The sequence below is a fragment of the Tachysurus fulvidraco genome, chromosome 19 (genome assembly GCF_022655615.1).
Source record: "Tachysurus fulvidraco isolate hzauxx_2018 chromosome 19, HZAU_PFXX_2.0, whole genome shotgun sequence".
Lineage (NCBI taxonomy): Eukaryota > Metazoa > Chordata > Actinopteri > Siluriformes > Bagridae > Tachysurus > Tachysurus fulvidraco.
This window is the reverse complement of record NC_062536.1, coordinates 2836761-2908849: the sequence shown is the minus strand read 5'-3', so window position 1 is coordinate 2908849 and position 72089 is coordinate 2836761. Positions and strand designations below refer to the sequence as shown.

Genomic DNA, 72089 nt, shown 5'->3' with positions numbered 1-72089 from the left:
AGTTAAGTCAAGAAGCTTTTTATAGTCATTTTAACCATATATATCTGATGAAGTAAAAAGTAAAATGAAACACTATTTCTCCAGAACCATGGTGCTACATAAAACAACATAAACCTACATAAAACAACACAGACCTAAGGACTTAAGTCCTAGCCACATAAAGTACAATGCAAACAGACAAAACAAAACACATTACACATTAAGACAAACAAAAATGTACATTTACAGCATGTAACAGACTGTCTTATCCAGAGTGACATACAAAAATGCTTTTTTTACACAAAAGTGTAAGTGTGTGTTCCGTGTAGTTCAGTGTTGTTTGTTGAGGAGTCTGGTTTGAGGGAATAAAGTATTGCTCCGACTGGTCCTGAGGGCCCAAATGCTACGATACCTCTTTTCAGATGGCAGGAGGGTGAAGAGGGTGTGTGAAAGGTGTTTGGTGTCGTCCACAATGCTGACATTAGATGACATTTGGTGGGCAAAATAGACATTAAAAGTGCAAAATGTAAGGCTGATCACACAGAATGGTGATAATTGTATAATTTTTGATTTAGAAGCATTCAAGTCAATTTGACCTGGAAAAAAACAGGTTTATCATATATACTTCATTTTTTATAAGCAGTCAACACAGACAAGGGTCAACTTGACTCGGCGTTCCTGATTTGCATAGGAATGCAGAAAAGGTCTGCAGGACGGTTAAACTTCTCCACAATTTTATCCCTGACCTGTCTGGTGTGTTCTTTGGTCTTCATGATGCTTTTTGTTCACTAATGTTCTCTAACACACTTCTGAGGGCTTCACAGAACAGCTGTATTTATACTGAGATTAAATTACACACAGGTGACTCTATTTACTAATTAGGTGACTTCTGAAGGCAGTTGGTTTTATTGGATTTTAGTTCAAGGGTATCAGAGTAAAGGGGGATGAATACAAATGCACACCTGTCATGACACGGGGAATGTTCTGGATGATGTTACACACTCCACAAACACACACACACTCCTCACACACACTGTATACCTCCCACACACACACTCTTTACCACACACACTCTTTACCACACACACACACACTTCAACCCACACACCCCTCACACACACTCTCTTTACCCCACACACCCCTCACACACACTCTTTACCCCACACACCCCTCACACATACTCTATACCCCACACACCCCTCACACACACTCTCTTTACCCCACACACCCCTCACACACACTCTTTGCACCACACACCCCTCACACACACTCTTCACCCTCCTGCCATCTGGAAGAAAAGGTACTGAAGCATTCGGTGATTATTATTTTTTATCTTTTGTGTTTGTTATTTTGATCACCTTTTGGTTTCTATAAATATTTCATTGATATATGTTTATATATATAATTGTATTGTGTTGTGAAAATGTACATACCTGTTTACTTAACTCTTGTGTTAATGATGGTCTTAACTAAAAGGGGCGGGGCTTGGCCTATAAGAAGGCGCCCCAGAGAAAGATCTGGGTCAGATCTTCTCTTTTTTACCTGGCTAGCGAGTGTGCAAGTGTGGTGCAATCTCTTTTGTCTGTCTTAAAGTAGTGGACATATATATGTGTGTGTGTGTGTGTGTGTGTGTTTTACCCACCAGCATACAGTTGATGTTTTCCTCTGTGGTTTTGCACATGACTGTAGCAGGATGCATGACTGAGAAGGAGCAGTGCTTGTGGAGGATAAACTGAAACTAGAACGGTACATTTCCTAAAGAAAATATGAATGTGCTTGCACGTGGCAAGTTCCCCTCATCATGCTGAGTGTTTTGATATGTCACATGTCCATGTTGTGCTAAATTTTTGATTTTGATAATTTTGGGGGCGGGGCTACACGTGACGTCAGTTCCCCTCATCTTGCTGAGTGTTTTGATATATGACATGTCCATGTTGTGCAAATTTTTTTTATTTCGCTTGAATTTTAGGAATTTCCCATTCATTTCTATGGGACTTTTTTGGCCGCTTTTTCATCCGCTGTGTGAACATTGTTGGTCAGATCACTTACAAAATAGATAGCACACCTCTCCTCAATGAGCCGGTCGATTTGACACCTCATTTATGGGTCTAGGACAAAAGCTGCGGGACAAGTTACACGCCGAAAAAGTGTAAGGAAGAAGATGCAGAATAATAATAATAATAATAATAATAATAATAATAATAATAATAATAATAATGATGATGATGATGATGATGATGATGATGATGATGATGATGATGATAATAATAATAATAATAATAATAATAATAATAATAATAATAATAATAAGTATGCAAGAGAATAAGAATGTGCTTTGCAAGCACATTAATAAGTATGCAAGAGAATAAGAATGTGCTTTGCAAGCACATTAATTAGCTGTATCTCCTGATGTGCTAGCAACAGAGACACAGGCAGCACTAGTATTGCTTTATAGGCTTAATGACAATACATTGCACAATACATCAAGTTGTAACGACAGTTGAATAAATGTAATAACACTTTAATGTTGGTTAAATTACTAGTATTCATTAGCTGCTGCACAGCAAACTAATTGAAAATAATTATATTAATAATAATTCCACTACTGACTAAAACAGATGAGAGGGAAGCAGGTAAAAAACAGATTGATACACAACAGAAAGAAGGAGTTTGTGCTCATATTCACTCATTCCCAGGTGAGTCTCCTTATAAAGGTGCAGTCTAAAATAACTGAGATTAAACATAGCCCAGTTTGGGTCAATTCTGAAATCCAGCACTGGGTACAATGTGGACTGATCCAGTGTGAGTTGTTTTAACTCAGCAACGATGTGTTATAATGTTAACCCTACATGTTATAGTGATTTATTTTTATTAAAAGACATACATCTCTTCAGAAATACATTCTGTAACTATATATTGTGTTAGACATACATTTATTTTTGAAGAACTATATTTATATATATTTTTGCTCTATGTTTATGTTCTGTAAAGTTGCTTTGAGACAATGTCTATTGTAAAAATCACTATACAAATAAATAAATAAACTTGAATATAGATTATATATTTGAAGAACAAAAATAGTTTTTTTTACAGAATGTTAGACTATTAATTTTACACAACAAAAATAATGACAGACATTTTAATTACCTTTATACAATATAATTTTAGTTATGTATCCAGTAATATAACTATAAGTATACATGTGTAAAAAGTGTAAATCATATCACAATAATACACAAATAATAAATCACACAAACAGTAAAATGAACAGGGTTCAGCTCGAGTTCATGTGGGTTTTCACCTGCTGGTACAAATAATCTCTCAGGTTTATATGGGATTGAGGTCCAGGGAATTTTATCCAAGGATTAGAGGTCATTATAAACTCATTGTAGAATTGTGTTTTGTCTGATTCACTGTACACGATGAACACACACTTCTCACGTCTCTGAGTCTGTTTAATGTGTTAGAACTAAATGAGTGATGTGTTAATAAACATGTTCTCTATTCTCCATCATGGTAATGCAGGAACAGTGGAGTATTCATCACACAGATATTCATTAGAGCCTGGATATGAAATAAAAAAACGTGAATTAATCAGCACAAAGTGGACTGTGGTACTTCATGATCAACAGCATGTAATCATCTCTGCTCCAACAGAAACATTATCATCTCCTGTTTATAATGAATCATTCAACATTTCTTCATTCTTACTAACATCTGTGTTCTAACATTTAACTAGAACAAATGAGAACTTCCACAAGTTCTAACAGGATAATGAGCAGATCTTTACCCATCACATCACTGCTCTTATCCATCACAGGAGCTTTTTTATATAACAAACACTACTGTGTCATTTAGATCTTGTTCTACATTTATATTTAATATTTAATATTTAAGTTTATAGTTCAGACAGATCCAGACAGACAGATCCAGACAGATCCAGTTCTCTCAGGTGTGAGGGGTTTGATCTCAGAGCTGAAGTCAGAGCAGCACAGCCTTCATCTGAGACACCACAATCACACAACCTGTATAGAGACACAATGACACACTCTTCACTGGTTGTACACAGGGATGTTTCTAGTGTTTAATAACTTTGATTTTTTTTTTTTTTGCGCAAAAACACCAACAAAGCCTTTTTATTTATTTATTTATTTATTTATTTATTTATTTAGTTTGTCATCATAGCCTAGAGTTTTTGCTTCAAAATTATGTAAAAATCATCTTGTTTACTTGCTCACAGAAAACAATATATTGATTTAAATGTTTGTAAAGGGCATATGCGAGTAGGCATCAACTATCATGCATATTAATGTGATTCACACCTGAGAAGACAAAGGCCCGCATAATGAGCTGCATAATGAGCCTTTCAGGTAAGTGTGTGACTGAGAGAGGAGTTACAAGTAAGAATGGGAGGACAAAATAAATGTCTATATTTTTTGTTTGTAGTTTATTTAGAATATTTAACTACCACACAAAATCACTTTAGAAGTTAGTAATAACACAGAAGACACAATCAGGGCAAAACTGTGCAACAAAAAACAGTGTCAACAGGAAGAGTGCAATATAAAAAAGGGTGTAAGGTTTGTAGAAGCCCACTAACCTACTCTGTCACATAGTACGCAGAATTGAACAGTTATACATCTTTGTGCCACTCTAGGAAACAGTTCCTTTTCAGCTGAACACACAGGTGAACATCACATGCCTGGCATTTTCAAGCACACAGGTCCATATTTCGTGTACTGTCATTCCTGTGTCTCGTGGGTGTGTATGTGATTACCTGAATCACCTCCGTTTATTTTCATGTGAACAGTGCGCTCAGAGGAAGGCGGGAACACATATACCTATAATTAGGTGAAACAGGATTGAGAAACCGAACCACTCCTACTTTCTTATGGATTACATAAAAATAGATTATTTGTTTTTGACTTGAATTTGTTTATTTAAAAGTAGACATTTCAAGCTTTCTATGCATATATTTATCTTGTATTTGAGGCAAGTACTCACTGAGATTCGGGTTGTTTTATTTATGTGTCTGTGAAGAGTGGTGACCGAAATAGCAGAGAACGCAGTCTGTTTATTTTCTTTATTCTACAAAAGCACAGTGTTTTGTTGTTATTATGTGTGTATACAAATAAAACTGATTGATGTATTGCTCTTATCTGTACGATCGAAACTGAAAGTGTAATTTAAGTTCATTTCGGCCTTTACAGGAGATTATGCCACCAAACGCGTATACGCGTTCATCGACTCCAAAGGGTTAAACAACCAAATCCAAAGAAACTGAAACACAGACGGGAAAGCGAGGACATGAGTGCCGCGATTCTACAAGCCGTGCAAGTTCTGAACAAAAAAATGGACGAGCAGACAGAACTTTTGAAAAGTTTTGACAGACATATTGAAGCTAACACAACCGCAGCAAAAGAAAACTGAGAAGAAATCTGCGTGCTTCAGAAAAAAATAGAAGGCCTTCAGAAAGAAAACAGCTTGTTGAAAGAAAGATGTGCTGAGCAAACCCGGTATAGAAGGAGGTGGAATTTGAGGATAATTGTCCTCACTGAAAAGGATGCCGAGGAAGACATGAGAACTTGTCATAGGGATTCTGACAAGAATTGTTCCAATGTCACTGGAGCGGTTGCGTGACACCATGAACAGCGTTCACCGGCTGGGGAGGAGATGTGACGCCTCTACCTCAAATAACACACCGAGAGCAATCATCATACAGTTCGGGATGAGAACGGTGCAGGATGATGTTTGGAAGTAGTCGAAGGATGCGAGAGTGTGTAAAGACATGCACATACACTTTAAAGAAGACTTCTCGAAAGAAGACCGGGAGGCACGTGTGAAACTGTGGCCACTGGTTCAAGAAGCCAGAATGACCGGTAAACGGGCATTCTTGAAAGAAGGATATGCTTTAATCGATAACAAGAGAGTGGACCAAACTGAACATCCTTTTGAACCAACGTCCTTTTGATATCATTTGTTTCAATGGCTGTCAGAAATTCAGCCTACAATCACATTCTTCATTGAAGCTTTTATTTTATTGTTTGTTGGACATTAATGCTCCGATATGTAAGTAAAAATAGTACTTGCGCTTTGTGTGCTAAAGTATCACTGAACATTTGAGGGTTAAGTAATTAGATTTTTTTTGATTGGAGCATGGTTTAAGCTACATTGTTCATGCTACATTGTTGATTCCATTTATTTTTGCATGCCAGTATATGGCAGATACTGAATGTTCACCTTGTTTACCTGTTCATAATATAGTATTGCAACTGGTCACCTCTTGATATTTTCCATAAAATTAAGCATATTATAACAAAGTAGGTGATATAGATTTATATTTAAATAGATCTTTGCTACAATAGTTGTTTGGTCCATAGTTTTCTCTTTCTCTCTTTATAATTCTAGAGGGTTAGTTACATAAAACATACTGATTAAGGACTAAATACTCATTCCTGCACATCATTACATTCATTGTGCATTGTTCGTAGATTATATATTTATTACTTAAATGTTGTCCTTTATTTCTTTAACTAATACGGGGTTGAAAGTTAATGTAAAACGTAAGGCTATTTTTCTTTTCTGTAAGGAGCAAAAGGCTAATTGTGTATTTTTACAAAAAACTCACTCACTATTGGTTAATGGTTGTGACAGAAATTAACGGTATAAACTACATTTTATTATGTGTATGGCTATAACAAGAGAGCACAGAACAAAAATCTCTTCTCATCCTTAAGTAAGCACTTAGAGGAATGGAAAATGCATTTTTCAATGGATAGAGTAGTAATTGTAGGAGACTTCAACCTAGCCGATGATCTTTGGTTAGACCGCTTACCATCAAGGCGACGTTACAACACACATGATGAAATAATACTTGACTTGATCACAGAGGCCAATCTAATAGACTATTGGAGAATGAAAAACCCTACCAGAAAACAATTTACCTGGTTCAACTTATCTAATAATGGCCAATGCTCAAGATTGTATTACTGGTTAATATCAGACAATCTCATTAATGAGGTTAATAGATGTGATATTTCTGCATCACCCCTAACTGATCATTGTGTAATATCCTTAACACTTTATTCAGATGGAAGGGAGAATAATATAAATTCTATATGGAAATTTAACAATAACCTACTAGAAAATACTGAGTTTTGTAATGTAGTTAAACAACTGGTTAAAGAAGTAGATGAATTGGACATGTATTTTCTGAGTAAATGGGAATGGTTTAAATTCAAAGTTAAACAAATAGCTATCAGAATAAGTAAGCAATCATCAACACTTAAAAAGATAAAACAAAGGGACGTTATTAGTCGAATCAATACGCTATGCTGTAAAAATGACTTAACTAGGCTAGAACAGATTGGATTAAACAGTTTACAGTCCCATCTTGACAAGGGCCAGATTTGGATAGGGACAGTAGGGACATGTCCCTACCAATATCCAGGGAACACTCAATTGTCCCTAGCAATAATTCGACCAAGCCTATATATATATTTATACATAACCACTGATATCCGTCTGTGTCTTGTGCTTTTTTACTTATTTCATTTAACATTTATCCAGGAATCATTAAATAAGTTGAAAATATTTTATACGGCGTTCTGTAAAACTTGTGGAACACAAACGGTTAACAAATCTACCCCCCCTGCAATGAATCCCGCCTCTGTAACTCAAATCTCTAAAATGATTGGCCTTTGCCTTTTTTGAGTCCTGCCTCTCTAACCCACGTCGCTGTTTGATTAGCTTTGTCTTTCTCGCTAATGTGTTGAGGTCGGCTGCAGCTATATTCCGTTGTATGAAGCAATATGCAACGTGATTATGCAGGCTACCGGTATGTGAGGAAGAAAGTATTCTTATAACAACAGTTTTATGCACAAAATACAGGGAATGTTGTCCCCACCAATGTCAGATAAATTATGTCCCCACCAATGTCAAAATCAAACTTTCACCATTGCATCTTGATAATATATATATGGAAAGGAGCATTTATTCACTGAAGGGCTCGCTGGATTGAAGAAGGGGAGAAAAACACATCTTATTTTTTTAGTCTGGAAAAACAAGTTAAATATCATTGGCATTATTGTTGATAATCAGCTTGGGAATGGTTTGCCTCCTACCTGGAAGGACGCTCATATCAAGTAACATGGAGGGGAGTGACATCTGCTCCACGCAGACTCTCCACTGGCGTCCCACAGGGCTCAGTACTTGGTCCTCTTCTTTTCTCCTTGTATACTCACTCTCTTGGTGAAGTTATTTCATCACATGGGTTCTCTTACCACTGCTATGCTGACGATACACAACTTATCTTCTCTTTCCCACCCTCAGATGCCACAGCTTCTGACCGGATCTCAGCATGTCTGGCAGAAATTTCATCATGGATGACTGCTCATCAGTTAAAGCTCAATCCTAGCAAAACTGAACTGCTGTTCATCCCAGGTGATTCATCCCCAGGTCACGATCTTGCTATATCCTTGCACAACGATCTGATCTCGCCTTCAGCCACAGCTCGCAACCTTGGGGTAACCATGGACAATCAACTGTCCTTTTCCTCTCATGTTGCAAATGTGACTCGCTCATGTCGGTTTCTTCTCTACAACATTAGAAGGATTCGGCCATTTTTGTCCACACAGACTGCCCAGGTACTTGTTCAGTCTCTTGTCATTTCTAGACTGGATTACTGCAATGCACTGCTGGCAGGTCTACCTATGAACGCAATCCGTCCTCTGCAAATGATCCAAAATGCAGCTGCCCGGCTTGTTTTCAACCTGCCAAAGTTCTCGCATACCACCCCGCTGCTGCGATCCCTCCACTGGCTTCCGGTAGCTGCACGCATCCGGTTCAAAACACTGATGCTGGCCTACAAAGCCAAAAATGGACCAGCCCCATCTTACCTCAAAGCCCTCATCATTCCTCGCACTGCACCCCGTAACCTCCGATCTACCAGCACTGCTTGACTGGTTCCACCATCTCTCAGGGTAAGAGGCAAGTATACTACAAGACTCTTCTCTGTACTGGCACCAAGGTGGTGGAATGAACTTCCCATAGAGGTCCGGACAGCCGAGTCACTGGCTATTTTCAAGCGGCGGTTGAAGACCTACTTATTCAGGAAGCACTTCAACTAGCACTTCTTTCCTTATCCTTTGCATTTAAAAAAAAAAAAAAAACAAAACCTTGACACTTTTTCATTGTAACTTTGAACAAATGTTTTAAACTCGTGGTATCTTAAGTATGTAACCTAGTGAACCAGCATTAATGTATTCAGTGTTAGAGATTTAAGCACTTATGTACGTCGCTCTGGATAAGGGCGTCTGCCAAATGCTGTAAATGTAAATGTAAATGTAAATGATAATCGAAAAGAAGTAAATGAAAATATTAAAGCTTTCTATAGTGACTTATATAAATCCCTTTTTTCCAGAGAAGAGATAAGATCCACACTCTTACTAATTACTAATGTTTTTGAGCATATGTTTTATAAAATAACTATTAATGTCTTATAATTTAAATTATACCACTTAAATGAGATTTTATATATTAATTTAGCAAGAAATTAAACAATAACACCATTTATTTTTTTTATTGTTGACAAAAAACAGATAACACTGCAATATACTCAATTTCACAATGTTAACACAGTGTTTAGAGGAAAATACAGTATTTGACCATTAAACATTAAACTGGATAAAAATAAAGGGAAAAGAGCGCATGCACACACTCCTGCACGCACTGGTGACAACATTTGAGTTGATAATATCAATAAAGCAACAACATGTTGAGAACAAAAAACAGGCATGGCTTATGATGCTAGCTTAGCCCTGATGGTAATTATCTGTAATGTTTTAATAGGTAACCTTGTTTGTCACATATAAATTCACAAAACTTCCACTTCATATTCAAAAGAACCTGTGAAAACAGAGCATAAGAAAACGTTTAGGTTAGCAAATCACTTTCACTACATTTTTTTAAACAGTTTAAGTTGCTACTACAAACAAACAAAAAATAAAAGTTTCAAAAGAAACATGTTTTGAACGGTTATTGTAATACACCAGAGACATAGGCCACGTTCACACTGCAAGTCTTAATGCTCAATTCGGATATTTTGCTCAGATCTGATTTTTTTGTTTGGCTGTTCACATTACCTTTTAAAATGTGGCCTATATCATTTACATTTACATTTACAGCATTTGGTAGACGCCCTATTCAGAGCGACGTACATAAGTGCTTAAATGTCTAACATTGAATACATTAATGCTGGTTCACTAGGTAACATACTTAAGATACCAAGAGTTTAAAACATTTGTTCAAAGTTACAATGAAAAAGTGTCAAAGTTTTTTTTTTTTTAATGCAAAAGATAAGGAAAGAAGTGCTAGTTGAAGTGTTTCCTGAATAAGTAGGTCTTCAAACGCTGCTTGAAAATAGCCAGTGACTCAGCTGTCTGGACCTCTAGGGGAAGTTCATTCCACCACCTTGGTGCCAGAACAGAGAAGAGTCTAGTAGTATATTTGCCTCTTACCCTGAGAGATGGTGGAACCAGTCGAGCAGTGCTGGTAGATTGGAGGTTGTGGGGTGCAGTGCGAGGAATAATGAGGGCTTTGAGGTAGGAGGGAGCTGGTCCATTTTTGGCTTTGTAGGCCAGCATCAGTGTTTTGAATCGGATGCGTGCAGCTACCAGAAGCCAGTGGAGGGATCGCAGCAGCGGGGTGGTATGCGAGAACTTTGGCAGGTTGAAAACAAGCTGGGCAGCTGCATGTTGGATCATTAACAGAGGACAGATTGCGTTCATAGGTAGACCTGCCAGCAGTGCATTGCAGCAATCCAGTCTAGAAATGACAAGAGATTGAACAAGTACCTGAGCAGTCTGAGTGGACAAAAATGGCCGAATCCTTCTAATGTTGTTGAGAAGAAACCGACATGAGCGAGTCACGTTAGCAACATGAGAGGAAAAGGACAGTTGATTGTCCATGATTACCCCAAGGTTGCGAGCTGTGGCTGAAGGGGGGAGCACATCGTTGTGCAAGGATATAGCAATATCATGACCTGGGGATGAATCACCTGGGATGAACAGCAGTTCAGTTTTGCTAGGATTGAGCTTTAACTGATGAGCAGTCATCCATGATGAAATTTCTGCCAGACATGCTGAGATCCGGTCAGAAGCTGTGGCATCTGAGGGTGGGAAAGAGATGATAAGTTGTGTATCATCAGCATAGCAGTGGTAAGAGAACCCATGTGATGAAATAACCACCAAGAGAGTGAGTATACAGGGAGAAAAGAAGAGGACCAGGTATGAGCCCTGTGGGACGCCAGTGGAGAGTCTGCGTGGAGCAGATGTCACTCCCCTCCATGTTACCTGATATGAGTGTCCTTCCAGGTAGGAAGCAAACCATTCCCAAGCTGATCCACAAATCTCAAGACTCTTGAGGGTGGATAAGAGAGTCTTGTGGTTGACCGTATCAAACGCTGCTGAAAGGTCAAGGAGGATAAGGATGGATGACAGTTTGGCTGATCTAGCAGTATGTAGCTTCTCAGAGACATCCAAAAGGGCTGTCTCTGTAGAGTGAGCTGCTTTAAAGCCAGACTGGTTGGGGTCTTGGAGGTTGTTCTGTGAGAGATAGACAGACAGCTGATTATAGACAATGCGTTCAAGAATTTTTGAAAGAAATGAGAGAAGTGATACCGGTCTGTAGTTACTGATGTCTGATGGATCCAGAGCAGGTTTCTTTAGAATGGGAATAACCCTTGCTCTCTTGAAAGTAGTTGGTACCTGACCAGATGCTATGGATCTATTGACGATAGTGGAAATGAAGGGCAAAAGGTCTTGCGAGATGGTCTGGAGCATAGTGGCGGGGAGCGGATCCAATGGGCAGGTGGTAGGATTGCAGGACTGGATGAGTTGTAAAATCTCTTCTGCTGCCACAGTTGAGAAATGTGACAACGAAGGTGTAGGGGAATGCATACTCTAAGATGCAAGTGCAGTCGGGGCTGAAGTGAAGGTCCGGCAGATTTCCTCAATCTTCTCCTGGTAGAAAGAAGCAAAGTCTTCTGCAGTCAGGGAGGATGAAGAAGGTGGAGCCGGGGGGGTTGAGCAGAGAAGAGATGATGTTGTGGAATTTCCGAGGGTCATGTGAGGAAGCTTCAAGCTTTTCCTTGTAGAAGGAAGTCTTGGCAGAAGTCACATCTGAGGAGAACTTGACAAGAAGTGTTCGGTAAAAATCAAGATCTGCATCAAGTTGTGATTTTTTCCACATTCTCTCTGATGATCTTAGCTCCCTTCGATTGTTGCGCAGCACATCTGAAAGCCAAAGAGCAGAACAAGAAGTTTTCTTGGGTTTAGTGAACAGATCAGATACCAGTGTGAACAGTTTGCTGTTTTGAACTGACCTGCAGGCGCAAACGAACTATAACAATGACAATGCCGTTGCACTAAAAAGTTGGCGAGGTTATGGAGGAAGTATTGTATCATCTGCTGCAAGCAAACATATCATGTAATGCTATAATGTGATGTATTCAATGCAAACATTATGAGCTGGTTCACGTAACCACTTTATATAACACTCTTAACACACACACGTTACCAGTTACGTTTCTGTCACGTTTTCGCTGGCGCTAAAAAAAAAAAAAAAGGTTTGCACCGGCCGGCAAAAACTTTTTTTTTTTGCGCCAGCGAAAACGTGACACAAACGCGGCGACTGGTAACGTGTGTGTTAAGCAAAAAACAAAAAGTCTTCGCCGGTGCATAATTGTGACGAATGTCAATGTAGATTGACGTAAAAGTCGCATCAAATCCGCCTTGGCTGTTCACACTGCGGCCACATTGGAAAAAATCAGATCTGGGTCTGATTCAGGACCACATATGGAAGTGGCCGAGATCTGATTTGAAAAAATCAGATCTGGGCCAGATTTGAGTGTTCACACTATTCCTAAAGAAGTCTGACCTGACCCCACTTGACCCCAAAAAATTTGAAAAAATCAGATCTGGGCCAGATTTGAGTGTTCACACTATTCCTAAAGAAGTCTGACCTGACCCCACTTGACCCCAAAAAATTCGGATTTGGGCCACTTTTACCTGCAGTGTGAACGGGGCCATATTCTACCATTAGCGACAAGCACGTATACATGCATACACGCTTATATGAACCAAAAAAAAAACCTTATGCCAGCGCAATACAAACGTTGTAACTGGGAACATATAAAACTGGCTAACGTTATTAAATGTGACCTGACAGAAATAGATCATGTTACTATGAACGGACAGAAAATGAGAAAAAAATTAGCATCAATCGTCACATTTACAATAAGTTAACTTATTAACATTTAAATAACATCGGTTTTAGGGTAATCATTTATTGTCTGAGAAATTTCTATATATTAGACTGTTTACACTCACTGTTTCAAACTGCTTTCAAAAATCCACGGTTTGCGTGCCGAGGACGAGACAGCGCATTGTCACGTCCTGTTTCAGGCCCGCCTCACCCCTTCCCTGCCCCGCCCCTCCCTTACAGAAATGTAACATACCAAGTTGTCTCTGCTTAACATGATCATTGCACTCAATATTTCATCTGAATAATTTGAATTAGTAGTGACAACGATTTTTAAAAAAAAAAAAGATAAAAAATAAGTAATGACCACTTAATATGTTTCATTAACTCAAAATCTGGGTTTAGAGTGCACGGGTTTAAAATTACAATGGATGATAATTTTAAACAACTTTTGGAAGATGAGCTGAGAATTGAGGAGTTAGATTTAGCAGTTAAACAGATGTCTAGAGGGACGTCACCTGGAATAGATGGGCTATCTGTGGAGTTTCTGTCTTTCTTTTGGAGTGATATCAGGGAAATGCTATATAATGCCTATTTAGATTATATTTCAAAAGGTAGTCTTTCTCACACAATGAAACATGGTCTCATCATTCTAATTCCCAAACCTAACAAAGATAATCTTTTATTGGATAATTGGAGACCAATTACCTTATTATGTAACGATTATAAATTACTAGCACTTGTCTATGCTAATCGGCTGAATATGGGATTATCACATATTATTGACGAGTGTCAATCAGCCTTCATAAAGGGTAGAAATATACATAACCATACCAGGTTATTACTAGACATCATTATTATCGAGACTTCATTAATAGTGATGCTTTAATTTTATTTCTTGACTTTTACAAGGCATTTGATACTGTTCAACATACTTTTTTATTTGAAATCTTAGATTTTTTAGGTTTTGGGAGTAATTTTTGTAAAATAATTAAGATGTTTTATACTGACATATATAGTTCTGTATCCCTGAATCCTAGTATAACTCCTAGGTTTGAAGTGCTCCGCGGTATTAGGCAGGGACGACCGATTTCTCCCAAACTGTTTACAGTATTCTAGCCACTCAATCACTTACTGTATATTGCTCATTAATCATTACCCCAATTTGCATGGGATCTCAATATTTGACAAAGAATTTAAAATTAGTCAATTTGTAGAAGACACAGCAAGCCTTTTAAAGAATACATTCATGGTTGATGTTGCCCTAAATTCAGTCTCGATTTTCTCTAAAGCTTCAGGATTAACCCTCAATATTAAAAAAATGTGACCTACTTCCCATTCACTCATCAATGGACTCTATCATCTCTTCAATTGAGGTTAAAGACAAAGTGAAATATTTTGGAATAGTTTTATCTAAAAATGCTATTAGGAGAGAAGACGTTAACTTTTCTAACCGGTTGATATATATGAGGAAATACTTGAGCCGCTGGCTTACCAGAGATCTCACTATTTTTGGTAGAGTCACTCTGTCTAAATTTGAGGGTATTTCCAAAATAATCTATCCATGCCACTCCCTGTATGTTTCTACAGTTAATGTTAAGAAATCTAATTCAATCATTTTCCAATTTCTGTGGAAAAACAAAACTCGTTATATTAAGAAATCACAGCTGGTTAAAGACTATGATATGGGTGGTATTAAAGCATTGGATTTTGAAGCAATGTTTGGGACATTCAAGGTTAACTGGTTGAAAACATATCTATCACAACCAGATGTGGTTTCACATACCTAGAAATCTATTTTAACAAGTAGGAGTTCTTGATTTTCTTTTGCATTGTGATTTTGAGGTGACCAAAATTCCTGTTAAGTTGTCAAAATTCCACAAACAAGTTCTCCAATATTGGAAAATGATATTTACCCATAATTTTTCTCCTCATGGATCCACCTTATGGAACAATAGGGTCATTATAATCAATAGGAAATCACTGTTCAGGTATGATTGGTATGAAATGGGAATTGTTTTTGTGAATGATATTATAGATGACAAGGGTAACCTTTTGGAATACAAAGCCTTCCTAGACAAATATAATTTGAACTGTACATATAGAAAATACAATATGATCTGTAAAGCAATACCTGCATCGTTATTACAGTTACTCAAAACACATTGTTAAATGTAAGTACAAGACCCTTACCAACACTACCAAATTTAGCTATTAATGATTGCACTTTATTTCACAATAAATGTAATAATAAATTAGTGATGCTTTGAAATCTATATTGTTCTTTGGTTACAACAGAGGATTGTGTGTACAGATTCCGAACATGGATACATTGTCCATAGAAAAATCACATTTTAATTTCATTAAATGGCCCATTTCCCCAAAAGTTAAAGAGACCCACTTTAAAATAATCTCTAAGATATATCCGGTAGCTCACTTTCTTAGAAGAAGATTTAAATTTGATGTCGACCCTTGTGTTTTCTGTGAGGTGGATGATAAGACACTGGAACACATGTTCTTTTTTTGCCCCGTATCTAACAGCTTCTGGTCTAAGATACACAATTGGCTGTCACTTAAGATGGATAATATCCCTACTTTCAACCTGTCACACATACTCTTTTATATGGACAATATTGATTCATCAGTATCTGATTTCTCAATATGATTATTATGATGGTTAAATATCATATTCATTGCAGTAAGTGGAAGTGTTCTAAGCCTTCTTTTGTTTGGTTTATGAATGACTTTAAATTGTTTTTTCTTCACTGAAAAAGATCAAATCTACTAAAATTGCAAGGAAAATGTATAGTGACATATCTAGGAAACTACTATTTTGATGAGTGTCTCCTGTTCTAAATATGTTTATTACTTTCTTTAGCCTTTTTTGACTTTTGTATTTAAGCGTCTCTCCTTTTATTTTATTTTCTTTTTTCTTTTTTTCTTTATTCTTTTATCAAGAAATTCTCCTTGTACAGTGACAACATTTGTATGTTTTGTTAATTATATATATATATATATATATATATATATATATATATATATATATATATATATATATATATATACAAAAAACAAACAAAAAAAAAAAACAAAAACGTTTTGGTGTTACTTAAGAACCACTAATATATATATATATGGTATACAGAGCGCAGCATCCCGATGCTGTGTTTGGTGTAGCGTTAGTGTCTCATGTTCACTCTAATCACTCATCACACTTAATAATAACAAGCTCAGACTTATCTACATGTATTTTAACTTGTTCATAGAATCTGTAACGAGTGGAGTGCTGCTACCCCTTTAAGAGCAATGTGCCTTCGCTGTATATTAGTTGGATGTGCGCATGCGCCAAAGACTGACCGCTTCAGTTTTAACACATGTATGATGCTGCAACCGGTTTCCATTTTATTTTCATTTTCTCATACTAATGAGTCTTTTTGTTTATTGACATGATTTACGGAGGTTTTCCCTATGTATGGAGGAATAAATCGTTTTTGAGTGACGCGTTTGTGAGTTCTCCGTCCTTATTTTCGCGGGCCTAACATTGAACAGCTACCCTAAATCTCCATAAACGTGTTACAAATCTTACAGTATTACAGCACTTTTTATTGCCCTTTTACTCACCTTTACATTCATCAATCCGTTTCCTACGTTCACCAAAAGAGCCGGTTCAAAGAGTCGACTCAACCCTGAACGACACAATGACTCCTTCCTAAAAGAAAAGTTTTTTCTCCCTCCGAAACGACTCCATTTTGTGAAGCGTTGGTTACAAGTTAAAACATCTTTATCAGCACCTTTATCAGCAGCAGAAACGGTGATATTAATGTGACAGAACAAGGCCTGTTGACTAAAGGTAAGTTATTTGATTATTTGATGGACTTTGTGTTAGAAAAATGTGGATATGTTGTATATTAAAGTCAGTATGACGTATGTACTGTACAGACTTCCTCTCTTCACTTTATGGGGAATTAAACAATAAAGGTGTTTTAAATAGGATATTTTAAACTAAAGAGCAGCATTTGTCTTTACAAATAAAGATGTAAAATGATTGTGCACATTTGTTTGTGTGTTTTCTAGGAGTGTGATCCATTCCATCAGAAGAGATCAGACTCTTCAGGACTCAGCTGTGTGTTTGTGTGTAAACTTTACTAACATATAAAGATGGAGACTCCTGATCTGGACACAGATAATGTTTCTACACCATCAAACAACTGGTAATCTACGACATCCTTGTGTTCTAGTCATTAAATATTCACATCTGAATTATTATTAGTAAATATGAAATGATTTAGCCAAATGTTTTACTATTACAGTATATAACTATACACATCTAACAGACACTAATTCACAGTAAAAATGTATTGTTTAATGTAAGTAAAATTAAGTGTGTATAAATGACTAAAGGACTGTGTATAATGTTGTACAGTAAACTCAAGAGAAAGAGATCAGAATCACCAACACACAGCTGTATCTCCATGAAGAGTGACATGACTATGGATCATCCTCTGTGGTTTAAAGATGGAGACTCATCACTTCTACACAGGTAACGTCTTTTCACTGTTAATGTCACTGCTAAAGTCACACTTAAAGGGAAGTTTAACTACATAAACAGGGGGCAAATAAATACTGAAACACAGTAATGGAGCCATTATTGTGTGTCCAAATACTTTTTTGTAATATTTAAACTTTTTTGGAAATGTGTTTGGGAAAAGTGTGTGTGTGTGTGTGTGTGTGTTTAATATAAATAGCACATGGTTTGACACGTTTTGTAATACAGTGAAATTCATATGTTAGTTTCATAGTTTCAGGGTTGCTGTGTGTTCAATCATTGCAGGTGAGACCACTGCTTACATTATTGAGCTAATGACAGGAAACTAAGTCATAAGAATCATCTAGAGTTTGAACATAAAAGTGTACAAAACGTAAAAAAAAAAAAAATCCAACAGAGGATTTGGTTGATAAGAACATAGATGAGACCAAGGTGTATTTCTAAGCCTAGTGCTTGAAAATGACAAGCTCAATTTTAAATGAGTATATCTCAAATACTACAAGGTGTGTTTGAATAATTGTGGTACCAAAATAAAGGTAATCTGTGAGATTCATAACAGAAGTTTTATATAAGTATATATGTATTACCAGGTCAGAGAAGATGGAACACAGCAAAAAAATGTTAGAGACTAAATCAGGAAGGAATTAGTGTTTGGGTATGTTGTGAACTCAGAGTTTATTATGAGCCATTAGTTCCTCAGGAGCTCTCGGCTGCACAATTGTAAACTGTTGTATAAAGGACATTATTTACATTTATGTTATTTACTATCGAATGTCACCCAAATGAGGATGAGGTTCCCTTCCCTCCCTGAGTCTGTTTCCTCTCAAGGCTTCTTCCTCGTATCATCTCAGGGAGTTTTTCCTTGTTGCCGTCACCTCCAGCTTGCTCATTAGTGATAAATGTTAGAGATATATAGTTTTTCAAATGAATATTTTAAATCTCACCATTAACTGTTTGAAGATCTAATTATTATACTAGTGCAACAACACAAAATATAAATGAACACAAATACAAACTAAATTCAGTTGCATATTTAGAGCAATTGAATTACAAAACAACAATACAACCTGCATTAGTTTCATTAAGGTGCGTCATGTCACACCGTTAAACGCTTTTGGGTTCGAAGTGAGACACAGCACCAAAAGTTGAGTAAATAAGTACAGGGAGTTTTTTATGTCATAATTACACAACATAACAAATATACATAACAGTATATAAAGATATTTCAAACAGAATTCTGATTTTTTTAATTGAATTGCCAATTTATTTTAATAGTATTATTTAATGAACTAAATCAATTAATAATAAATTACTGACTTCTTCAAAATATTTTTTTTTTCAAGTTAGAAATATTCTAGTGGCCTCAACACAACTGAAAAATGATGGATATTTATGAGTAACAGTCAGCACTTCTCAGGGATGTTTCGTGAGACAATAAGCCCCTGCAAATATATAGAAATGGAGCACAATATTAGAAAATGAATAACAATATTAGTAAAATGAAGCAGTGGTTTAAAGATTCATGACGACATCTCGAAAAACCTAGAGTTTTTAGGTTGTGTATACGGACAGGTATTTTACTTTGGTCTCTCTAAAAACAACATCTCAGCACATAGTTTCAAGAGAATGGCGTTATCAAATATTGTTTGGTACGTCTTTTAACAATGCTAAAAATGTGGTAAGCATACTCCTTTCCTTCAACTCTGGATCCTAAAAAATCTAGAGTTAGTTCAAATATAAAATTAACTTAAATAAATGCTCTACTAGTGAAAAAAGCTACCACAGTCACTATTGAGCAAAGAAAAATCATTCTGTTTATTGTAAGTAAAAATCAGTTCAGTTATCAAGTGAGTTAAAAACTGTAAAATTGTAAATAAATGATTAAAGAAGTGTCCATAATGTTACAGTAAACTCCAGGGAAAGAGATCAGAATCACTAACACCCAGTTGTATCTCCATGAAGAGTGATGAGTCTATGGATCATCATATGGAGATTAAAGTTGGAGACTCCTCACTTCTACACAGGTAACGTCTCTTGACTTTTAATGTAAATGTTAAAGGAACATTTAAAGGGTAATTTAATGAGATAAACAGGGGCCAAGCTAAATACTACATCACTAGAACTGTGACCTTAATAAAGCCACTATTATGTGTTTAAATATCGGTCAGTCTATTTTTTAGGAAATGTTTTGATTGGAATGTTTGCTTGTGGTTTCTTTCTTAAAATGACATGTTGATTTTTAATGCAGTGAAATTCATATGATGGCTTAAGTTTCCAAATAATAATCTATTTACTACAGAGTTATTAGATTATTGAAAACAGATGATTAAGTCTAATAAATGAACCCAGTGTCTTCCTGTTACACCATATCACAGGCACAACCCAGAAATAAACCTAGAGTAACTACAGTTAAAATAGGGCCAGAGAGTTATCTGCAGTTTCATAATACCACATGACTATGGAACATTAAGTACTGAGAAAACTACCACTACTGCAGACCTGCCAACCTTTACGCATTTTGTGTAGCATATACGCATTCGGACATCAAAGTACGCTGCTACGATTTGTCACTTCAAAATACGCATTGTAAAAAACCATTGATGCCTTTGAGTTCTGTTAGTGCATTTGCGCACCAGGCAATGTGCCTATGGGTGTAACCGCATTGGGCAGCAACATGGGAAAATAATAATTCGACCAATCATAGCGCCGGTTTAAAACTCTTCAACGCTACAAGCGGAGAGCCGTCAAAACAAATGTGGTTTTCATCTGTCTCTGTCCGTCTTCAATTCTTCTTACAGTGACTGTTTTTTACAAGTGAGGACTTAACGTTTCAAAGGTAAATGGGCAGAATTGTGAATTTTATCCATTTTAATAAGCCTGCCGAACCACAGGCGTCGTTAGACTCCTTTACTGGGGCATGTGCCCAAGTGTCTGGTGTTGTGCCTCAAGTTTAAGTTTTACGCACAGATCAAGTTTTATTTTATTTGCCAGTATTTATATAGGAAACGTGAGTCATGCCTGTAAACGCATTGCCGTCATACTTTAATGGAAAAGACAAACTGGCGTGAGCACGCAGACATCAATATCCGCGAGCGTCTGTCATGATATAACATGACGAAACTAATGTCATTTTTTTAAATATCAATCGTATTCTGACTCGATTGTTACTGGCACCTGTAGATCACATCTGATGGACATCAGATTTTTTTTGTGAAAAGCAGGGAAATAGAAGCAGAAAGTAGAAATGATGAGGGAGGTATTATTATATGATCAGCCAGTCAAAACCATAGTGAAGTCTAGAGTCTTGCATTATTGCTGAGAAAATGAACACATGTATGTGTTGTCAGATATGAAGTTACTGTTTAGTTCATTAGATCTAATTTATGGCAATACATAGAGTTGTTAAAATAGTTTTTATGTTGCCTTTTCAATAAAAGAGTTCTTCATGGTCTACTTGTATGTTGAATAACTAGATATGGTGGTGAGTGAGAACTATGTGCTAAGTAAAAAGTTGTGATGAGTGAGCATGTGAACACTGACCAGCAAATGTAAATATGTCAACACTGACCAGCAAATGTGCCTGACCTCGCGCCGTGTAGCTGCAGTAAGTTGCTACTCAAAAAATTTTTACAAGGTTGGCAGGTCTGCTACTGTAGTGTGAACTGATGAAATGATCAACTACAATTTTCATTCACAGTGATCTACAGAAGACAGGAGACAGAACAGAAACGAAGATCACAGATACAGGGTAAGATCAAAACCTACATGACTGTGACCCTGACACACTGATATTATAAACCTCTCTGCTTTATTAACTACAGAGTGATTAGATTATAGAAAACATACAGTAGATGAAGGAGAACACATAGTGAGAGCATCATAAAGACCTATCTATAGTGACCAGTCAGAAAATAGTGATCTTAAAGTCTAATAATTGAAGTCTGTGTCTCACCACATCTTCCTGCTTCTCCATATCACAGGCACGACCCAGAATCTGCTGCTGTAAATAAATTCCAGAAAAAGTTCAAATTAAATCTGATGAAGAAGTTTCAGTGTTTGAATGGAGTGATAATAAACCTGGGAACCCAAACACTCCTGAATGAGATCTACACAGAGCTCTACATCACAGAGGGAGACAGTGGAGAAGTCAATAATGAACATGAGGTGAGACAGATGGAGGCAGCATCCAGGAGAAGAACAACAGAGGAAACACCAATCAAATGCAATGACATCTTTAAGCCTTTATCTGAACAAGACAAACCCATCAGAACTGTGCTGACAAAGGGAGTCGCTGGTATCGGAAAAACAGTCTCTGTGCAGAAGTTCATTCTGGACTGGGCTGAAGGGAAAGTAAATCAGGACGTCCACCTCATATTTCCACTTCCTTTCAGACAGCTGAACTTGATGAAGGACCAGAAACTGAGTCTGATGGAGCTCCTTCATGTCTTTTTTAAGGAAATAAAAGAAACAGAAATGTCCAGTTTGGAAAAGGTTCTGTTCATTTTTGACGGATTGGACGAGTGTCGTTTTCCTCTAGATTTCCAGAACACAGTGAGAGTGTGTGATGTAACTGAATCAGCATCAGTGCCTGTGCTGCTGATAAACCTGATCAAAGGGAATCTGCTTCCCTCTGCTCTCATCTGGATCACCTCCAGATCTGGAGCAGCTGATCAAATCCCCTCTGAGTTTGTGGATCGAGTCACAGAGGTACGAGGGTTCAATGACCCACAGAAGGAGGAGTATTTCAGGAAGAGGATCAGTGATCAGAGCCTGGCCAATAACATCATCACACACCTGAAGTCATTAAGAAGCCTCTACATCATGTGTCACATCCCAGTGTTCTGCTGGATTTCAGCCACTGTTCTAGAGAGAATGTTGGGTGAAGCAGAGAGTGGAGAGATCTCCAAGACTCTGACTCAAATGTACACACACTTCCTCATCATTCAGACAAACATCATAAGAGAAAAATACTCACAGAAGCAGGAGAGTGATGAAGAAATGCTTCTTAAACTGGGACAACTGGCTTTTCAGCAGCTGAAGAAAGGAAACCTGATCTTCTATGATGAAGACCTGAGAGAGTGTGGCATTGATGTGAGAGAAGCAGCAGTGTACTCAGGTGTGTGTACTCAGATCTTCAGAGAGGAGTTTGGGCTTCACCAGAGTAAAGTGTACTGCTTTGTTCATCTGAGCATTCAGGAGCATCTCGCAGCGCTGTATGTGCACCTGACCTTCATGAAGGAGAAGAGAAATGTTCTTAAACAGAATCAAGATGATAAATGTTGGACGAAAGAAGATGCAATCTCAGATGTACACAAGGGTGCTGTAGATCAGACTTTAGAAAGTCAGACTGGACATCTGGATCTTTTACTTCGCTTTCTTTTGGGTCTCTCACTGGAGTCCAATCAGAAACTTTTACATGTTTTAGTAACACAGACAGGAAGTAGCTCACAGAACATAAAGGAAACAGTTAAGTACATTAAGGAGAAGATCAGTACAAATCTTCCTACAGAGAAATACATCAATCTGTTCCACTGTCTGAATGAACTGGGTGATAATTCTCTAGTGGAGAAAGTCCAACTCTACCTGATATCTGGAAAACTTCCTTCTTCACCGCTGTCTGCTCTGGTGTATATGTTACTGACATCAGCACAGGAGCTGGGTGACCAGAGTAAATATACCAGTGCAGATAAGATAACAGAAGATGTTATTCTGAAGATGATGCCTGTGATTACAGCATCCAGTAAAGCAATGTAAGTAAAAGTGAATATAACTGTTCTACTGTTACAGTGTTAGAGAGAAACTGAACACTCTAATATGGACTTTGGGATGTTCTGACCTGAAGGTGATACAGAGTGGAGTTAATGTTAATAGATAAATTAGGGAATAAAATCTGCATTAACAAATGAATTATACTGAAGGGCAGATATTAAACATGTAGAAGTGTTGAGAAAAAATCTTGGAACTCAAGAATGCCCCAAAGTAAAGAGTTATGCCTTAAAAATATTATAATTGGTGTCATAAGATATGGGAATAGGCCCCAGATGTTGTAATAGTTTCAGAAAATAGGATATTAGGTCACTTAGGAGCAGAGGTGGGTAGTAACGAATGACATTTACTTCGTTACATTTACTTGAGTACATTTTTTTTGGGTAACTTGTACTTTTTGAGTATAATTAACCCTCTGGAGTCTGATTTGCCGCCGGGGCCCAAACGTACTTTTTTTTCAGATGCCGGCAAAAAGAGCTTAACTGCTCTGTCATATTTGATCAAACATGTCAAAGTAATACATCATTTAAATCTGTAAAGGTTCTACTTTCATTTGTGTATGCTCACTATATAAACAAAACATATATATTTTTTTAATGAATAAAATATTCAGGGTGCGCCGTCACCTTTGTCTGCGTGATCTTCGTTTAGAAACACGTCATTAAAAAGCGCTGAAACTCGGCCAATATCTGACACACGGTAATAAAAAATATATCTTTAGACAGCTTAAAGTATGTATTTTTAGAATAAGTTGGTGAAATAAAAAACTTATGTTTCGAATGAATATAAATCATGTGAAACCAAGTAGAGGCACAGAATTTCCAGCTCAGGTCATTGTCTGATAATGAGCTGCGACCGGACACGCCCTCCGCTATTCACAGATAAATAGTTCACACGATGAGTCACACGCCCCCCCCGTGTGTATATATATATATTTATATTTATATATACACACGGGGGGCGTGTGACTCATCGTGTGAACTATTTATATATATATGAGAGAGAGAGAGAGAGAGAGAACGAGAGAGAGAGAGAGAGATGTGTGTGTGTGTGCGTGTGTGTGTGTGTGTATATATATATATATATGTATATATATATATATATATATATATATATATATATATATATATATATACACACACACACACATACTGTACTGTTTTATTGTTACACACTTCCCTTTTTAATGAAGTCCTTGCTAATGTGTATTTTAAATAAGCCACAAAGGAAACACATTCTTTCTCATAGTATTGTACTTCTCACTCAGATCCTGGCTCAGTTATCCACAGCTCATTGTGTAATCCACAGCTCATTATGTGACCCATTGTCTACAAAGCTGTAAGTCACAGCATGTCGACGCCTCTTCGCATATGGCCTTTCAAAGTAGAAAGTGTCTTTTAAATTTTAAATCAATGTATTGTTTAATGTGAATGAGCAGGCAGGATGATTTTCACATGATTACAAAAAAAACCTACATTAGAAGATCTGTTCTCAAAAAGTCTTGTGAAAACATGTTTACTATAGGTTTTGTTGCCTTATTTCAGTGAGTTTTGTTTTTGATTTTTCAAAAACCACGCATAAACCTTATTTTGACAAAAATACAAACACACACACAAGTGGTAGACCAGTTTGTGCTGAATACAGTGTAATGTCTTTTGTCAATAATTTATTTGAAAGCAACTAAAAAGAACCAAAAGTAAGAGCATGTCAAAATCTCTCAAGGGGCCCAAAACACCCTCAGACTCCAGAGGGTTAAAGATGCGTATTTTTACTCTTACTCATGTAGATTTTTAGTGGAAAAACTTTACTTCACTACAATCAGCATTCCTCTGTTACTCAAATGGTAATAAATATGAGATTTAATAAATAATAATTAGTTTATATTACAAGTCTCACGAGACGTTGGAGAGGCTGCGTTGCGAGAGTATGCTGCGCATCTCCTGCTGAAGCACACCTTTTAGTTGGAAGATGATGGCTAAAGGAGAGGAAGACGTTGCGCTTTATCAAAGGCTGACCACCGGTGGCTTCAAATTAATTCTATATTTTCACTAAAAGATGTAAAAAATAGTAGCTTTATAATGCGATGCATTCTGTGTGCACCATTAGAAATAGACATCGCAGATTACAAGAATTCCAGCTCCAACCTAAAAAAACACGTAGCGGTAAGTGTCAAAATTATGCCTATTTGATGGTAATTTGGTAACTATGGGCACTTTGACCTTAACGTAATACTACATTTCACACACCGTCTGAATGTTTTCCCTCCTATAAGCTCTCGTGCAATCCTGTGAACCCTACGATAAACGTTCATTATAAGCGTTTGCATTTTCATATCCATGTTTTATACAAAATAAAAAATTTAACTTGTGCGAATACACCCGCATCCGATATGCCGACCAGATGTGATGTATTCCAATGTTGTCCAATCAGGTTTGTGTGCACGAGATGATAAGAATTATTAAAAAGTATTAATATAAACTTTTTTTAAAAGTTTAATTTTAAAATTTTATCAAAAACAATCTTTTTGTTTTAAATACATTGTTATTGATGAAGTAATGAATTATTAATATTTATATTGTATTATTTTTAATGTTGTTCCCATGTTTCCTCAAAAATTATTTGTGGTCTTACTGGATTGCATCGATTGTTTGTACTCCTAACTTCATTCACCATGATGAATGCTAATTAAGTTTGCAAATATTTAGCACATTTTGCAAATACAACACACCTGAAAGATCGACAATCTCGGCAACACGCTTCCATGCTTCATTTTTCCTGTAAGCATCTCTGTATGATTCAAGAGTTGGATCATAAAGTAACAGGTGTTCGGAGACCGCGAGAATCAGCTTCTCGCCCATGTTGACGTCTGCATATATTGCACACTACGTGTGACTATCACTAGGGGGTGAAATCCGACAGTCGTGCCTGTTTGTCATGTGCAGTGTGAAGGCGGCTTTAGTGTGCGGTTCACCCTTGAGATATGTCCACTCGGAGGCGGGCTCTGACTTTGGTCAGAGCCTGTGAGCCCGTAGGGAGAAAATGGTCTCTAAAGGCAGGATGAAGCATCAATATAAAGTGAGAGACTGTTGGACTTGGACAGGGTAGATTTTTTTAGGGGGAGAACCTTTTGAGAATTCTGAGAAAATTGGAGGAAACAAAGGGTTTATTTCATTTAAGCAATTGGTGATACAGGAGTATGGAAGAGCAGAGTCAAGTTTTATAGAAATATAAAATACACTGAATGCAAAGATTTAAGACTTTTCCTATGTAAACAAAAAGCCTATTTCTCTCAAATATTGTTCACAAATCTGTCTAAATTTGTGTTAGTGAGCACTTCTCTTTTTGTGAGATAATCTATCCACTTCACATGTGTGGCATATCATGATGCTCATAAGACAGCATGATTATTGCACAGGTGTGCCTTAGGCAGGTCACAATGGGGGCAGGGGGGAGACCTCAAAGCCCTCATCATTCCTCGCACTGCACCCCGCAACCTCTGATCTACTAGCACTGCTCGACTGGTTCCACCATCTCTCAGGGTAAGAGGCAAGTATACTACAAGACTCTTCTCTGTTCTGGCACCAAGGTGGTGGAATGAACTTCCCCTAGAGGTCTGGACAGCTGAGTCACTGGCTATTTTCAAGCGGCGGTTGAAGACCTACTTATTCAGGAAACACTTCAACTAGCACTTCTTTCCTTATCTTTTGCATTAAAAAAAATACAAAAACAAAAAAAACAACCTTTCATTGTAACTTTGAACAAATATTTTAAACTCATGGTATCTTAAGTATGTAACCTAGTGAACCAGCATTAATGTATTCAATGTTAGAGATTTAAGCACTTATGTACGTCGCTCTGGATAAGGGCGTCTGCCAAATGCTGTAAATGTAAATGAGACGAGTCAGTATCTGGTGAAACCAGATTCCATGCAGTGCAACACTTCTTCCTTGCATAGAGTTGATCAGGTTGTTGATTGTGACCTGTGGAATGTTGGTCCACTCCTCTTCAATGGCTGTGCGTAGTTGCTGGATATTGGCAGGAACTGGAACACGCTGTTGTTATATACGCCGATCCAGAGCATCCCAAACATACTCAATGGGTGACATGTCCCCGCGAACTGTGTACAGATCCTTGTAACATGGGGCTGTGCATTATCTTGTTGCAACATGAGGTGATGGTCGTGGATGAATGCCACAACAATGGGCCTCAGGATCTCGTCATGGTATCTCTGTGCATTCAAAATATCATCATTAAAATGCACCTGTGTTCGTTGTCCATAATGTACACCTGCCCATACCATAACCCTACCTCAGCAAACCCCTCACCCACATGACACCATACACGCTTTCTGGCATCTGCCCTGTACAGTTAAAACCGGGATTCATCCGTGAAGAGAACACCTCTCCTAAATGCCAGACCCCATCCAATGTGAGCATTTTTTGCCACTTAAGTCGAATACGAAGGTGAACTGCAGTTGAGGATGACAAGCAGGTTGTGCAGAGATTATTTGGTTATGCAAACCGATTGTTGCAGCAGCTGTCCGGGTGGCTGGTCTCAGACAATATTGAAGGTGAAGATGCTGGATGTGGAGGTCCTGGGCTGGTGTGCTTACACGTGGTCTGTGGTTTTAAGCTCGATTGGATTTACTGCACAATTCTCTGAAATGTCTTTTGGAGACAGCTTATGGTAGTGAAATGAACATTCATTTCCCAGTCAACAGCTCTGGTAGACATCCCAATTGCATGCTTCCTCAAAACTTGCAACATCTGTCGCATTGTGCTGTGTGATTCAAAAACTGCACGTGGCCTTTTATTGTGGCCAGCCTAAAGCACACCTCTGCAATAATCATGCTGTCTAATCAGCATCTTGATATGCCACACCTGTGAGGTGGATGGATTTCTCGGCAAAGAAGTGCTCGCTAACACAGATTTAGACAGGTTTGTGAACAATATTTGAGAGAAATTGGCCTTTTTTGTACATAGAAAAAGTCTTAGATCAGCTCATAAAAAATGGGGGCAAAAACAAAAGTATTGAGTTTATAATTTTGTTCAGTGTATATATATCAAACTTCCTAAAAATGTGACCTAGAGGGAGGAGGATAAAGAACAGAAGGGGACAAAGGACAGTACCTTGAGGGACACCACTGCTGACAGGGAGCGACTGAGAATGGAGAATTTTTTAGTTGAACAAACTGAGTACAGTTAGAAAGGTATGAGATGAACAAAGACCAGGAGCACCAGTAATGTTTAATAAAACTGTTAATAAAATAATATGTGAAACCGTATCAAAGGCTGCACTCAAATCTAACAGGACAAGAATTGTTAAGGGTTCAGCATCAGCAGCCATCATGAGGTCATTAGTGACCTTCAGTAAAGCAGTTTCCATACTGTGTTTAGTACAGAACCCAGACTGAAAGGATTCTAATAGATTATTGTCACTAAGGTAAAAATTAACCTTTGTGATAAGCTCATGTCTGATTAGAAAGTGTTCATTTAGCTGAAAAGTGCTCCCTTTAATGCTAATCTATAACACTACATGATAAGACTTTAGCAAATGTCAATCATATTCCTAAACAGAGTTCTCTATAGTTACTTTTGGTCAGATTATAACCAAGTGGCTCATGTTGTGGAAGCTTTGAGAGAATCACGGACAAGTATAAAAAGGTTCACAATTTACTTGTACTGCTGTACAACAGGACCCAACACTCCTCATGAAGTATGAGAGAGGAAGGACCCTGATCATTGTTACACTGAGTTTTTATAAACATGATTCAAACACAGAAACTGAAGAAAGGAAATCATTGTCAGTCACTGGCTACATTACAACACATGATCATGTCCCGATCAGTAGAACATTACCAAGATCTGCCTAAGCTGATTCTGAGCCTTCAGTCTCACCATCTTTCTCCATCTCATTCTGATGGTCTAATATTTTACAAAACAACCTCTGGTAACAATTTCTAGTCACGTACAGAGAAGGTCAGTATAACAGTGGAAGTTAATACCATTTTTATTAATAATTGTACCATGAGATAGCATTGTACGGTTATACTTAAATAAAACCTTAAAGCAATAGAGAACAGATTTACTAGTAATAATATATTAAAAGTGTTTTTGTAAAGTGAAATTGTTCCTATAATGATTTGTCCAGTATTGGACGTTTGTTAAGGTCACATCACTTCAGGAATTTCTGGCCATAATGTGAGATCTTTGTCTTTTTCAATACAAGACAATCCCATATTATACAGGACAGTGGGCAACTTCAAACTAGATACTAGCTAGTTATCTGTAATTAAACACTAACTTTATCCATTTTAATGACCTCAACATGTAGATGTTGACTGCAGTGTCACTTTAACCATATTGTCTAACTGTTATTTGTACTTTCAGTATTTATAACAATGAGAAGGTTCAGTGAAAGCTTTGAGGACGTGTTTGATCATTTGCACAAGTGTGAGTTCATTATGTTTTATTTTATTTCCTTTAGTATCAGCTGTGATTCACTTGGATTGGAAACTTTTTTGTCATCTCTGGTCTCAGCGCTCAGATCAGAAACCTCCGAACTGAGTGAATTTCATCTGACTGTGAAAACACTGGATCTGTCCTATAATAAACTAGGAGACTCAGGAGTGAAGATTCTCTCTGCTGTACTGGAGAATCCTCACTGTAAACTGGAGACACTGAAGTAAGTTCATCTCTCTAAGAGTCACAATAACTCACTAAAAGCAGCAGTTATATACAGTGTTTTTCACCTGAAATGTTCTGTAACACTACAACATTCAGAACAAATAGATTAGTCATTAAGTGATAATGATTTCTCTTCAGAATCACTTATGAGTAAAGATATAAATACATGAGTAAATAAGAGAAAAATTCTAGAAACCCATGATGGGTAAAAATACTTACTATTTTTGCAGCTCAAGAAAAACTTAATGTCAATAATTGTAAATAATATAATAAAATAATATCACTGGAGAACAGAACTGCAGTTGGTTTAGGAGTACATGGGGCAACACCAACACAAAGTCATTTTAACTCCAATTAAAACACTCAATGCATTTTTTTAATAATATATGATGTGGTGGTTCATTATGACTATTCTGTTAAAATCATCACTTAAATAAAATAATTTTAAATATCACCAAACTAAATACTAATTAGACAAATATAATGAATCTCCTCATAGACTGAAAATAAATCTCAACTAAAACAATGTGTGATTTCTGTTACTTTAAAACTATTTTATCTAATATCAGTTAGATTTTCCTTCATGATTTAACACCATGGCCTTTATGTTTAAATAAAAAATATCCTTATGAACTGATAGACTTTAAATGTTATGTACACTATGTTGTGTCCATACACACTAATGTTGACAGGTGACACAATCCTATTGAATGGTGAAGCTGTGCGTGTGTGTGTGTGCGTTGACTTATGTGGTTCCTTATAAAGTTTATAGAGGTGTTAGACAAAGTTGTGTCTTGTCTGGTGTTTCAGATTAACACTTATCATTGTGTTAATGAGTAGTATATGAATGTGGATTTAGATGAATGATGACTTCCTGTTTTGCACATCTGATTTATTTGCCACAGATTTGATCAGTAATGTTAAATTGTTAACTGCTAAAAGCTTTTCTTTTCTATTCTCATTTCTAAACTCTTCTAAAACTGGATGTGATTTAGTCATCAGTGAAAGCTGTTTGAAGTGATTTATTCATTTAGATGACTAGTTAGTTAGTTTTCTTACAAAAATACTAGTTGTGGATTTAAGGTTGTTTAGCTAAAAAAGTTTACATGTGTAATTGTAGCAAAGATCTTTTCAGTGAAATAAAATGTAAAACTGAAATAATAAAATGATCTGCAGCTCAAAGTTACATTCATGTTTCTTACATTATATGATGAACAACAAACAAACTAATAAATAAAGGCTTTGTTGGTGTTATTGCAAATAAATAAATAAATCTGTGATTTCAGATTTCTGTAAAATTCTTGTGGGTCTGTGAAAAAAGGGATTAAACTCTAGAAATGTCCCTGTGTACAACAATTAAAGAGTGTGTCATTGTGCCTCTCTACAGGTTGTTGGGTTGTGGTGTCTCAGATGAAGGATGTGCTGCTCCGACTTCAGTTCTGAGATCAAACCCCTCACACCCGAGAGAACTGTATCTGACTTATAATAAACTAGGAGACTCAGGAGTGAAGAATCTCTCTGATGTACTGGAGAATCCTCACCGTGAACTGGACGCACTGAGGTAAGATCATATATTAAAACATTAATAATAAATCATGGTCTAATCTTCATCCAGGTCGTAAAAATAGATAAACACATTGTGTATTAATAAAACACAGTCACCGTTGTTCTTGTCAATACTGAATAAACCATTTACACTTTCACTGTCTGGGTTTAAAAAATACACCAATGATCTAACAACTTCTCCAAAAACTAATTAGAGTCTGACCCTGTTTTAGGTCTGATTACTGACAGTGTGATCTTCTCAAGAAAGATCTGTTCATGTGAACTCGGATTAAAACAGAGATTTTGTTGAGATATGAAGCAGAGAAAAGTTACAGAAAACATTTACATTAATATTTTATTTCTCACATACACAACCATACACAGTACGACACGTAGTGAAATGTTTTTAAACTGTCTGTGATTTAAACATAAAATAAAATAGAATAATATAAAAGAAAATAGAATAAAATAGAATAGATGTAACAAATAGAAATGTAAGAATCAGTTTAATGGAGTGGAAATATAAATGTGAATATGGATCAGTGGCAGAACAATGTGAGTGTTTTAATAAAGTTCAGATGTGTTAAATACTGCAATATATGAAATATGTTATGTGTAAAATAAAATCTGGCTGATGTATCAGTGTTGTGTATGAAAGTCCAGAAAATATCCTGTACCCTGTACTCTACCCCGTCCCCATTACTTTGCCCCACAACCTTACTTTGACCGTATCACTGTGCCTCACCCTTTACTTTAACTCCCCCCTGTCCCGCCCCCTCGCTGTGCCCCTTTTTTCACTTTTCTCTTTAGAAATGTGGACTTGCAGTCAGATGATAATTAATAATACCACATTGTATCTGAGGACTGAGGAGATGTAACTACCAGACTAACACTTATCACTGTGTTAATGAGTAGTATGTGAATGTGGATTTAGATGAATGATGACTTCCTGTTTTACACATCTGATTTATTTGCCACAGATTTGATCAATAATGTTAAATTGTTAACTGCTAAAAGAAGGGTTTTTTTCTCTTCTCATTTCTAAAATCTTCTAAAAGCGTTCACTGATGACTAAATCACATTCAGTTTTCATATTCATGTTTCTAACATTATATGATGAAAAACAAAGAATAAACAAACAAATAAATAAATAAGGGCTATGTCAATGTTTTTGCAAAGAAAAAATTATGAATAAATCTCTGTTTACCGGTTTCTATAAAATTCTTGTGGGCCTGTGATCAAAGTGATTAAACACTAGAAACGTCCCTGTGTACAACCAGTGAAGAGTGTGTCATTGTGTCTCTATACAGGTTGTGTGTATGTGATGCCTCAGATGAAGGCTGTACTGCTCTGACTTCAGATCTGAGATCAAACCCCTCACACCTGAGATACCTGGATCTGTACAGTAATAATCTAGGAGAATCAGGAATGAAGATTCTCTCTGCTGTACTGGAGAATCCTCACTGTAAACTGGAGACACTGAGGTAAGATCATATATTAAAACATTAATAATAAATCATGGTCTAATCTTCATCCAGGTCGTATTAATAGATAAACACATTGTGTATAAATAAAACACAGTCACAGTTGTTCTTGTCAATACTGAATAAACCATTTACACTTTCACTATCTGGGTTTAAAAAATACACCAATGAACTAACAACTTCTCCAAAAACTAAATTAGAGTCTGACCCTGTTTTAGGTCTGATTACTGACAGTCTGATCTTCTCAAGAAAGATCTGTTCATGTGAACTCGGATTAAAACAAAGATTTTGTTGAGATGTGAAGCAGAGAAAAGTTACAGAAAACATTTACATTAATATTTTATTTCTCACATACACAACCATACACAATACGACACGTAGTGAAATGTTTTTAAACTGTCTGTGATTTAAACATAAAATAAAATACAATAATAAAAAAGAAAATAGGATAAAATAGAATAGTTGTAACAAATAGAAATGTAAGGATCGGTTTAATGGAGTGGAAAAATAAATGTGAATATGGATCAGTGGCAGAACAATGTGAGTGTTTTAATAAAGTTCAGATGTGTTAAATACTGCAATATATGAAATATGTTATGTGTAAAATAAAATCTGGCTGATGTATCAGTGTTGTGTATGAAAGTCCAGGAAAAAGTCCAAGTTCTAGTCTTATGTGTTGTCCTGGTCTGTAAAGTGTGGGTTACTCAGTCCACAATAATACACACTGTCTACAGTCAGGGTCGACACTCGAGCCCCAGTAAAATGTTCCTGATAAATAGTGTCTGATGATGTAGATTACAGTAGATATGTCTGAAAATAGGCTTCGTCCTCATCAAACATTAATATTTACATCATGATTTAAAACATGAAAACTGATTGCAACGTTAGCTGAAGTCAAAATATCCTATACCCTTCAGTCCTAAGCCCCGCTCAACATAAGCCTAGCCCATCACTGTGCCCTGCCCCTCACTGTACCTCGCCCCCTCACTGTGCTCCACGCCCTCACTTTGACACCCCTGCCCCGCTGCCTCGCTGTGCTCCTTTTTTCACTTTTCTCTGTAGAAATGTGGACTTGCAGTCAGATGATCATTAATAATCCCACATTGTATCTGAGGACTGAGGAGATGTAACTACCAGACTAACACTTATCACTGTGTTAATGAGTAGTATGTGAATATGGATTTAGATGAATGAGGACTTCCTGTTTTACACATCTGATTTATTTGCCACAGATTTGATCAATAATGTTAAATTGTTAACTGCTAAAAGAAGGTTTTCTTTTCTCTTCTCATTTCTAAACTCTTCTAAAACTGGATGTGATTTAGTCATCAGTGAAAGTTTTTTGAATGATTTATTCATTTAGACGACTAGTTAGTTTTCTTACAAAAATACTAGTTGTGGATTTAAGGTTGTTTAGCTAAAAAAGTTTACATGTGTAATTGAGTAAAGATTTTTACAGTGAAATAAAATGTAAAACTGAAATAATAAAATGATCTGCAGCTCAAAGTTACATTCATGTTTTTTACATTATATGATGAAAATCAAACAAATGCGAATAAATGAAGGCTTTGTTGGTGTTTTTGAAAAAAAAAAAAAAATTCAAAGTGATCGAACTTTAGAAACATCCCTGTGTACAACCAGTGAAGAGTGTGTCATTGCGTCTCTCTACAGGTTGTGTGGGTGTGGTGTCTCAGCTAAACGCTGTGCTGCTCCGACTTCAGCTCTGAGAACAAACCCCTCACACCTGAGATACCTGGATCTGCCCTATAATAATCTAGGAGACTCAGGAGTGGAGTGTCTCTCTGCTGTACTGGAGAATCCTCATTGTAAACTGGAGACACTGAAGTAAGATCATATATTAAAACATTAATAATAAATCATGGTCTAATCTTCATCCAGGTCATAATAATAGATAAACACATTGTGTATAAATAAAACACAGTCACAGTTGTTCTTGTCAATACTGAATAAACCATTTACACTTTCATTGTCTGGGTTTAAAAAATACACCAATGAACTAACAACTTCTCCAAACAGTAATTAGAGTCTGACCCTGTTTTAGGTCTGATTACTGACAGTCTGATCTTCTCAAGAAAGATCTCGGATTAAAACGGAGATTTTCTTGTGATGTGAAGCAGAGAAAAGTTACAGAAAACATTTACATTAATATTTTATTTCTCACATACACAACCATACACAGTACGACACGTAGTGAAATGTTTTAAACTGTCTGTGATTTAAACATAAAATAAAATACAATAATAAAAAAAGAAAATAGAATAAAAATAGAATAGAAATAGAAATATAAAGAATCACAAATAGAAATGTAAAGAATCAGTTTAATTTATTTTGGAAAAATAAACCTGAATATTTTATTTTACACATAACTTATTTCATATGTTGCAGTTGTCTGATGTATCATTGGTGTGTATGGAAGTCCAGAAAAATTCCAAGTTCTAGTCTTACGTGTTGTCCTGGGGCCTGTTTCAGAAAGGAGGTTAAGTGAAAACTCTGAGTATGTTAACCTTGAAATGAGGCAAACTCTGGGTTTTCAGTTTCAGAATGAGAGGTATGTTAAACCAGAGAAAGCCGGTTAAGTCAAGCCCATTTCTGAAAGAGAGGTAACTGATACACAAAGTCAGTTACCGTAATAACTTACTCTGTGAACCTAAACTCTTTAGGAGCAGGTTTTCTTTGGTAAATCCAGTGTTTCTTTCGGTCTCATCCTTTTTTTTTAAAGGAACAGCGATGTTTAAACATCTCATTCATTGCACACATTTCAGTTACACAGAGAGCATCAAAGGGAATGAAATGTCATTTTATGGATGATCCTGTCGATGAAGAGGCTGTATTAATTCATAGGGAGTTACATTTACATCGGGAGAGGATTTTGAGGCCCAGAGTGGATTTTTTGTCATATCTCTCTTCTTCTTCTTCTTCTTCTTCTTCTTCTTCTTCTTCTTCTTCTTCTGGCTTTTCCCTTCAGGGGTCGCCACAGTGAATCATCTCCCTCCACCTATCCCTATCTTCTGCATCCTCAACACTTGCACCCACTAGCTTCATATCCTCATTAATTACATCCTCTTTGCCTCCTGCCTGGCAGCTCCATGTCCAACATTCTCCTACCAATATACTCACTCTCCCTCCTCTGAACATGTCCAAACCATCTTAATCTGTCCTCCCTAACTCTGTCCCCCAAACGTCCAACATGAGCTGTCCCTCTGATGTACTCGTTTCTAATCCTGTCCAATCTTGTCACTCCCAAAGAGAACCTCAACATCTTCAGCTCTGCTACCTCTAGCTCTGACTGCTGTCTCTACTTCAGCGACACTATCTCTAAACCATACAGCATGGCCGGTCTCACCACTGTCCTGTACACCTTCCCCTTGATTCTTGCTGATATTTTCCTATCACACAAACTCCTGACACCTTTTCCACCCACTCCAACCTGCCTGTACTCGCTTCTTTACTTCTTTCACACTCCCCACTCTCTCCATTACTCTGGACTGTTGACCCCAAGTACTTAAACTCCTGTAGCTTCTTCACCTCTTCACCCTGTAACCTTACTGTTCCACTTCCCTTCCTTTCAGTCACACACATGTACTCAGTCTTACTACGACTGACTTTCATTCCTCTTCTCTCCACCTCAAACCTCCACCTCTCCAGGTTTTCCTCCACCTGCTCCCTGCTCTCACTACAGATCACAATGTCACCTACAAACATCATTGTCCAAGGAGACTCCTGTCTGACCTCTTTTGACAACTGGTCCATCACTATAGCAAACAGGAAAGGGCTCAGAGCCGATCCCTGATGCAGTCCCACCTCCACTTTGAACTCCTCTGTCTGAACTACAGCACACCTCACCACTGTCCTGCTCCTCTCATACATGTCCTGCACCACTCTAACATACTTCTCTGCTACTCCTGACTTCCTCATACAGTACCACAGCTCTTCTCTTGGCACCCTGTCATATGCTTTCTCCAAGTCTCTTCTCACTTGTGAGCACCCTTCCATCTCTATCCTTAATAATTCTAACTTGCTGCACATCCTTCCCATCTCGATCCCTCTGCCTAGCTAACCTGTACAAGTCCTTCTCTCCTTCTCTAGTGTCTAACCTAGTGTACAACTCGTCATATGCCTTCTGCTTGGCCTTAGACACCTCCCTCTTCACTCTGCGCTGTAACTCCTTGTATTCCTGTCTATTCTCTTCAGTCCTGTCTATGTCCCACTTCTTCTTGGCTAATCTCTTCCTCTGGATACTATCCTGAACTTCCTCATTCCACCACCAAGTCTCCTTATCTCCTTTCCTCCTTCCAGATGACACGCCCAGCACCTTTCTCCCTGTCTCCCTGATCACTTCTGCTGTAGTTTCCCAGTCATCTGGCAGCACTACCTTACCACCAAAAGCCTGCTTCAACTTCTGTCTAAATTCCTCACAACATTCCTCCTTTTTCAGCTTACACCACTTAGTTTTCTTCTCTATCTTTGACCTCTTCCTCTTACAGACCATCAGAGTCATCCTACACACCACCATCCTATGCTGTCTGGCTACACTCTCTCCCACTACCACTTTACAGTCACTAATCTCTTTCAGATTGCCTCTTCTACATAGGATGTAGTCTACCTGTGTTCTCCTACCTCCACTCTTGTAAGTCACTGTATGTTCCTCCCTCTTCTGGAAATAAGTGTTAACCACAGTCAAGTCCATCCTCTTAGCAAAGTCCACTACCATCTGTCCTTCAAGGTTCCTTTCCTTAATTCCAAACTTGCCCATCACCTCCTCATCAACTGTGTTCCCCTCATCAACATGTCCATTAAAATCCGCTCCTATCATCACTCTCTCACCCGTGGGAATACTCTCCATCACCTCATCTAATTCACTCCAGAATCTCTCTTTCTCCTCTAACTCACAACCTACCTACGGGGCATAACCACTAACAACATTCAACATCACCCCTTCAATCTCCAACTTCAGACTCATCATCCTGTCTGACACTCTCTTCACCTCCAGAACATTCCTCACAAACTTCTCCTTCAGGACCACACCCACCCCATTTCTCTTACTATCCACACCATAATAAAACAGCTTGAATCCTGCTCCTATACTACGAGCCTTGCTACCCTTCCACTTGGTCTCCTGTACACACAATATATCCACCTTCCTTCTCTCCATCATATCAGCCAGCTCTGTACCTTTCCCTGTCATAGTACCAACATTCAGAGTTCCTATTCTCAGTCTTACACTTTTACCTTTCCTCTTTTCTCTCTGTGCTCTCTCCTCCCTCCTCTCCTTCTTTGACCGACAGTAGCCCAATTTCCACCGGCGCCCTGTAGGTTAACAGCACCGATGGCAGTCGTTGTTAACCCGGGCCTCAACCGATCCGGTATGAAATTCGTACTGACGATTCGCATGGTTAAATTTGGCAATGTTTTTTGCCGGATACCATTCCTGACGCAACCCCCTCTATTTATCCGGGATTGGGACACCCACAGAAGTCACTGGACTGTGACCCCCATGGCTAGATTATTATTTATTTATTTTGTCATCTCTATGCATTTTTATTTGAGCGGTATCGTTTTTATTTACAGTCAATAAGATACATCCATAATCTTATCCATCCTTACATCAGAAACATCAGCCATCGTGGCTGTTCTCTTACATCTGGGCAGATGCTTTGCGTTGCCTTACATTTCTTTGCAAATGGTAGTTTTCTGTATAGCATCATGGATGCAGAACATACAGTATTAGTAAGGCTAATTACAGTATTTTCCGCACTATAAGGCGCAGTCTCAATTATGGGGTCTATTTCTGTACTTAACCCATACATTAGGCGCACCGTATTATAAGCCGCACCAATTATAAGGCGCATGCTAAAACATACGGTCCACAAAAGGTAACAGAAGCAAAACAGTGAGTTTAGTTGAACTTTATTCTACTATTTAACAACACACACACACATTATTTTTTAATCAATCTTCTCCCACAAATCCATCAAAGTCCTTATCTACTGTGTTTTCTTAACTTGGCACAGTTCATTTTCTTGCTTCCTCCACTTCTGAACCATAGATTCATTGATGTTGAATTCTTTCAGCTGCTCTATTCCTATTTACAACCTACTGGACTGGAGTGTGGAGCACATAATGGTTAGGAAGAAACAAATGTTGTTTTGCAAAATAACGGTAATATACCTACCGGAGGCGTGGCGAAGGTAAGTGTACGTACAGTATGTATTACGCAATGTTTTCTGATTGGTTTATCGCTGCCAGCGTACGAAGTGTGCGTATTACGTCCCTGTGTCAGCGGGAAATGGTCCGACAGTCAATCAAGCGGAGCGCTTACGAAAGTCACACAACAAAATTTTTACAAGTTTTTGGAACTCGGTGCACCAGATTATTAGGCGCACGGCCGATTTTTTAGAAAATTTAAGGCTTTTAGGTGCGCCTTATAGTGCGGAAAATACTGTAATCATGATATCCACCACCACCAAAAAACAAAAAAGAATATGAATAAACACAAAATCACAGCAATTTATATAGTGGTTTTTTTTTTCAAAAAAAAGGGTTAGATTTTAATATAGTTTCAATGCATCCTAGAATTCACCTGTGACCATACAGTCATCTTTAGCTTTTGTTTCAGAATCTCGAGTTCCCAGATCTGCCTTTCGGATACAAGTATACAAGTTCTTTGCTGATCTTTTTAATAAAAAGAGTTCTATATAACTCTTTAACTGGCAACTGAAAATACAGTGGATTAGAGTTACATAATGTAGTTCTGAAATTTTACAGAATTAAACTGTGGCATTTACTGTAAATCACTGAACGGTGTTCATCTGTGCACCAGAAGTTGATGGACCTTCCTCCCTCAGTAGAAACAGTTTCTTTATCCCTATCATCCTGTGAAGATGAGCATTTCATAAAGTACACTTTATAATACAATTTGTCATAATTTATAGTGTATTGAGTAGGCTACTTACAACTGCCTGGGGTTCTGTTGGGACATGAGGCTCCAAGAGACAGATCTTACCATGTGAATCTGTTGGGACCAACAAAAAACCCAACCCAAAGTAATATAAATGGAAATATCACAAAAAGTCTCTTACATTTTATGAAGGCACTTAATCTTCTGGAGTGACTGGCTCTGATGAAATCCCTCCAGAAATTCCCTCAGCCATTGGCCTTCCAGATGGCAGGAGGGTAAAGAGTGTGTGGGGCTGTTGGCTTTGCGCATGCAGCGTGTGGTGTACATGTCCATGATAGAGAGAAGAGAGACTCCAATGATCTTCTCAGCTGTCCTCACTATCCACTGCAGGGTCTTGCTATCCGAGTTAGTGCAGTTCCCAAAACCAGACATGACATGACACATGACACACACAGCACACACACAACAGTGAACACACACCGTGAACACACACACCCGGAGCAGTGGGCAGCCATTTATTCTGCAGCACCCGGGGAGCAGTTGGGGGGTTAGGTGGCCCGAGACTCGAACCCACAACCTTAAGATTACGAGTCAGACTCTCTAACCATTAGGCCACGACTTGCCCCACCTGTGATGCAGCTGCTCAGAATGCTCTCAATGGTCTATAAAAAGTAGTCAGGATGGGGGAGGAAGATGTGCCTTTCTCAGCCTTCGTAAGAAGTTGAGACACTGCTGAGCTTTCTTGGTGATGGAGCTGGTGTTGTGATCAAACTCTAGAAATGTCCCTGTGTACAACGAGTAAAGAGTGTGTCATTGTGTCTCTCTACAGGTTGTGGGATTGTTGTGTCTCAGATGAAGACTGCGCTGCTCTGACTTCAGCTCTGAGATCAAACCCCTCACACCTGAGATACCTGGATTTGTCTTATAATACACTAGGAGACTCAGGAGTGGAGTGTCTCTCTGCTGTACTGGAGAATCCTCACTGTAAACTGGAGACACTGAGGTAAGATCATATATTAAAACATTAATAATAAATCATGGTCTAATCTTCATCCAGGTCGTAATAATAGATAAACACATTGTGTATAAATAAAACAGTCACAGTTGTTCTTGTCAATACTGAATAAACCATTTATACTTTCACTGTCTGGGTTTAAAAAAATACACCAATGAACTAACAACTTCTCCAAACACTAATTAGAGTCTGACCCTGTTTTAGGTCTGATTACTGACAGTCTGATCTTCTCAAGAAAGATCTGTTCATGTGAACTCGGATTGAAACAGAGATTTTGTTGAGACGTGAAGCAGAGAAAAGTTACAGAAAACATTTACATTTATATTTTATTTCTCACATACACAACCATACACAGTATGACATGTACTGAAATGTTTTTAAACTCTCTGTGATTTAAACATGAAATAAAATACAATAATAAAAAAGAATAAAAATAGAATAGACACATCTCTATACCCTCGCCAGGTTGCTGGAGGGTTCATGGGAGTTTGCCAACCAGTCCACATGTGCTTTGTGGATCTGGAGAAGGCATTCGACTGTGTCCCTAAGGTGATCTGTGGGGGGTGCTCTGGGAGTATGGGGTCCGACTGCTAAGGGCTGTCCAGTCCCTTTATGACCGGAGCAGGTGTTTGGTTCGCATTGCCTCTGCAGTGATGCGGTTTATATACCGGTCTGTTGTGGTGAAGAAAGAGCTGAGCTGCAAGGCGAAGCTCTATATTTACCAGTCGATCTACGTTCCTACCCTCATCTATGGTCATGAGCTTTGGGTCATGACCAAAAGGACATGATCCCTGATATAGGTGGCTGAAATGAGTTTCCTCCGAAGGGTGGCTGGGCGCTCCCTTAGAGATAGGGTGAGGAGCTCGGTCACTCGGGAGGAGTTTAGAGTAGAGCCGCTGCTCCTTCACATCGAGAGGAGTCAGCTTAGGTGGCTCGGGCACCTGTTCTGGATGCCTCCTGGACATCTCCCTGGGGAGGTGTTCCGGGCATGTCCAACCGGGAGGAGGCCCCCGGGGAAGACCTAGGACAGGCTGGAGGGATTATGTCTCTCAGCTGGCATGGGAACGCCTCGGTATTCCCCCAGAAGAGCTGGGGGAAGTGTCTGGGGAGAGGGAAGTCTGGGCGCACCTGCTTAGACTGGTGCCCCCATGACCCGGCCCCGGATAAGCAGTAGAGGATGGAGGGATGGGTGGGTAGAATAGATGTAACAAATAGAAATGTAAGAATCAGTTTAATGGAGTGTAAAAATAAATGTGAATATGGATCAGTGGCAGAACAATGTGAGTGTTTAAATAAAGTTCAGATGTGTTAAATACTGCAATATATGAAATATGTTATGTGTAAAATAAAATCTGTATGATGTATCAGTGTTGTGTATGAAAGTCCAGAAAAAGTCCAAGTTCTAGTCTTATGCGTTGTCCTGGTCTCTAAAGTGCGTGTTACTCAGTCCACAATAATACACACTGTCTACAGTCAGGGTCGACACTCGAGCCCCAGTAAAATGTTCCTGATAAATCAGTGTCTGATGATGTAGATTACAGTAGATATGTCTGAAAATAGGCTTCGTCTTCATCAAACATTAATATTTACATCATGATTTAAAACATGAATACTGATTGTAATGTTAGTACTCCTGTACCCTTCAGTCATAAGCCACACCCCTCACAATCCACGCCCATCACTATGCCCCGCCCCTCACTTTGACACACCCATGACCCGCCACCTGACTGTGCCACACCCCCATGTTGTGTTCTTCCCCCCCTCTTCTCATTTCTAAACTCTTCTAAAACTGGATGTGATTTAGTCATCAGTGAAAGCTGTTTGAAGTGATTTATTCATTTAGACGACTAGTTAGTTAGTTTTCTTACAAAAATACTAGTTGTGGATTTAAGGTTGTTTAGCTAAAAATGTTCATGTGTAATTGTAGTAAAGATCTTTACAGTGAAATAAAATGTAAAACTGAAATAAAATGATCTGCAGCACAAAGTTACGTTCATGTTTCTTACATTATATGATGAAAAACAAAATAATGAAAGAATGAATGAATAAAGGCTTTCTTGATGTTTTTGTAAAAAAAAAAAAAAAGTGATTAAACACTAGAAATGTCCCTGTGTACAACCAGTGAAGAGTGTGTCATTGTGTCTCTCTACAGATTGCGTAATTGTGGTGTCTCAGATGTTGGCTGTGCTGCTCTGACGTCAGCTCTGAGATCAAACCCCTCACACCTGAGAGAACTGGATCTGTCCTGTAATAATCTAGGAGACTCACAAAAGAAGCTGCTGTCTGATCTTAAGGATGATAAACATTACAAACTACAGACACTGAGGTGACTAATGACCTTTTAATAAAAGTTTAACCTCATTATCATTACACATTGATGCACATCACATTTCTCTTCAATAACTTTCAGATTATCAGGTTAGAAAATGTCACTATATTCTGTTTAATCAGAATTTTTCTAACGATTCTCTTTAATGCTGTTTTGTGTTCAGTAAAGTGTGTTGATGTAAAATTCATGTGAAGGCAGAAAACAGGGATTCAGACAGTTAGAACTTGTGGAAGTTCTCATTTGTTCTAGTTAAATGTTAGAACACAGATGTTAGTAAGAATGAAGAAATGTTGAATGATTCATTCTAAACAGGAGATGATAATGTTTCTGTTGGAGCAGAGATGATTACATGCTGTTGGTCATGAAGTACCACAGTCCACTTTGTGCTGATTAATTCACATCTTTTTCTTTCATGTTCAGGTTCTAGTGAATATCTGTGTGTGATGAAGACTCCAGTGTTCCTGCATGTCTCCTTACCATGATGGAGAATAGAGAACATGTTTATTATCACATCACATATTTAGTTCTAACACAATAAACAGACTCAGACATGAGAAGTGTGTGTTCATTGTGTACAGTGAATCAGACTAAACACAATTCTACACTGAGTTTATAATGACCTCTGATCCCTGGATAAAATTCCCCGGACCTCAATCCCATAAAAACCTGAGGGATTATTTGGAACAGCAGGTGAAAACCCACATGAACTCGAACTTGTGAATAGAAATTTTAGGAGTGGAGTAACTGCCGTATCATGTGTAACTGCCATACAACGTGCACCTGGTTATCGTTAATGTATGTGACAATCTCATCCAATACAATAATGAAACAAAGTGAAATTAATGCAGCAAAAAGAGAGAAACGAAATAAAACACAGCAGAGACAGAAAGCAAAGAAAAAGGAAACTATGGAAAATAAACTAAAAGAAATGGGTAAATTGTTGTACATACACCTGTAAGGAAGAGATCCAGAAGGAAGCTGATTCAACAACAGGAGGAGCTGACACTGTACTGTAACTAGACAGTTGGATCAAGACATCATCTTGCAGAAAGATTATAGAATTATGTTTTCTTTTTTCTTTTTTATAATGATAAGTTTCCTTTACTTTTTATATGAATTTTCTTTTTCATTTTATAGAATGACAAGTTTCCTTTACCTTTTATATTTTACCTTTTGTATTTTACCTACGACCACCAAGTACTGCTGGATATCCGAAACTCTGTTGTTAAATCTCTCACCAACCAAAACACCTCTGAGTTGGGCTGCTTTTTCAACCATACATACGAGTCCTTTAAACCGCCTTTACCTGAATGTTTTCACCGGTGGCCCCTCAACATCACCAGGAGAAAGCGAAGAAGGAAACGGGGAAACTGCGGAGGCTACATCGTGAAGCTAAAAGCTCATCTGCGGGCAAACTTTCTTGGGGATCCTTCCTATGAGCCAATGTATGGCGGCTATGTGCTTCGGCGCCCACTAGATATGTCACACAGGTGCCTTCGCTTTGTCTCACCCTCGCATCCGAGCCCTGAGCATTACCATGCTTGCCGTGCCGGTATCCACCGAATTGGTCTCGGCTCCTGGGGTCGAGGAGTTACACACAACAATCTACGTGAGCTGGAAAGAGCGCCCTCTTCACCTGTTACTTTCTCCTCACCGAAGATGGCATTATTAAATGCCCGTTCGCTGGTGAATAAGACTTTTGTATTAAATGACTTTTACTCTTCCCACAACCTGGACTTTATGTTTATCATGGAATCCTGGATAAAGGTTGGTGATTTAACGGCGTTTTCTGACCTGATCCCCGCAGATTGTACATTTTTTAATACGCCTCGTCTACCTCGTTTACCATCTTAAAGAGCTCTCTATCCGAACGCTGTCGTCTGACTCCGACTATGACATTTACCAGCTTTGAAGTTCAGATACTTCATTTAGACTGGAATGGTCCGGTTTGTTTAGGGGTGATCTATCGTCCTCCACATTCGACCACGGACTTTATACAGCATCTCACTGAACTAATCGGCAATATTGCTGTGAGTTATGATCGCTTTTTATTGGTGGGCGATTTTAACGTGCATGTTTGCTGTCCGTCTTTGCCCCTTTCACATGACTTTCTGAACTTGCTCGAAACGTTTAACCTATCCCAGTGGATCAGTGACCCCACCCACATCCAGGGACATACGCTTGATCTGGTTCTATCTTATGGACTTGATGTGGCTGATATTGTGCTTTCTGATACTATGATCTCAGATCATAAGCCTATATTATTCTCCTTGTCTCTTCCAGTCATCTCTCACTATTCAAATACATCTGAAAATGTTTCACGTTTTTATTCCCCACAGTTTAGCACTAATTTTAACTCGTATTTTGCCAAATGCTGCTCACAGTTGCTCCTGGAGCAGCCATTACCTGACTTGGATGCTGACCAACATCTTGGAGTCTTAAACTCTGCCTGGCTTGAGATTACAAAGGCAACTGCTCCCCTCAAACCTCGCAAGAAAAAATTAAAATCTGAAGTTTGGCAAAATGCTGAGACTCGTCTCCAAAGACAACTTTGCAGAAAGGCAGAACGTAAATGGAAAAAGGACAGGCTGCATGTTTCTCTTCAGATATTTAGAGACTCTCTTACATCTTACCAGTCTATAGCCAAATCTGCAAAAGCCGCTTATTTCTCTTCTTTAATTGAAAGAAACCACTCTAAACCTAAGGTATTGTTTTCTATCATTAAATCTGTGACAAATCTTTCTGTTAAATCTATGCCTGTTGCCTCTGTTTCTGTCTGTGAAGGTTTCTCGAGATTTTTTAGTGACAAAATCACTAAACTAAGGCTAAGCGTTCGGCCCACTATAACCCATATCTCTTCCCCAATCACGTCAGATGTCTCTGCATTTTTTAACGCTTTTGAGCTCATCAACCTCCAGCAACTGAAGGAGGTGATTGACAAGCTCAAACCCTCATTTTGTCCCAGTGACATAATTCACCCAAAATTTTTAAAGCAAATCTTTCACTCAATTGGTCCAGGCCTGCTGTCTTTGATGAACAAGTGCCTGCAAACTGGCTCAGTCCCTGCCAACCTAAAGGTTGCCACTGTCACTCCCTTGCTCAAGAAGCCTTCATTGGACCCCTCTATTCAAAAAAACTTTCGACCTATCTCTGTCTTGCCTTTCGTGTCAAAAATTCTGGAGAAAATTGTGCTAAATCAACTTCAAAGTTTTCTGAATAACAATTGTATCTATGAGGTTTTTCAATCGGGTTTTAGGTCTGCTCACAGTACTGAATCTGCCCTTTTGAGAGTTTTAAATGACATTTATCTTTCTACTGACTCTACTGGAGATTCTGTGGTTCTTATTCTTTTAGATTTATCAGCTGCTTTTGATACCATAGACCACTCCCTCTTATTATCGAGGCTTGAGACCTGGGTAGGTCTAAAAGCAAATGTTTTGAGCTGGTTTCAGTCTTACCTAACTGACAGAAAATTCATAGTGAAACTGGGTAACTTTTCCTCCGCCCCTGCCGCGCTGTCCTATGGCCTTCCACAAGGCTCTATTTTAGCTCCTTCTCTATTTTTGTTATACATGCTACCCCTGGGCTCTATTCTCCGGAAACACGGTGTATCTTTTCATTTCTATGCTGATGACACCCAAATCTACTTACCAATTAGGAAAAACAATCCTTCAGCAATCTCATCTCTTCTAAAATGTTTAGAAGAGGTTAAATTTTGGCTGGCACAAAATTTCCTGTTATTAAATGAAGAAAAGACTGAAGTAATAATGTTTAGCCCAAATGAGAACTCTCAGTCCTCAAGCTTCAATCTAGAGTGTTTATCTGTTTTTAGATCTTCACGGGTGCAGAATCTTGGCATCTTTATTGATCAGAACTTAAAATTTGACAAACACATCTCGTCCGTTATCGGGTCTAGCTTTTACCAACTGCAGATTCTCTCCAAAATTAAACACTTTCTTACCCCTAAGACCTTAGAAATGGCTGTTCATGCGTTTATAACCTCTCGCTTAGATTACTGTAACTCTTTATATTGCGGTATATCTAAAACTCAGATTACGCGTCTCCAGCTCGTTCAAAATGCTGCTGCCAGATTTCTCTCCAGTTGTCGCAAACATGAACACATCACTCCCATTCTCAAATCTCTACACTGGCTTCCGATTTCTCAGAGAATAGATTTTAAGATTTTACTCTTTGTCTATAAGTCTCTCCATAATATCGCTCCTCTCTACCTATCTGAACTTCTTCATCCCTATTTTCCTATTAGAAGTCTCCGTTCATCTGACCAGGCTTTGTTGGTTGTCCCTCGTGTACGGCTCAAGCGTAGAGGAGAGTGTGCCTTTTCTCTGGCCGGTCCTAAATTATGGAACTCCCTGCCACTAGAGATTAGGATGGCACCCACCATTTCTAGTTTTAAGTCCATGCTAAAGACCCACTTATTTTCTCTAGCCTTTTCATGATTGCCCAGGGTTTTATGTCTGTTATATCTTATGGTCTTAAACTGGCTATTTTATTTTATTTATTTTTTTTATAATTCTTCTTTTAGTTTCTTGTACTATCTTATTGTGTATTTTTTAAGTGTATCTGAAATATCAAACGCACTGTGAAGCACTTTGGTCATCCGTGTGGCTGTTTGTAAATGTGCTATATAAATAAACTTGAACTTGAACTTGAACTTTATATTAATTTGTATTGCCATTTTGTGATTTGGAAATGATATAATGTTCAATAGTATGTTTAGATATTAAGACAGAGAGTAACATTGAAAGCATTAAAAGGAAACTAGAACGGTACATTTCCTAAAGAAAATGTGAATGTGCTTGCACGTGACGTCAGTTCCCTTCATCGTGCTGAGTGTTTTGATATATGACATGTCCATGTTGTGCAAAATTTTTGATTTCGCTTATTTTGGGGCCGGGGCTACACGTGACGTCAGTTCCCCTCATCGTGCTGAGTGTTTTATGTTGTGCAACTGAGATATGGCTTCTTTATATTGCAATATGGTTCGTAAGGTGCACTACATGGTTGCTAGGGTATGGCTGCACAGTTACTATGGTTATATTTGCAGACTAGTTTCTCACCTGCAACAAAAGAGCACACCTGAAAATCCATTTATCTTTTCCTGAAACAAGCGCCATGAAGATCTTGAACTAAAGCATCAATCAGTGATTTTACTGGGAAAAAATATAATCACGTTACAATAAGGATCATTAGTTCAAATGTAATGTATTAACTAACATTTACTAACCATGAGCAATAAATTATTGTATTTAGTAATCTTTGTTAAAATAAAGTTTATTCTTTGTTCATGTTAGTTCACAGTATATTAAGAAATGTTAACACGGTGTTAATAATGTATTAGTAAATGTTGAAATTAACATGAACAAAATGAATAAATGCTGTAGAAGTGCAGTTCATTATTAGTTCATGTTAAGTAATGTGGTAACTAATGTCAACTAATGAACCATTATTATAAAGTTTTAGAAAAAAAAAACTGTCCAAGGGTGGATTCAAACCCCGTATCTCTGCATGCTAAATGGATTCACTATCCACTAGGCCATCCAGGAACATGAGAAAGCCTTTGCGGTTTCATGTATTAATTCACTAATGTGAAGAATGGCGCATCTAACAGTACCCAAACTTTATTATATTACAGTCATTCTTATCATTCTTTGTGATGTACATGTGTCATATGTTTAAAAAATAATTATGTAATGAGCGGAGACCAAAAAAAAAAAAAGCGCTTAATTTGAATTAATGGGTGGCTCTTAAAAGAGCCGTTGCTGTTCTTAAAAGGACATTAGTTTAAACTGAAATAAAAAAATTATAAAAACTACACTGATTTGTTGAAAACAACAAAAGGTTATACAAATGGCAGAAACAACAACATATGTGACCTCCGTGCTGTCCAAGGCACGCCACCACTAGTTTTAAGCATTAAACCTCTAAATACACGGTTGAATGTTATATTGTTTGAAAGCTTAGACTCTCGGGATTTTATTAAGCCCACCCACAAAGCAAAATGCGATTTATAGCCATCATACTAATTTAATCCAAGTTGATAGTCACCGGAAATAGGCGGCGCTTACCTTTCGTCACTGGGGTAATATTTTCCAAAACAAATGCTTGTAAAAAAAATCCCCAAGAGTCTAAGGAACTGGAATATGTAAGCCTTTTAATCCAAAACGCTTTAATCCAAAACGCGTTTCTGGCCGAAATCTGTAAACAGCAATCCACTTCCGTCCTTTGTTTTCGGCTCTCACTTTATTTTCCAAAACAAATGCTTGTAAAAAATCCCCAAGAGTCTAAGGAACTGGAATATGTAAGCCTTTTAATCCAAAACGCTTTAAACCAAAATGCGTTTCTGACCGAAACACACAGCAGTTCACTTCCGTCCTTTGTTTTCAGCTCTCACTTGTGCTAGGAGGCTTAAAAACTACACTGAGCTGTCAGATTTGTAGTCCAGGGCCTAACGAATCAATCGAAAATCATGAAAATAGGGGGCGATCCCACTATATATATATATATATATATATATATATATATATATATTTATATATATATATATATATATATATATATGAAATGAAACTGAAGCTCACTGTGAAATATAGCAACAAGCTTTAAAGACCTTTACACAGATTCACTGGTGTCTGCTACCCCTTTGAGCTTCCATACTGGGAATTCTGGAATTCTGATCGCTTATAAAACCTATAGCACACCTCTCCTCAATGAGCCAGTCGATTTGACACCTCATTTATGGGTCTAAGACAAAAGCTGCGGGACAAGTTACGCGCCGAAAAAGTGTCCGGAAGAAGAAGCAGAATAATAAAAAGTATGCAAGAGAATAAGAATGTGCTTTGCAAGCACATTAATTACAAGGTTTTGTGTCAGCAGCTTTGTGCCAGCAGAATAAGAACACACAGTCAGCCGTGCAGCCTAGGAGACTTCTCAGGATGTTTTGCAGAAGCATGAGATCATGAGAGACCTGACGGTATGCTGACAGGGGCAGAATGACCCCTGTCATTTATTAGTATGAGATCATACTAATAAATGGTATAAATGGAGTTTTAGAAACAGTTATTAGTACAGTATGCATTCACCTTCAGGCAAGCTCATTGTGCTATACTTTGTGATTGCTTATAGAGGGTGCATCAGGAGAACAAACTCAGGCTTACACTTGGAAAGTGTTTCTTGGTTTATCTTTGCATTTTACTTATTTCTATTACGCTAGAATTGTTTGACTGTTGAAGGAGATTTTTGTTTGTAATTTTTTTTTCTTTTACCTTACATATATTACACACATCTATTTGTATTACATTACTTTTAATAAAAACAAAGCCTCCCATTGTGAGGATCCTGAAAAGACAAAAAGTTCTAAGTCTGACTCCTTCATCTAAAGATTCAATCAATAGAATAGGTAGAAGAACTTGGAGCAGAACCTTTGTTAGTAGACCGAGGGACTTCGAAGGATATCTGCGTTCAAGGTAAGAGCAACTCTAATTGTTGATATTGTGTTTTCAATACTAACCCGTGCAAACTAGAACACATCCTTTAGTGGGATTGTGGAAGGGTTTCCAATGCAATCCGAAAACAAGTGTCACTAGAGGATACGTATGTCAGTATAATTACTTCAACTTGTTGGTTCTTCACATTGAAGGATCCTGCACCTTCTAGTTCTGCCTCACACAGGCAGGGTATCTTCAACTTTCTCTCTCACCAGCAGGGTTGCTGCCCTCTGAAGCACATGTCTGCAATGGGAATTATGTCTTGTGCAGAACTGGCAACATTTATGTCTTTTATGTTGAGAAAGTTGGATCCACAGATTGTTTCCACATTCAACACAATCTGGGACATGGAAGCTAAATGTAAAATACACAGTCACTGTGAGTGTGTGTGTGTGTTAGAGAGAGTCTCACTCTTTACCTCGTGTGAGACTTCACATGAACGTGTTCACATGATCCACTGGTTATACAACAGAATTACTGTTATCATCAACTCCTGTTTACAACACTTATTCACTGGATAATACAAGGTGCACATTGAGTTCAACCATTTTAACTCTCCAACATTTCTAGTGCAATAACCAACTCACTCACTGTGCTACATAAACAAAGAATTTATTTTTATTAAATCAATGAGGGCATTTTTTAAGGATAAAGATATAAAAATTCATAAATTATCTATAATAATTTAACTGCACATTTGTTTGTGTGTTTTCTAGGAGTGTGATCCATTCCATCAGAAGAGATTAGGCTCTTCAAGACTCAGCTGTGTGTTTGTGTGTAAACTTTACTAATATATAAAGATGGAGACTCCTGATCTGGACTCCTGATCTGATGTTTCTACACCATCAAACAACTGGTAATCTACAACATCCTTGTGTTCTAGTCATTAAACATTCACATCTAAACTATTATTAGTAAATATGTAATGATTTAACCAAATGTTTTACTATTACAGTACTATACACATCTAACAGTCACTAATTCACAGTAAAAATGTATTGTTTAATGTAAGTAAAATAAAGAGTTTATATAAAGGACCAAAGGACTGTGTATAATGTTGTACAGTAAACTCCAGAGAAAGAGATCAGAATCACCAACACAGCTGTATCTCCATGAAGATTGATCGGTCTATGAATCATCCTCCTGTGTTTAAAGATGGAGACTCATCACTTCTACACAAGTAACGTCTCCTCATTATTAATGTCACTACTAAAGTCACACTTAAAGGGAAGTTTAACTAGATAAACAGGATGACAAACTAAATACTAAAACACTGATTATATCTATAATGGAGCCTGTGTCTAAATTCAGTAATTAAATTTTTAATATTTAAGTCTATTTTTTGGGAAATTATTAAATTTTTTTGTCTTGAACAGCGAGCTTGTGGTATCTTTTAAACAATTAGTAAGGCTACAAAATAGATGTGTGAAGCACTTTTAACTGTGTGTGTGTGTGTGTGTGTGTGTGTGTGTGAGAGAGAGAGAGAGAGAGAGAGAGAGTGTGTGTGTTTGTGTGTGACAGAGAGAGAGAGAGAGAGAGAGAGAGAGAGAGAGAGAGAGAGAGACTTTAAACACCTTTTATTCCAATATAAAAACATAAATAATCTTAAAAATTGTACAACACTCTGAGTGATACATCTTATTGTGTTTGTAGGAAAAAAAAAAGGTTAATTTTTTATTTTTGTAAAAAAGGTAAATAGGATAGATAGATAGATAGATAGATAGATAGATAGATAGATAGATAGATAGATAGATAGATAGATAGATAGATAGATAAATAAATAAATAAGAAAGAAAAAACAGCAAATCAATAAATGAGGAGGGGGGGGGGGTGTTTAGATAAACACGCACCCTAAAAGAATATCAGAAAAAGAATAGCCATGTTACAACACAGATGAATATACTAACAGTGTGATTAAAAAGCCAGGAGGTGAGTAGTGAGGAAAAATCCCCCATCACTGTTCCCTGTTTTCTGTTTTGGGCAGTGCTGTTGCACTGACATCACCATATGGAGACACTGCAACAGCACTGCCCACAAACAGGGAACAGATTCAGGTTCTCATATGGAAAGCAGACTGATGCCCCTTCTGGGCCATGTAGGTTTTCATTTTGTTTTCCCATGTTGTGTTTACTTGTGCTATCTTTGACTAATATTCCAATTTGTTTGAAGATCTAAAACATTAAAGTGTGACAAACATACCTTGTGTTGTTATGTATTGTTTTAATTGCCTCAATAATATATGGATTCTCTCAGACTTCAGCTGTGTGCCCCACAGGAACAACACTGCTCTGAATAGTCTATATGATCTTGGCTATAACTTCATCTTTAGAAGAGATACAATGGATGCTGTTGTACAGACTCCAGCTATCTGATAAGACCTAAAGATGTTATTGTTAGTTCATAAGCCTGTTCCTGCTGAACAGACACACCTAAATATTTTGTCGTTGTTGTCCTTTCAAACCTTATTCTATATAGGTTACAATAATAATAATAACAGAGATGGTGCTCAGAGATGGTGCTCAAAATAACGCATGTTGTCACCTCATCTTTAACAATCACAAAAATTCACATAGGCCTAAAAATATCCCACAGAGGGCTTTTTTTTTTAACAAGAACTGCCGATATTTAGCGACCTGAGTGACAATGACCTGTCATATTCTTCCTGCTTAGTCGGATGTTAAACGGCCACTTCCGGGGCGGCAGCCATCTTGTCTGTGGCACTTCCGGGTTATACCATTTTATATTCCACCACACTATTTAAGAACGCGGTCTGCAGACACTCCTTGCCAGATTGTCTCATCGTTTTACCGCTCGTGTATGCCTTTTTTGTCCTGTATGGTGTGTCAAATCGTGGATTTTCCCTTTTTGTTATTTTTTGGATCACCCTCTTTTGCCTTTGTCGGCCAGAGACCCTTTTTTGTATTTCTGCTTATTTCGTTTGTGGATCAGTCCTATTTTTCTGACATTTTGGTGGGATTTATTTTTTGTTTTTGCTTCTGTGGATTTAAGGGCCTTGTTGGATTATTCATTTGTTTTCTTCAAGAATTTTTCCTGGACTCGCTCTTCTTGATTTTTGTTTGTGGATTCTTATCTTAGTCTCTTGTTGGAACATTTTGCTTGGCCTGTTTCTTCTGCGACTGTTTATTTCTGTGTTGGATTATCCCTGATATTATTATCTACATTCCCCTTATTAAACCTATTTTTGTGGAAGTCGTATGTGTTCTGCATTTTTGGGTCCATTTCCCCCTGCACTCTGACAATGACCATTAGCGACTAGATGTGGGTGTATTCAGTAAAGACAGAAGATCACATGTGATCTGTAGCCTCCTGTGCTTGCTAGCAGAAGTATTATTATTGCAACAATAGATTAGCTTATGGTCTTAGCACATTCAAAGCAAAATCATCATCATCATCATCGTGAAACCACTCAGTTTTTATTGTAATTTAGCAAAATCCTGGGGTAGCTCCTTTAAGGTGCATTGAGAGTTGATAGGGGTTTATTGAGATAGAGGCTATTCTGCATTGTGGACGATTGCAACAAAAACTAAGTGTGTTACATGATAATTATTATTATTTTGCATTAAACATGCCAAGGCCATATGCTGAGCTAAGCTAATTAGAGCTTGCGTTTTTACCGTAGGTTGCCACAATGCCAAAGAGTGCACACTGTTTCTCCTTCACCTTGATATGATATGATGCAGATATGCACTGGCGAAATTTATATACAATCACTCTCCCTTTGGAATATTCCATTTTAGCAGCAAAAAAAAACTGATTCGTTGTCCAAAGTAAAATGTTGGCTAATAGTGCCATCATAGTACAGTGACTAGCAACATCTGATAAAATCGCTACGTGTGAACATACTGTACCTACAGGATTTATTATAATATAAAAAGTGTGTGTACATGTAAGAGAACAAGACTTGGGTTGCCTGTACATCCAGCACTACCAACTTTGCCACTGGCCTGATAAGAGTGGAACAACCAATGGAATTGGCACATTGTCAAAATGGACAACCTTTTGCCCTCTGGGATCAAGTTATGAGCTAAGCACATCACTCGCATGTGAAGAGTAAACAAACTATTTGAATTCCAATTAACTTAAATGTACACAATGAAAAACATTTGTGTTTTTGCCTATAGCATATTTTTTCACTATTAACTTTATTAATGTAATTCTTTATAAACATTTACAATTGTTAATTCATCTTTTTTGTTTATATATTCATTAGTCTAAACTTAAATGTTTTTAGTCTGGGCTACATAAATTAAAGACAGGAACACAAAATATTACTTTAGGTTGTTACAGAATATAACATAGGACATTTTTTCTTACCTGATATCAACAATCTTGGCAGGACCTAAATTTACCAAATTTTACTTAAGTGGGCGAACAGGTCCCTCCTGACTGTTCTTCTTTGTCTATATTCTTAGTTACTTTTGTTCTCTGTTGAGATCCCAAAAATCTAATTAAAATTTAGCAGGCAGATGTAAAATAATTCTGGTAAGAATTGCCGAGTGACCAACTAAGCAGAAGGCACAAATAACCAGCAGCACACACCAAAACAGATATATTTTAAAATTTGACTAAGGTACGGCAGGAACAAATAAAAATTGAATGCGTTTTCAGGACAATGGTTTGATTTTTTTCAGTCTGTTTTCCATCAGAACTCCAACACACTGATCCATATTGTCACAGCAGCACATGCATGCAGCTTGAGGGAGTCTCTAGCTAGTCTCTAGTCTTCGACTGCCTGCATGGCCTGTGCCACACCCCCTGAAGGACCTCCTGAAGGGCCTTCACCGAGGCCTAAACCCTCACCACAAGTTTGCTACTCCAAGATTGCTGCAACTTTTGTGCCCTCTATTTGCACAGTAAATTAAGACTGTGTTTTGCACCCTAATCCCTTGTTGTGAAAAATCTTAGTAGAAATAATTAAAGTATTATTCCTTACAATACTATAACCAAAGTATTAGGCCTTGCAAAATATTACAATTGCTGTCATATGACATATGTAGACGATGTTGTAGGCCAAAGATGTTTATTGTAATCATAAACTTAGTAAAAGTAACCAGATTCGGGGCTGTCAGGCCTAGTCAGTCTGAGCTCTCTGATCAACAATGTGTAAGGAAGTGAAAATCAAAATACAAAGCAACATTATAACAGCAAGGGCTTAGCAAAAACAGTAATACAACATAACCGATATAATCAAGAACTTTAATCATAATTCAAACTCATAAAGCTAACATATAATCAATCAATTATATAATCAGTAGAAATCATATATAATAGCAAGAAATGAAATGAGGAAACTTGCTCATTGTAGCTGTAAAAAAAAAAAAAGGATTAATCCTCCACTTTGACCAGGAAGTAAGGCTCTTTTGAGCACATTTGTAATAACAAATACAAACTTGTTATGCAGAATGGAAAAGACCATGGTTCCCAGACCTTAGCTCATAGCGATAACTTGTTATGTAGAATGAAAAAGACATTGGTTCACAGACCTAGGCCCTGAGAACTAAGGGGAGGAAAATCCATAAATGGGCATATGGGGAAAAGGTAATGGGAAATAAGAGAAAATTAGGTCAGTGTATTTAGAAAACATAGGAAGTGATACCGATAAATAAGATGATATGGCACCTGGGACTCCAAGAAATACTGGGAACCAAAGAGGAAGCTACGAGAGCCAGGGTATATATTGAGAAGATCGGGGGTGAAGGTGTGTGTGTGTCAATGTTCTGGCCAGATGAAGGAGGCAGCCCCGCGCGCACGTGTGTGCCTGTGTGTGTGTGTGCGCGCGCACGTGTGTGTGGTGTGTGTGCATGTGAGGTGTGTGTGCGTGTGTGTGGTGTGTGTGCGTTTGTGGTGTGTGTGTATGTGTGTGTGTGTGTGTGTGTGTGTGTGTTGATGTGTGTGTTCATTTGTTACATTCAATTTGGCAATTTCTCTTAGAGAATTGTTGGCTGATTGACCACAATAAAGAAGTTTGCTCATTCTCATCCAGGTTTTTGTAGTAATTATAGAGTTATCAGTTAAGTCTAACTAAAACAGTCTTTAGTAACCAAAAAGCTTAAGAGAGGAGGACACCCTGCGATTTAATGCGATGTGTCGACTTGGAGGGGGCTCTGAGTTACGACATATTTAATGGCGACCCAGATGGGACTTCATAGGGGCTAGCATGATCTGCATCTGGAACCAGGACCACTCTCTCAGAAGGGTTACAGAGGCCGGCCATAATATTAAGGTAAGCAGATGCCTGTTATATTCAAAAGTCTGTGTATAGTGAATCTGTGGCCTGAAAAGGGAGGGGTGGCCCTGGTGAGGGAGGCGGACAGCTGCCCTTGAAGTCAAGAACTCCTAAGGGTGAAATAAAAGAACTGGATGAGAGGGAGCAAAGGGTTATATAATAAATATATATATATATAATAAAAATAAATATATAAGGTTGTTTTGATTTGTGACTGTGTGTGTGAGAGACACACGCACAGAGAAAGAGAGACAGAGTGAGGGGTGTGTGTGTGAAAAAAAAAAAAAATCTCATGAGTGTAGCGTCTGGTACAGGTCATTTTAGATTTCATGTCCCAGGCACCCTAAAATTCAACATCTACTCCTCAATTAACCGATGAGCAACCCAGTTTTACACACACACCTGGCTCCAGAATGACTGGAGCCTACACAAAGACCAGATAACCCCATGCAGCTTCTCTGGGGCCCTCAATCAGAACACACACACACACACACACACACACACACACACACACACACACACACACACACACACACACAAAACACAATGAGACATTCCTTAATTTCCTGACAAGGGTGTATTTTATTCATGCGTAAGAACACAATATCGTATTAACATCAGTTACCCTTCGATTACTGATCTGTATATATAATGTACTGCTGCCTTTATACCGTCATTACCCTTCATGTTTAGTATCCAAATGACCACAAAATTATCGGTTACTCGTTTTTTCAAACACTGGTGTATTTTATTTGAGCACGAAAGGTGCCATACCGTCTTAATACACCCTGGATCAAACTTTAAAGTCATCTAAAAGTTTGATAGCTAAACCACGCCCACAGACACCTGAAACAAAGGGAGTTTTTCCCTCCAAAACCTTGACCGAAGTATTGGTCATCTCCCCAAAGATGGGTGGAGTTCGCGACCATTAAATTGTCATAAACACCACTAATCCGTGGTCAGACTTTCGGAACAGCTTCAAGACGACTCCATCTTCCTTCAAAGAAGTTCCAGCAAGCTCCACTTCCAAGAACGACAACTGCTCTGATCTTCAGGAGAACTTGGAAGAACGTCTTACCCCACCCTAACTGACTTTTCAGAGATTTCTCTGTTGCATCCGGACTCTTGTGCAGTAATCCAATGCAAGTAACCGTTTCCTCTACCAATCAATTTAGATGCGTAATTAAGTAGGAATCTTTCATTGAATCTTAAAGTGAATTTAAGTTTCTGTGACGATTTCCCAGTTAGGGTGTGATTACTTTTGAAGTTTAAGCTTGCCATTCCTTTCCTTCCTTTCTCTAATTTCTTCTTTCCAGTCTCTTCCTCCCTTTCCCCAATTTTAATTTCCTTTGTTTTATTTTATTTTAATCTTTGTTTTCCCTATTTCTTTCCTTTGTTTATGTAGTTAGTTTATGTTGTGTTTGTCTCATTCATTAAATGCCATATTTTTGTGCCAAATAAGTGATTGTCTCTGAGTATCGCTCACAAATTAAGGTACCTGCAAAATCTGGTCTGAACTACATGCTCTATTGAGTTAATTTAATTTAAATTACGGTATACAGTAAAAGGAAAGCGAATCTTTCTTGGCCGGGAAGATAATTTCAACTTAGGTTAAAATATTTAGAAGTCACTATAACACGTTATAGTTGCTTATAAATATTTACCTTGCTTCGCGAGCCAAAGTCGCTACATGAGTGAATTCTGTTGTATCCATTTTGTTAATTATTTATATTTTTGGTATTAAGGATAAAAAAATTCCTGTGGCGTACCGCCGGTGTGGTTGCTATATAACTCACAGCCGGGACAGAACAGGCAGGTGGAGAAAATTCTTGTGGCCTACCACCGGTGTGGGTGCTATATAACTCACAGCTGGGACTGAACTGGCAGGTGGATAGAAAATTCCTGCGTCGGTGTGTGGGTGCTATATAACTCACAGCCGGGACTGTACTGGCAGGTGGATAAAAACTTGGCCCTAGAAACGGCTGTCCGGCGAGGCAGGTCTGCTTTGTAGGGCTTGGTAATGTACGGTAAAGTGCATGGTATTTATATGTATTTATGGGTATTCATATACGTGCACATTATCATCATAAGTATACGGCGATACACAATGATAAGTGTATATGGCAACATACACATTGATAAGTGTACATCCCCATATGAGTATACACATAAATGATACGTGTACGGTGTGTAATGTGTATGAATTGTTTAAGTGCACATGTGTATTTGTGTATTGTCAAACCGAATGACGATTCAGTTTGATGTGTGATAAAGTGTTGTATGGCACTTATAAAATAAGTTGCAACGCCAAAAATGCACTAAGTAACAAGCAGAACATAACATCCATTTATAATGGCTAAGTAACACAAGCAGAACAAGCAGAACATCCATTTATAACAGGGAACTGTATGAGACACAGAGTGGTACACTGAGTGAAAATAAGTTTCACCTGAATTAGGTGGTGCTAGTTCAGTTTGTTTACTTACTTTTAAACTCTTCCCTCGTGGTCGCCTTACAATAGTTATTTATATGACCGAAGACTGTAAACGGAGTTCACTCCCGTCCATTTTTTTTCCGGCTCTCACTTCCCAGTTGATGAACTACAAATTCAGTGTCATATTTGTAGTCCAGCCTTCACATGAGCCAATAGGTGCCCATAGAGCAGAGATAGACAGCATAGAAGCCAATATCCGGAACACCTTCCGTTTGTTTGGCAGTTGGGCCAGCCAGAAGCCAGTAGCAAGTAGCGAGACTCCGATATCTCTTTAGCCAATAAGGAGACGATTCCAACGAGGAGCAATAAGGGCCATCTGGCAAGGAGGGGGGCTGCCAGCTAGTTTAGTTGTGAAAACAGTTATGACTGTTATGGCTTAATTCCTGAGCTGTATCGCGCAATCCTAGAACACACACACACAGAATAGCTTTCCTGTGTTTTTTTTTTTTCTTTTTTGTGAGCAGATACTAATGCCTAGTGGGAAAAAAAAAACATTCATATAAAATCCATTCTTGGGCCTTTTTGACTTCATAAAAAATTGTTTTTGTTGGGGAAAGTTTTTTTAGCCCCTATGTTTTCCGTAGTGTTAAACCAGGTGTAGTGTTTGTTTCAGTAAAATTCCACTTGGGTGGGTGCCAGTAAGGCCCTGACACTCGTATCTGAAACTAGAGATTGTTTTTTTCCAATAAGATTGTTTTTTTCCCCTGAGTGTCAGAGTTTTTGGGAGCTGAAAACTTGGAGCATTATCTAACCGGGTAGAGTTACATGATGTTATAAGTGAGTCGTTAGATGAGACAATTTAATTTTCTTTTTGACAATTTAACAACAATTTAATTTTTACTGGATTAATTATCTTATTGATTTAACTGGTAGTTTATTTGATTGATTAGTGTGTTAATTAATTGAATGGATCAATACTTGGTTGAGTATGTAATTATTTGAATGTGCAGTTGATTGATTTTAATCAATTTTAAGTTAATTTTTAATTTTAATTGAAGTTGTACTTATTGGACTTATACTCTGATCCTAATATCTGCCTTGTCTTTCTTGAGAATTATACTAGAAGGAATCCTGCACAACCACGTTTATCAGAAAAAGAATAAATGGTCAACTGAAATAGTCACAGAACCACGTGACAGTGCCACATGGGCGAGACAAGGGTGCATGATGGAGAAAGGTAAAAGAACTTAATTACTCCAGCTGCAATTATAATAATAAAGCACAAGAATGCTGAAAAAGGAATAAAAAGTATATGGCAAGAACGGACAAAGGGAGAGTTGCAGTGGCCTGAAGGAGGGACGTTTGATGAGTTAAAATGTAGGAAGATGAAAGTAAGAATAAAATGCTGGGGAGAAGTAAAAAGAGAAAGCATGAGAAATTTTTAAAATTTTTTACATTTTAGTAAGTTTTTTTGGAAAATGTTGTAATGTTGCAACGTTGGGCTCTGCTAGGAGCAGAATTTCTGTATTTGTACCCACTTGTCTGATCAGATATACAGAGCATTTAGGCATTCATTTGCAAGGTTGATTGCTTACTGTGCATAATCATATGATGTATGAATGAGCATTTATTGATATGGGTATTGAGAGGGAAAAAAATAGGAGAGCTTTTGTTTCTGTCACTTTTGGTATGGTTGGAAGTCTGTGATTGGTTGCAGTGATAGGCCTTAAGACAGTTCTTTTCTACTGAAAAGCACAGGCGAACATTGCACTTGCTACACAGTGTGTTTGTGTATCCACAGAGATCTACATATTATCCAGCATATCCATTTGCACCTGTCCCTGAACAATGCAACAGGCATCACTCCAAAAATCTGCTACTTGGGCAACACTCATAAAGAATCTCAGGATCGTTTAGTTAAATAACAAACAGAAAACTACAAAGATACAGGCAGTTTCAGATACTGCTCTATATGATGGAGTTTCAAATAGCACATAAAATGTATTCTTGTGTGTAATTAGGGTCTAATCGTAAATAAGTATAAATTTAACAGAAAAGCACATTTAGAAATGAATTACAATAAATCATCTAACAGTTTATGATGTGAGTAGTGCAGTGTCCTTATGTAAGGCATAAGGTGCACAGGCTATTTTGACTACCACTTTGACCAAAGTTGTAGAATTACAGCATGGACATAACAAGCTCTAGTTTTCCAAAATAACTAAATATGTATGTGTTCTAGACATTGTAATAAACACAGAAAAAAAATTGAGGAATTTTATTCGAATCTTGACAAAGCCAGTCTTGGGGAAAAAAAAAAAAATAATAATAATAAATTTGCAGGTAGGTTGAGTTCATGGCCAGGTGACTGGACAAATAAACAAGGTGGTGTTGTAATTCTGCAACAGTGGGCTTTACAGGGTTAAAGGGGTTAAAGGGAGAACAGGGAATAAAGAACAGGAGTAAGAGAAGGCTACAGCCCCACCCTCAGGTGAATGTGAGGAGCAGCTCCAACCCCCTTCTTATAACGAACATTACAGATCCGAGTACAACGGGATCCATCAATACAGTTGGGAGAAGGAAGCGAAAGCACGTGAAGTAGAACTGGAGATCACAAGTCAAAGGGTTAATACGACAGGTATCAACAGGAGAAAAAGACATGAAGAAAAGACACGTACAGCTCCCCTCTCCCGGATGACCAAGATAGAAAGTCAAAGGGAGGCAGGCACACTATGTGCCTTGGACATTCATGGACATAACTGGATTGATGCAAAGGTTGCCAAATGTGTGTGAGGGGGCACAAAGATGGATTGCCAGATTTGAAGGGCGAACAACCGGACAACTCTTGGCCATACTCGATCTGAAGGCAATCCTATGCCAGACCGTAGGAAAAGCCAAAGTGCTGGAAACACTCAATCATGCTGGGTTGGAAAGAATGGCTGATGATCCATGGGGAGATGGAATAGCCTTCGGCCCATACAGGAATACCCTATGGAATGTGCTAAGGGATATGTACCCAACTAAAGCTGACCCAGGAAAAGTGGGAAAAATAAAGCTGGAAGAAGAAGAAGGGGTTGCCCAATTCATACTGAAACTCCAGGAGTCCTGGAGAGAGGAGTTGGGAGCAGCATGGGATGAGACACCCGCAAGTGAGACACTGTTTAATCTCATGTTAAAAAGGGCACTCCCTGAGGAAGTCCAAAACCAACTGGAAACAGTGGTGGGTCTAAACACCATGCCATGGGCCACCTTCGATGCAAATGTAATACATCATACAGAGTTACAAAGAAAGAGGAAGAGGGAGGCAAAGAAGGCTGCAGAAGATTTAGTAGTGCAATTGCACAAGGTGCAGCTGGGAGAACTAGCAAGAAATAAACAAGAAAGCCATGAAAAGAAAAGGAGGAAGATAAAGAGTATGCCTCAAAACAATTACTGGCAGTCATGGTGGCTCCAACCGCTGCTCAGGCTGTGACACCTCAAAATGGAGGAGTACCACAAGTGATGATGACACAGCCACAGCCTTTGCCCCCAGCTATGATGCAATATCCAATGGGATACCTAACGAATTATCCCATGAATCTTCAGTATGCTCCTCAACAGCGTGGCTGGGGACCAGGCTGAGGTCGAGGAACAAGAGGACAGCGAGACAGTTGCGCAATATCCCCATCGCCTCACTGACATACATTACACAACGCGCACAGCGGCCTTATTCCCCCAGCAGGAGGGGGAAGTGACAGCGTACGAGGCACACTTGAGAAACAGTTTCATGAATGGACTGATTCCAGAAATATCTGACAAGGTAAAAAACCTATTCATCATGTGGGACACTGGAAAGCTGAGCCTCATCATACAACATGTTCTGCATGCAGAAAAGCTGCTCACGCAAAGTATGAAGGAGCGGATTAAGTATGAAAGGCCGGATGAAAATCTGTGCATGGGAGAAATGCCACGTACTCTAACTTCATAATGGAATTACATGAAGCGTAAGGTTTTTTGTGATTTTTTTCCAGGGAAAATGGATATGACAAAGATTGCGCTGTGCAAACAGGAGGACAAGGGAGACTACCTCCACAAAGACCTGCCTGGGGAACAGGAGGCCAAGGAGGAAGTTGCAGGAAGTGCAATAACCCAGGTTACTGGAAGCGAGATTGTTCCTTTAGGGGGCTCCAGGAGGAGTCATGGATAATCAAGGAAGGCAACAAATGCCTGCACCAATGCTTCAACAAACAACAGGGCCACCAAGAATGCAGGAAGCACCTGTGGTAACACCACAAAGAGCTGGAAATTGGGCAGGCCAATGGATGGGTCCAGGATTCCAAGGACAAGCCCCAGCTCCGCCAGGAGGGAGCCCAATGGGGCCAGCTCCTGGGGGAATGTGAAGAGGCCTAGAGAAGCCAGAGGGGGAGCTGGTGCAGTGTACCACCTCATTGCATCCTGCACAAGAACCAACAATTATGGTGGGAATTGGAAATGAAATACAGGCCCTATTCTTGATTGACATGGGAGCAATATTTACAAGCATTGGAAAAGAATATTTACTATATTTACCAGACACTCCAACCAATCTTCTGGGAAGAGATGTGCTCTGCAAATTAGGAGCTAAAATACATTGTGGACCAACAGGAGTATGGATAACACTCCCGGAGATGTTAGCCCAACAATACTTAGTAGTGAGCCAAGAAGAAGAAATAGTAGATCTGGATAAAGTGTATTGGATAGAAATCAAAGACAAAGATACATCAAAAATATGGCAGGAATACTCGGAATGGAATTCCATGATTAACTTACATACATCCGGATTGCTGTGAAGCTAGAGGACCATGGAAAACAATATGATATCAACATGGACAGTATGATAATTGGCAAGCAAGGAGTAGCTACATAGGCTGTACTCCCTGAGCAGATTCAAGAATAGTATCAAGTTGGAGATGCAGTCTCCCACATCTCCCTGATGATCGGGCGAGGTTTTGAATCCAAAGATTTAGGGTCTATGATGAAAGAGGCAGAAAGGGTAGTGAAGTGGAACATGACTAAAGACCCTAGAGTACATATGTCAGAAGATAGAGATTTTAAGGATAGATTAGGGGACAATCATGTTATCATGTAATCATACACAACCATGTTAGTAAGTCAGCAAACAAACATAAATTCTAGTAAGAGTAGAAGTAGAGGTACAGATGCCACAGGTGGCAGATAAGGAAGAGTTAACAGAGAAAGAAGTAGATGAAGCACTAAGTCAAGTCCCAGAGTAACTGTGGACTAAACATGCAACAGATGTAGGATTAATTAAGTCAGCAGGATTAGCAAAAATACAGGTTAGACCCAATGCACCATTACTTTATCAGAGACGGTATCCATTGTCTAAACAAGCAGAGGAAGGGATAGGACCAACTATTAAAGGGCTGGTGGAAGCAGGAGTTTTAATCCCCACAAAAAGTCAGTGCAACACTCCGATTTTTCCGATCAGAAAGGCAAATTCAGATAAATGGAGATTGGTACATGTTTTAAGACCAGTCAATCAAATAATGGTGGCTGTGACCCCAGTGGTCCCAGATCCACAAACTTTGTTATCAAATATTCCAGAGGGAACGAAATGGTACACAGTAATTGATCTATGTTCAGCATTGTATAGTATCCCATTGCACTGTGATTCTCAGCACTTGTTTGCATTCACTTATCATAGGCAACAGCCTTATATGAGCCTGCCCCAATGCTATTGTGAAAATCCATTGATATTCAAACAAGTACAGACCAGAGATCTGGTGAATTTACAAATGGAGAGCCTGACTTACTGATCTGTAGCCAATCGAAAGAGCAATGCATACAGGATTCAGTAACAGTACTGAAGGCCCTAGCAAACAATGGGCACAAGGTTAGTAAAGAGAAGCTACAATTCTGCCGGAGAAAGGTGGAATATTTAGGATGAGTTCTAGAAGGAACAACATGAAAAATATTACTGGCTCATGTAAAAGCTATACGTGATGCACCACAACATCAAACTGTGCACCAGATGTTGTCATTCCTGGGCATGGCATTGTTTAGTAGACCATGGCTATGCGATTTTGCCTTAAAAGTACAACCACTTAGAGACATAATAAAAGCTGCAGATCAGGCTAAACCCAATACACAGCTGACATGGACACCAGAAGCATTAGCAGCATTCGAGATGCTGAAGTGCACACTAGCCTCAGAAGGGTGATAATAGACACTATCTGGAAAAATTGGTGTATCTAGACAGTGGCAAAATTCTTGTGTAGAGAAGTAATCCCGAGGTTTGGTATCCCAGATCAGTTGAGTTCAGATAATGGACCTCATTTTGTAAATACAGTAATCGAATCACTTGCACAAGCGTTGTGCATCAAACATAAGATGGGATGTGTCTATCACCCAAGCTCACAAGGAAGAGTAGAAAGAGCCAACGGCATGCTGACAGAGAAAAAAGATATGCGCCAACACAAGCCTGCATTGGCCACAGGCTTTGCCATTAGCTCTGATGAAAATGCAGTCGCAGACAAACCGTACAACATACTTGACACCTCATGAAATGGTAACAGGCATGCCGATGCCTGTAGCATTTACGCAAGGACCCTATAAGGGCCCGCCGCTGGAACAAGTGGAAGGCGAAATATCAAGTTATGAAACACGTTTAACCCATGTCCACAGACTCTTATATCCACAGGTGTTTCTACAGTAGGAGAGCCACATAACCAGGTAGAAGTAGGAGACTACGTGTACATCAGAACATTCAAAAGAAAACATTGGAGAGAACCAAGGAGAGAAGGACCTTTCAAAATAGTGTTAGCTACTCCCGTAGTAGTCAAGGTTGAAGGTAAGGAATATTGGTATCACCTTAATCACAGTAGTCATGTGACAGCTGTAGCAAACACTGGGGAGGAGCCCTCAACCTCAAAGACAGAGCAAGAAGCCATCGACATCCACCCGCCAGAAGACTTTGAGACACTTGACTCCTTATTTTAAAACTAAAATTGTGAAAGTGCACCTGTAAGCCATGGTGCAGTTAGCCTTGCTCCGAAACAAGGGCAAAGTAGATAAACCGATAGATAAATCTAATAAAATTTATAAACAAAATAAGGACAGACAAACTGTACAAATGTTTTATATGGCATGTGTGATAAGAGTACTTTTGAATCTGGCAATCACAGTAGGAATTCTTACAGTAAAAATTCGGTCCTATACCTCACAATCAGGCGACACTCATAATGACTCGCTGTCCTATAACATTTCCAAATCAGGCTCACGGCTCAGACATAGTACAGGCACAGGTTCCGCCACTATAGGAGGACGCACAGTTTTTCAGGGGAAAATCTCCTATCCCGTAATAGCGGGACTTCACAGTACATCAGCCAAGACCACTATTGAAAGTCACATGAAGTGTGCTCTAGGATTATTCGCCCATGCTAGCAAGCAAAGGAAAGTATTGAATGGCACGTTGTATTTTGTGATGTATTGCTTTGACTACACTGTTCCCTTTCCTGCAGTAGTTTCAGACCCGATACAGTGGGCGAAAAAACAGTCATCGTCCCACTACACCCTGACCCTAGAGATTCGAATTAAGCGACCAGGGGAAGCGACCCAAGATCCAACAACCAGAATTGTTGTCAATGGCCAACCTAGCAGTGGTGACGACGGCGGACAAAGTAAGTTAATCCTTGCCTTGTAGTAATACAGTCTCCATATGGACTCGGTTTATCCGTCCTCATTGCAGACAACGTTATTCCTTGAAACATATGAAGTCCATTTCTACGTCCCTGCCTGGAGTCCTGGCTTCCAGTTTCGCCAGGCAAGCATTGATTTCTGGGCTGAATGTGGCGGTTCATGCAATAGTAAATGCGAAACCCGTCGCTCCAAGGTGCAGGGGGAATATGGGGCACTCCAGGATTACGTTAAAGTGACCACTATTAACTAATACCATACCCCAGCTGATGGCACTGAGGGAAACCTCTATCGTCAATGGCTGAAGGAATCCGCTGTAGCGATTTTGGCTCGCGAAGCAAGGTAAATATTTATAACTATAACTTGTTATAGTGACTTCTAAATATTTTAACCTTAGTTGAAATTAACGGTACTGGAATTAAGGTTACACTTATTTGGTCTGTTCGTCCAGTGAACAGGCCGTGTACCTTTATTAATTCTATGAAGGCGGTATCTTCCTGGCCAAGAAAGATTTGCTTTCCTTTTACTGTATACCGTAATTTAAATTAAATTAACTCAATAGAGCATGTAGTTCAGACCAGATATTGCAGGTACCTTAATTTGTGAGCGATACTCAGAGACAATCACTTATTTGGCACAAAAATATGGCATTTAATGAATGAGACAAACACAACATAAACTAACTACACAAACAAACAAAAGAAATAGGGAAAACGAAGATTAAAATAAAACAAAAGAAATTAAAATTGGGGAAAGGGAGGAAGAGACTGGAAAGAAGAAACTAGAGAAAGGAATGAAAGGAATGGCAAGCTTAAACTTCAAAATTAATCACACCCTAACTGGGAAATCGTCACAGAAACTTAAATTCACCTTAAGATTCAATGAAAGATTCCTACTTAAAATTACGCATCTAAATTGGTTGGTAAAGGAAATGGTTACTTGCATTGGGTTACTGCACAAGAGTCCGGATGCAACAGAGAAATCTCTGAAAAGTCAGTAAGGGTGGGGTCAGACATTCTTCCAAGTTCTCCTGAAGATCAGAATAGTTGTCGTTCTTGGAAGTAAAGCTTGCCGGAACTTCTTTGAAGGAAGATGGAGTCGTCTTGAAGCTGTTCCCAAAGTCTGACCACGGATTAGTGGTGTTTGTGACAATTTAAAGGTCGCGAACTCCACCCATCTTTGGGGAGATGACCAATACTTCGGTCAAGGTTTTGGAGGGAAAAACTCCCTTTGTTTCAGGTGTCTGTGGGCGTGGTTTAGCTATCAAACTTTTAGATGACTTTAAAGTTTGATCCAGGGTGTATTAAGACGGTATGGCATCTTTCGTGCTCAAATAAAATACACCAGTGTTTGAAAAACGAGTAACCGATAATTTTGTGGTCATTTGGATACTAAACATGAAGGGTAATGGCGGTATAACGGCAGCGGTAAATTACATACACAGATCAGTAATCGAAGGGTAACTGATGTCAATACGATATTGTGTTCTTATAAAGGCAAAGAAACAAAAATGAAACACAGAACAAAAATGCACTTTCCTTAGGGAAGTAAAAAGAAAATGATAGCTTCGTATACATTCTGACATCAGACCTTAAAGGGGCATATGGCATTAGAACAGGTATACATTAACATGCCATGATCAGTAATTAGAGTATAACTGATTTTAAAATACAATGTTGTTTTCTGACACATGAATAAAATACACCCTTGTCAGGAAATTAAGGAGCAAATAATTTTAAGTCAGGCAAGCCTTAAAAGAAGGACACATTACAAAAAGGGTTATAAGAATGAGAACCTTAGAGTACCTTATCTTTGGGTTTTATTAGTAAAAGGAATGTCTCATTGTGTGTGTGTGTGTGTGTGTGTGTGTGTGTGTTCTGATTGAGGGCCCCAGAGAAGCCGCATGGGGTTATCTGGTCTTTGTGTAGGCTCCAGTCATTCTGGAGCCAGGTGTGGGTGTAAAACTGGGTTGCTCATCGGTTAATTGAGGAGTAGATGTTGAAATTTAGGGTGCCTGGGACATGAAATCTAAAATGACTTGTACCAGACGCTACACCGCTCACCAGGTCGCTGCAAACAGCACCTGTGTAATATGCCATGACCGGTCTAATAAAACTCCCTATGTAATACCTACTAGAGATGTCGACGAGTGTGACAAGTCCCCATATAATGATACATATTTATGTCCTGCACTTTGCCTGTTGGGTTCAGCAGCCAGAACACATGGGTCGAAATGGATGGGCAACATAAGTAGATCCTGTGCGTATCAGCCGGTAGCCTCGCTAATCCCTACAGATATGACTGTTCAGATGCGGCCTAACCAGAAGTTTCCACTATGTATTAAGTCAAGGGGATCAGTGTATGTCGGATTAATTGGATCGATCCAAACTCATTCCCACTGCTGGATGAGAACAATAGTGATTCGGACTGGAACTAGTTGTGCATATACAGGACTGTAACATATTGGGGTGTGTCCTTGTTTATCTGTTTCCCCTATGTGTGTATATCTTTCATAAGTGTTGTGTACAGATTTACACGAGGCACCACAACCATTACTGGTGGTGGCCTTAATGCCTTAAATGTGAGGGAAAAAAAAAACTGAATCCAGACTGACTACACACAAACTTTTCTGTACATATGCTTACGTAATGGGTGTTGGTATTTTGTACCTGCTGGTCTATTGCCTGTCTCTGTGTTGTCTGTAAGGATTTGTTGCAGGCCAAGTCGAACCTGCGAAGTGACCAGAGACAATTCCAGCGACCCCTGTGCCCAGTTAGAGGCGAGCCCATGAGGTGTCGCTTGTCACCTCGATGACACTCCTGGTTACTGCTACACGTGCATCCAACTGGACACCAAAGATGTCCGACAAGGTCTACAGGATATGCAAGGGCCACCCACTTTCATGGACTCAGGGGCAGGGGGTGATTCGGATGTGGTTGTTCCCATAACTCGAGCTTTCCACGCTTATCGCTACAAAGACATTTGGGGATCCCTATGTGCGGGCCGTCACATTTGGGCCCCCTTGCCACAGTGGATTCAAACCATGTATCACAATCATTACTGGTGGTGGTCGTAGGGACAGCTAGTTATCTCATGCCGTGAAATTGTTCTTTGTTTATTTTGTCATATGTTTATGCTGTGTGTTTCGGTGACCCTGGTGACAAAAAGAAAAAAAATTCACTGTTGCGCTATATATGAGAATTTTCCCTTAAATCTGGCAGAGTGAGAATTTTCCCTTAAATCTGGCATCTAGAGGGTTTTTCGCTCACTCCTGGCTCACCTTCTGAGAAAGAGCACGTGTGAATTGTGGTCATTGTAGTGATGTTTTGATTTATGAGATTGTGTTTGTTAGGTTTTATGTGTTAAGAGTCTTTTGTTTTCATTGTGGGGGAGTAATGTTGTGTTGTAGGTTATTATGTTTGTTGTTTTTTATGTGTTATGAGTTTTTGTTTTCGTTGAGGAGGAGTAATATTCTGTTTTATGTTATTGTGTTTATGATGTTTTATGTGTTATGGGTTTTTTGTTTTCGTTGTGGGGGAATAATGTTCTGTTTTATGTTTATTGTAAGTTGGGGTAGAGGTCGTCGTGATTAGATAGATATATGGGTTAGTGGAAATGACAAGGTAGTCCAGAACACTGCAACATAGGTTTTGCTGAGACTTTACAGTCTCACAGGGGGGAATAATGTTGTGAAAAATCTTAGTAGAAATAATTAAAGTATTATTCCTTACAATACTATAACCAAAGTAAAGTATTAGGCCTTGCAAAATATTACAATTGCTGTCAAAAGACATATGTAGACGATGTTGTAGGCCAAAGATGTTTATTGTAATCATAAACTTAGTAAAAGTAACCAGATTCTGGGCTGTCAGTCTGAGCTCTCTGATCAACAATGTGTGAGGAAGTGAAAATCAAAATACAAAGCAACATTATAACAGCAAGGGCTTAGCAAAAACAGTAATACAACATAACCAATATAATCAAGAACTTTAATCATAATTCAAACTCATAAAGCTAACATATAATCAATCAATTATATAATCAGTAGAAATCATATATAATAGCAAGAAATGAAATGAGGAAACTTGCTCATTGTAGCTGTAAAAAAAGGATTAATCCTCCACTTTGACCAGGAAGTAAGGCTCTTTTGAGCACATTTGTAATAACAAATACAAACTTGATATGTAGAATGGAAAAGACCAAGGTTCCCAGACCTTAGCTCATAGCGATAACTTATGTAGAATGGAAAAGACCATGGTTCCCAGACCTTAGCTCATAAATTGTTATGTAGAATGAAAAAGACATTGGTTCACAGACCTAGGCCCTGAGAACTAAGGGGAGGAAAATCCATAAATGGGCATATGGGGAAAGGGTAATGGGAAATAAGGGGAAATTAGGTCAGTGTATTTAGAAAACATAGGAGGTGATGCCGGTAAATAAGGTGATATGGCACCGTGGGACTCCAAGAAATACTGGGATCCAAAGAGGAGGCTAGGAGCACCAGGGTATATATTGAGAAGATCGGGGGTGAAGGTGTGTATGTCAATGTTCTTGCCAGATGAAGGAGGCAGCCCCGTTCTGGCCAGATGAAGGAGGCAGCCCTGCGCGCACGTGTGTGTGCCTGTGTGTGTGTGTGCGCTCGCGCGTGTGTGGTGTGTGTGCGTGTGTGTAGTGTGTGTGCATGTGTGGTGTGTGTGGAT

At 38.4% G+C, this 72089-nt stretch overlaps 1 protein-coding gene across 7 annotated transcripts; it reads left to right on the top strand.

Annotated features, from left to right (window-relative positions):
• The first annotated feature begins 16585 nt into the window (after positions 1 to 16585).
• On the top strand, positions 16586 to 44083 carry LOC113645412 (NACHT, LRR and PYD domains-containing protein 12-like). Of its 7 annotated transcripts, XM_027150960.2 has the most exons (13): positions 16586 to 17089; positions 17314 to 17450; positions 17663 to 17779; positions 19693 to 19809; positions 21483 to 21533; positions 21766 to 23535; positions 30038 to 30235; positions 31625 to 31798; positions 33093 to 33266; positions 34938 to 35111; positions 41015 to 41188; positions 43353 to 43526; positions 43950 to 44083. In XM_027150960.2, exons 2-13 carry the CDS (start codon positions 17398 to 17400, stop codon positions 43954 to 43956), a joined length of 3183 nt encoding a protein of 1060 aa, XP_027006761.2. In that variant the 5' UTR covers positions 16586 to 17089; positions 17314 to 17397; the 3' UTR covers positions 43957 to 44083. The 7 variants fall into 7 exon arrangements, with proteins under 7 accessions (XP_027006761.2, XP_027006762.2, XP_047659818.1 ...); XM_027150961.2 differs by lacking the exon at positions 19693 to 19809; XM_047803862.1 differs by lacking the exon at positions 21483 to 21533.
• Positions 44084 to 72089: the final 28006 nt, after the last annotated feature.

What these genes read in the sequence shown, in the direction of transcription:
- LOC113645412 (XM_027150960.2), top strand. Translation starts at nt 17,398, where the DNA reads ATGGAGACTCCTGATCTGGACACAGATAATGTTTCTACACCATCAAAC. An exon ending in CGTGAACTGGACGCACTGAG is followed by an intron (nt 31,799 to 33,092) that starts GTAAGATCATAT and finishes GTCTCTATACAG; the next exon opens with GTTGTGTGTATGTGATGCCT. An exon ending in TGTAAACTGGAGACACTGAA is followed by an intron (nt 35,112 to 41,014) that starts GTAAGATCATAT and finishes GTCTCTCTACAG; the next exon opens with GTTGTGGGATTGTTGTGTCT.